Below are 72,089 nucleotides of genomic sequence, written 5' to 3'. Positions count from 1 at the left end.
AAGTAAAATGAAATGCTAAAAAATACACAATTAAAGCAAAAGACAGCAGAAAAGGAGGAAAAAAAGAACAAAAATCAGATGAAACAAATAGAAAAGTAATAGCGAGATGGTAGACATAAACCAGATCATATATGTAATTAAATAAAATGAAAATACTCCATTACAAGGCAGAGATTGTCAGAGTGAATTACAAAATAAGACCCAACTATATGATGACTACAAGAAACACACTTGCTATACAAAGAAAGAGACTAAAATAAAAATATGGAAAGAGACATAACATGCAAACCCTAATCATAAGAAGTCTGGAGTGACTGGATAATATCAGAGAACGTAGACTTCAGAATAAGGAATATTGGCAGAGACAAAGAAATGCTGTATCGGTTTTCTATAGCTGCATAACAAATTACCACAAGCTTGACAGTTTAAAACAGCACCCATGGACTAGTTCGAATTCCGTGCATGAGTAGTCTCTCGTGGCATGACTGGGTTCTCTAGTCAAGGTATCACAAGACTGGAATCAGCCAGGTTGAGTTTTCATCTCGAAGCTCTGGGAAAAGAATCTGCTTTCAAGCCCACTCTTGTTGGAAGAATTCAATTCCTTGTGATTGAATAACTGAGTTCCCTTTTCTTTGCTGGCTGTCAGCACATTGAATCCTCATGCTTCAGATTTCTGACTCCCTTTCTATAGAAAACTGTTTTCTTGTGAATAGGTCAGGCTGACCCAGATAATGCCCCCAGTTTAAGGTCAATAGTGACAATACAATGTAATCTAATCCTGGGAGTAAAATCCATCATATTAACAATCCTGGAGATTATTTAGGTCATATATACAAGAGGGGAAGGGAATGTTGTGGGTCATCTTAGAATTCCTGCCACAAGGGGATTACATGATAAAACAATCAATTTATTTAGACATAGCAAACTAAATGTGTTTGCATCTCATAACGGAGCTTCAAGATATGAGGCAAAAACTAATGGAAATGAAAGAATTATATACATATCCCCAGTGAAGCTGAAAATTTCAGTCTTTCTTTCTCAGTAATTGATAGAGCAAATAGACAGAAAATTAGTTAAGATAGAGAAGACTTGAACAACACTATTAACCCAACTGACCTCATTAACATTTGTACAGCACGACTTTCAATGATTTTAGAATGGCCATTCTTTTCAGGTTCATGTGATGCAGTCACCACTATAAACTATATGATGGTCCCTGGCTGGTGTGGCTCAGTTGATTGGGCTTCATCATGTGCACCAAAAGGTTGCTGGTTTGACTCCTGGTCAGGGCACATGTCCGGGTTGCATCATCTCATCGATGTTTCTCTTTCTCTCTCTCTCTCCCTTCTCCTCTCTCTAAAAATCAATAAAAATATTTTTAAAAACTGTATTTGGGCCACAGAACAAGTTTCAACAAATGTAAAAGGATGGAAGTCATGCAGAGTGTATTCTCTGAGCGCAAAGGCATTTCATTACAACTCAATACAACCCCTCCTATAGCAGCTCCGCCATGACCTGGAGACACTCCAACTTCATGTTTGAATGTCGACGTGACAGTAATCCTTTGGTATGATCAAAAAAGTATTAATTACTCACATAAAAGTGAAAGTCCCAAGGTAAGTGGAGGGGAGGATCGCTTGCTCTGGAGAATGTCCAAAACAGAAAGAGAGTGAATGGTGAGTGTGCAACACTTGATAGAAGGAGAGCCCTGCCAGTATAAGATTTGAAAGAGGGGAATCTCAAAGAGACAGCAAGAGGGCACATGTGCTTGTGGGGCCCACGGGTGGGTGAGCTTTGGCCAGACCCTGCAGGAGACGACAGACACAGGCAGACAGTAAGGCGTAAAGTTGTCTAGCACCAAATCGGATGTCAGTGGGAGTTTTAGAAAATAAGTTTTTTATATGGCTATCATAACCCCAAATCAAAGGAAATTAAACAACACACAAATAATTTGTGATCAAAGATGATCACAAGAGATATGAGTAGATATTTTGAGCTGAATGACAATGAAAATACAATATACTAAAATTTCTGGGATGCAGCTAACTCGGAGCTTCTAGAGAAACTTTCACCTTACCAGAAAGAGAAAGATCTGAAATCAATGACCTAAGTTTCCACCTTAAAAATTGAGCCCTGGCCGGTTTGGCTCAGCAGTTAGAGGGTCAGCCCGTGGATCAGAGAGGACCAGGTTCAGTTCCCGCTAAGCACACATACCTCGGTTGTAGTTTGTCCCCGGCCCCGGTTGGGGTCATGTGGGTGGCAACCAGTCCATGTGTCTCTCTCACATCAACGTTTTTATCTCTCTCTCATCCTTCCTCTCTCCCTCCTGCTCTGTCTGAGGATAAATGCAAAAAAAAAGAGCAAAGTAAATCCATAATTCATAAAAGGAAAGAAATAATAAACATAAGAGCAGAAATTAACAAAAGAGTTAGATGATGGAAAAAGTAACAAAACAACTTCCTTGCAAGTTTTAACAAAACTGACAGACTCTTAGCTAGACTGATCCAGGGATAAAGGACATAAATCACTAATATCAGGAATGACAGGCATCATCACCACAGATCCTATAGACATGAAAAGAACAATAAGATAATATTTTGAATAATTTTATGCCAATAAATTTGACAACCTAGATGAAATGTAGAAAATTCTTGAAAAATATAATGAATAATAACTGATACTCCCAAAAAGCAAGTATTCACAACACATATATCAGACAAAAGACTTGTATCCAGAATATATATATATATATATATATATATATATATACACATAATCTTACAACTCACTAATGAGAAAACAAATTACGCAATATAAAATGGGCAAAGGATCTAAGGAGATCTTCACAAGAAAAGATTTATAATTAGCCAATAAGCACATAAAAATATACAATGTAATTAGTCATCAGGAAATTGCAAACTAAAACTACAATAATTTACCACTACATACCCACTAGATTAATTATAACTTTAAAAAGTGATCATTCTAAGTGTTGGAGGAGATGTGAAGAAACTGGAACTCAGATACTGTGGGTGGGAATTTAAACTGATGCAACTACTTTAGAAAACTTTGGCAGTTCCTTATAAAGTTAAACACATCCTTACTATACAACCCAGCAATCCTACTCCTGTTTACCCAAGAAAAAGAAAAATATATATTTACACAAAGGCTTCTACATGAATATTCTTAGCAGCTTTATTCATAATAGCTAAAATCTGAAAACACTCAAATGTCAAATAGCAGGTGAACAAATACACAAATTGTGGCATATCCACACTCAGCAGTAAAAGGAGCTAAGTATCGATACCTACAGGAACTTGAAAAAATCTCCAAAAAAAAAAGTACAACAAGAACTGTGTCATATGATTCCATTTAATGAAATTCTACAAGTCTAATCTATAGTGAAAGAATCTACATCAGTGATGGCCTAAGACAAGGGTAAGGTGTGTTACCTGGATCGAGGCATAGGGGAACTTTCAAGGGTAATGGAATTGATTGCAAGTGTGGTTACATAAATATATACATTGTCAAAATTCACTGAATTGTATGCTTAAAATGGGTACATTTTATTGCATGTAAATTATAACTCAATAAAATTGAGTAACAAATATATAAATTAGGCAAACAATTTTATAGGTACCACAATAATATATTTCAAAAATATCTTCCTCCAGCTGAATCTTATCCAATATGGGGTAATATTATGTGAGTGGAATGACCCCCACCTGCCAATTTGTCCCACACCTAATCACCAGCTCTTATTAGAAAAAAACAGTTGCATGATCAACACCCCAGGCCCATGCCTGCATGGTTGCATGAAAATCTCAGAACAGGCATTCAGACAATGACATCACCCTTCCTGACTTCTATGTTGAAAGATTTCTTTTCTAGAAAGGACTTACATTACTGTGACAATCAAACTGGATTCTGGGATGTGTTGCATTTTATTTTCTCAGTAAGCAATATGCAGATATCTGCTCCAGACAAGAATTCCTGTCTCGTGCTCCTATCTTCCAAAACCTTAAGATAGTGAAAGGTGCTGCCCACCTTCAACCGAGAGGCATCCAAAGGAAACTCTTCACCACAGCCAAATTTTGCATTTAACAGCCACCCTGAATCCTAGAACCTGCTGACACTCAATCCCCAGGCAGCAGGATCAGCTCCTGTGCTTCCAAACCTGGTCACTTACCTAGGTCTTGGCAGCCAAGGTGAGTCTCGTTCTCTGTACTTCCAACGAAGCTTCAGCCAAGCCACAGACACCAAAAAGGGTTTTTCAACACCACGAATCCCAAGTCATGCCTTGGCTCAAGGAGCCCGGAGAGGGACTACCACGTGGCTGCTCTCACCATTGATACGTGGGAAATGTCTGCAGAAGCCTGGATGTGGGCAGAATTCCCTTGCTAGCCAATGCACGTGGGGGAGGGATCTAGTGATTGCCTTGTAACAGCTCAGGAGGAATCAGCTGGATCCAAGCACTCACCCAAGATGGGGTTTAAGAAGTGCCTGAGAAACAATGGTGGAAAACCTCTATGCTTTTGTTGGGGAGCCATGCTCAAGATCTTCAACCGCTCATTCCTGGGTCCATGTTTGGTACCAGACTGGCTCCCCAGAGTCAGTCCCAGAGTCATTGGCTGGCTTCCTCATCTCCTGCTGCTGTCAGTAATTAGAGTGGCCATAATTTGTCACCCAAACTGGGTCACTTGAGAGTGGAAAGTGGGTGCTATGCATTATTACATGGTGACAACAGGTATAAACTGGGGTTGTCCCAGGAAAGTCAGGACTTATGGTCGCTCTAACAATGACCCCTCCATTCCAAGTTCTCTCTCTCAAAACGAACTGGAAAATCACAGTCACCACACCATCCTCGTTGCTCCGCCCACAAAAACACAGACAGACTTTTCATCTGAAAGGCTTTATTTCTAGTCAGTAGAGATAAATTGACAATGATAGCTGAAGAAAACCAACAAGGGAAAGTTAAAAGAATATAAAGTTTCTGACTTAAGGTCTCTGGCCTGAACAAATTCACTGAAATGGCAAACTAAAATTTCACGGACTTTATTTTTAGATTTTATTCTTTTTCTTTATGTAAATGTACAATTATTATTGCAGCCACATCACATATTGTGAAATTTTAGAAAATGTAGACAAACCAAAACTACAAAATAATACACTACATACCCATCGCCAAGAAATTATCACAGCTGAGTGATGTGAGCAAAACCAGTGGACTAAGAACCTTCAAATACTCTTTCCCATAAAGCAATGAAAAAAATAGCAAATATCATCAGAATCAACTTTACCAGAACTCTGGAGATTAAACAACGGCTTACAGCAATCCAAAGATCATTTATTTATTTATTTATTTATTTATTTTTTAAATCTGAATCTCAGTAAGAACTATGTGTTGTGTGAAAATTTAATTTGTCCTATTCCCAAGTACCTACTTCTAGCTCCATGGTAGCCTTGAAAACCAACAGCCCACAATTACAGTGAGAACCAGCAGCCTGGGAGGACAGAATGGAATTGGAGCGCCTTCAAAGCTGTATTCATAAAGAATTGTCATGATTTGACCGATCTGGTGGCTCCCTGCTAGACCCCATTCGCAAGGCTCGCTTTATTTGACTAACTCAGGATTCTTCCAGTGCAAAGACCTTTTCCTCAGAACATTGTTCTAAAACAATCAGAGGTGCTCTGGCTGGCGTGGCTCAGGTGGCTGGAGCATCCTGTGTACCAAAGAGTTTCGGGATCAGTTCCCAGTCAGGGCTTATACCTGCAGGTTCGATCCCTGGTGGAGCGTTTGTGGGACACAGCCTACTGCTGTTTTTCTCTCTCTCCCTTCCCCTGTCTCTAGAATCAATAGAAGGGGCATGTTCTCAGGTGAGGATGAAAATAATATAAATAAATAAATAAAACCATTAGAGGCAATTGCTTAACTTCGCAGCTGAGATATTGGATAATAGTTGGGGCAAATAAGAAACTTATAAAAAAAAATTTAAAAGAAAAATTGGGGAATGAAACATCCGTAAGGGCTGTAAGAACTTCATATTCCTGGGACTCGGGAAGGCCACTGACTACGTGAGGCTGTGCTCCCATCCAGGGCTGTGTATGTAATCAGCGAAGACCTCAAGAGCTCACTTTACCAACCTTGAGCCTCTGCACGGGCAGGAAGTGAAGGCTAAGGAAGAATTTTCAACCACAGGGCCCAGTGTAGAAGATGTGCCCCAACATACACTCTGAACTCCTCTACAACACTGGGAGACCTATTGGTTCCAAGCACGTAAGGAAATCTCTGTCCTTCATTTGCTGACCACTGAGCTAACAGAGCAGAGACTTCAATGGCCACATACAGCAGGGAGTACAGACTTACAGCTCTTGTTCAGAAAAGTCATGAAATAAACAACAAACAGCAGTGACAAACCCTGGGGAGGAGAGAGAATCTGGTTTATAGACTATATTCCAGATTACCAATCTGAATTCTAGATTACCATGTCATATTAAACATGTTCAGTTTTCACGCCCTGGCCGGTTTGGCTCAGCGGTTACAGCATCCCGCTAAGGGCACGTACCTCAGTTGCAGTTTGTCCCCGGCCCCGGTTGGGTTCGTGTGGGTGGCAGCCACTCGATGTGTCTCTCTCATATCGATGTTTCTCTCTCTTTATTCCTCCCTCTCTTCCTCCCGCTGTATCTGAAGATAAATGCAAAAATGTCCTCGGGTGAGGATAAAAAAAAAAGTTCAGTTTTCAGCAAAAAAGCATGACACATGAAAAGAAATAAGAAAGATAGTCAATACATGTGTGTGTGGGGGGGGGGGGGGTTGGGAGGAGCAATCAACTGAAACTCTCTGAGAAAGCCCAGATGTTGGACTAAAAGGACAGAGATGTAAATTCCCTGTTATAAATATATTCAAAGATGTAAAGAAAACCATGTCTAAAAAAAAAAAAAAAAAAACTAAAGGAAAGTATGAAAACAATGTCTCATCAAACAGAAAATATTCATAAAGAAGTAGACATTATATTTTTAAAAGAACTAAACAAAAATTCTGAAGTTGAAAAGTACTACGGTGGAAATTTAAAATTCGTGGGAGGGGCTCTAAAACAGATTTGAGCAGGCAAAAGAAAGAATTTTCTTTTTTTTTTTAATTTTTTTTTCTTTATTGATTTTTGGAGAAAGATAGAAACATTGATGAGACAGAACATCGATCGGCCGCCTCCTGCATGCCCCCCACTGGGAATTGGGCCCACAACCTGGGCATGTGCCCTGACCTGGAATCAAACCTGATGCATGGGTCGACACTCAACCACTGAGCCACACCAGCTGGGCTCTTTTTTAAATTTTATTTATTTATTTTGAGAGAGAGGAGAGAGAAACATTGATTTGTTGTTCCACTAGTTTATGCATTCATTGGTTGCTTCGTGTATGTGCCCTGACTGGGGATCGAACCCACAACCATGGTGTATGAAGACAATGCTCTAACTGAACTACCCAGCCAGGGCAGAAAGAATGTTCAAACTTGAAAATCATTTAATTGAGCGTATCCAGTCTCAGAAATAGAAAGAAAAAATAATAATAATAAAGAAAAATGAAACAAATCTCAGAGACCTGTGGGACACCATCAACAATTGGACAATAGCTGGAAACTTCAATAACCCACTTTCAATATTGGGTAACGCAACTATACAGATTAACAAGGAAATAGGAGACTTAACACTATTAACCAACTAGATCTAACAGACATGTATAGAACACTCCACCCGACGTCATAACATACATCCTTCACAAATGCACATGGAGTAGCCTCCAGAACAGACATCCATTAGGCCATAAAATAAGTCAATACATTTATAAAGATTGAAATCATATGCTCCCTGACCAAAATGTCCTGAAATTATAAATCATTAATAGAAGGAAATTTGGGCAATTCACAAATATATGGAAATTAAACAACATACTCCTAAATATCCACTGGGTCAAAAAAAAACTGTCACAAGGGGAATTCGAAAATCCTTTGAGATGAATGAAAATGAAAGCACAACATACCAAACCTTACGAGATGCTGCAAAAGCAGTGCTCCTGTGGAAAGGTGCAGCTCTAAACAGCTATATTTAAAAAGAAAAACATTTTCATGTCATTAATATAACCTTCCACGTTAAGAAACTAGTAAAGAAGAACAAGCTGAACCCAAAGCAAACAGAAAGATAGAAATAGTAAAGATTAGAGCTGAAAGAAATGAAATAGAAAATAGAAAAAATATACTAGTGATGAACAATTCAAAAATAAAATTAGGGAAACAATTTTATTTGTAATAGCATCTAAAAAATACTTCAGGATGAATTTAACAAAAGAAGTGCAAGACCTATACAGTGAAAACTACGAAAACATTGTTGAAGCAAATGAAAGAAGACCTAAGTAAATAGAGAGACATCCTGTGTTAATGGCTTGGGAGATTTCTTATTGTTAAGATGGCAACACTCCCCAAATTGATCTACAGATTCAGTGCAAGCCCTATCAAAATCCCCAAATACCATTTTTTGCACAAATTGACAAGGTGATCCTAAAATTCAAATGGAAATGCAAGAAACCCAGAAGACCCAAATAACCTTGAAAAAGAATAACAAAGTTGGAGAACACACACTTCCTCATTTCAAAACTTACTGCAAAGCTACAATATTCAAGATTGTGTGGTTCTGCCAAAAAGATAGACATATAGATGAATAGAATAGAATTGAGAGTGCAGAAAAGTCACTTGTAATCAATTGATTACAATTCAGTAGAGAAAAAATGATCCTTTCAACAAGTGTTTCTGGGCTACTGGGTACACACCTGAAAAAGAATGAAGCTGGACCCTTACCTCATACTATATACATAATACCTACTCACATACACATCGAATACTATATACAAACTTGATCAAAGACCTAACTGTATAAAGTAAAACTATAAAATGCTTAGAAGAAAATATAGGGATAAATTTTTATGAATTTAGATTAGGCACGATTTCTTAGGTATGACACTAAAGACACAAGCAACAAGAAGAAAAATAGATAAGTTGAACTTTATTAAAATTAAAAACTTTTGTGCTTCACCCTGGCCCGTTTGGCTCAGCAGTAGGGTGTTGGCCCGCAGACTGAAGAGTCGCAGGTTCGATTCCAGTCAAGGGCATGTATCTCGGTTGCAGTTTAGTCCTTAGCCCTGGCCCGAGTCCTGCAGGAGGCAACCAGTCGATGTGTCTCTCTCACACTGATGTTTCTCTTTTCCTCTCTCTCTCTCTCCCTCCCTCCCACTCTATCTGCGATAAATGGAAAAATGTCCTCAAGTGAGGATTTAAAAAAACATAAACTTTTGTACTTCAAAGCACACTTTTTTTTTATCCTCACCCAAGGACACTTTTTCCCCCCATTTATCTTCAGATAGAGCAGGAGGGAGAGAGGGGGGAAGAGAGAGAAAGAGAAACGTTGATGTGGGAGAGACACATCGACTAGTTGCCACCCACACGATTCCAATCGGAGCTGGGGACAAACTGTAACCGAAGTACGTGCCCTTAGCAGGAACTGAACCCAGGTCTCTCTGGACTGCAGGCCAAAGCTCTAACCGCTGAGCCAAACCAGCCAGGGCCAAAGCACACTTTTTTAAGAAAGTAAAAGAATAACCCACAGAATGGGAGTAAATAGTTGCAAATCACATGTATGACAAAGGTCTAGTATCCAGAATATATAAAATAACTCCTGCAGCTCAGCAATAAAAACACAAGTAACTTAGTTTTTGAATTGGCAAGGGGCTTGAATAGACATTCCTATAGAGATTTACAAATGACCAATAAGCACATGAAAAGAGGCTCAACATCATTTGCTATCAGGGAAATGAAAACCAAAACCACAATGAGATTCCAACTCACACACAGTAGGATAGCTCTAACAAAAACGTGCACAGTAACTAGCATTGGCAAGGATGTGGAGGGATTAGAACCTGTCTACGTTGCTGGTGGTAATGTGAAATGGTACAGCCCCTTTGGAAAACAGTTCGTCAGTTCCTCAAAAAGTTAACATAAAGTTACCATATGGCCAACAATTCTACTCCTAGTTATATATACAAAAAGCATTGAAAACATGTTCTCACACAAAAACTTGTACACCAATGTTCATAGGTGCATTATTCATAACAGCTAAAAGGTTAAAACAACCCAAGTATTTATCAACTGATGAACTGATAAACAAAAGGTGGTTTACCCATGCAATGGAATACTGTTCAGCCATAAAAAACGGTGAAGTACTCACGCAGGCCACAACATGGATGAACTTTGAAAACATTATGCTAAGTGAATGAAGCCAGACACAAAAGTCCACGTACGGTATGAGTCCATGTATATGCAATATTCATAATAGGCAAATTCATAAAGAGAGAAAATAGATTATTGTTTACCAGGGGTGGGGAAAGGGGGCTTTGGGAGTGACTACTAACAGATATGGGGCTTCTTTTTGGGGTGAAGAAAATGTTTTAGAACTGTATAGTGATGATAGTGACACAACCTCGTAACTGAACTAAAATCCTCTAAATATTACTCTCTAAAATGATTAATTTTATGGTATGTGAATTATATCTCAAAAAAGAGATACATTACTGATAATATTCACATCAATGCCTTTTTGGATCTTTCTATGTTTATACATAATATGTAATGTTTTAACCAGAATGACCTATTACTAAATGCACTTTTTGAAACCTTCTTTTCAGACACTTTGCCATTTCTATAAGTTTCATTTCATCTAATACTCAATCCATATTCAAATTTCTCCATTTGATTAAAAAATGTTCTTTACAGTTATTTTGCTCAAATCAGTGTCCAATCTGGGATCATACATTACATCTTGTTTTCTGTTGTTGTGGTGGTTTTTCTTGTCTGTTTTTTTCTTTCTTTAAAAAAAAAATTAAAGTGTAGCTGAAATACAATAATATATTAGTTTCAGATGTACAACATAGTGATTTGACATTTACATTCCTTAAGGTTTGATCACCACAATAAATCTAGTATACATTTTGTTTTGATGCACCTTAAGTCTCTTTTTTAAATTTTTATTTATTGATTGATTTTAGAGAGAGAGATTTGTTGTTCCACTTATTTATGTATTCATTGGTTGATTCTTGTATGTGCCCTGATAGGGGATCAAACTCGCAACCTTGGTGTATAAGGACCATGCTCTAACCAACTGAGCTACCCAGCCAGGGTTTAAGTCTCTCTCTCTCTTTTTTTAAATTAAATTAAATTTTTTGTTAATCCTCACACAAGGATCTTTTTCCATTGATTTTTAGAGAGAGTGGAAGGAAGGGAGAGAGAGAAAGAGAGAGACACATTGACTGGTTGCCTCCCACACAACCCAAACCAGGCTGGGGACTGACTCTGCAGCCCAGGTATGTGCCCTTGACTAGGAATTGAACCGGATACCCTTCAGTCTGCGAACCCACGCTCTACCACTGAGCCAAACTGGCCAGGGTCTTAAGTGTCTTTTTTAACTTAAGTATAGTTGATATATAATCTTATATGAGTTATACTAATTTCAGGTGTACAATATAGTGATTCGACATCTTTATACTTTACAATGTGATCACTCCACTAATTCTAGTAATCCTCTATCACTGTGCAAACTTATCTCTATAATATTATTTACTGTATTTCCCTTCACCTTTTCACCCCTCCCCTCTTCTCCCTCCTCTCTGGCAACCATCTCTTCGGTCTCTGTTCTATGAGCCTGTTTTTGTTTTATTTTGTTTCTCCCTTTTCCATAAAACTGGCTTGTCCTGCAGAATATGCTATCCTCTGAATTGGTTTGGTGGCTTCCTCCACCTCCTCTTTTTCCTATAAAATAAAAGTTATATCTAAACTATATATTCCAGTTAAATATATTTGGCTAGAGCATATCGTAGGCTATACTGTATACACTATATTGGGTCACATCAGAGGACATAACATCTGGTTAACTCTTAGTAACACTAAGATTGATCCCAAGATATGAGACATATCAGCCTGGCCCCCGCAGGGTTTGTACCTCGCCACTGGGAAGCTCGCTGTGACATGTTGCCTAGGCGCTATGCAGGTATCAGCTCCCCAACAACCATTCACCAAACAACTTTTTTTTAATCCTCACCCAAGGGTATTTTTCCATTTATCTTCAGATAGAGTGGGAGGGAGAGAAAGGGAGAGGGAGAGAGAGAGAGAGAGAGAAACATCCATGTGAGAGAGACACATAGACTGGTTGCCTCCTGCATGACCCGACCAGAGCCGGGGACCAAACCGAAACTGAGGTATGTGCCCTTCGCCAGAATTGAACCCAGGACTCACTGGTCCGTGGGCAGACGCTCTAACCGCTGAGCCAAACTGGCCAGGGCCTTCCCTCTATTTTCTATGGATCTTCCTTTTAGCCTGAAAAATCTGGGCTTTTCTCCAGCCCAGCACTGATCCATTCCCTTAACTTAGTCCCTAACTTTCCTAGAACTCAAAATAGGTCGTTAAGACAAAGCACCCCACACAACACTTATAGGACTACCAAAATCATGAGTTGAGGCCTTAGGGCCTACAGATATTGTCTAAGCAAACTTTCTTCTTTTTTTTTTAAATCCTCACCTGAGGATATTTTTCCATTCATCTTCAAACAAAGTTTAAGGGAGAGAGATAGAGAAACATTGATGTGAGAGAGACATATCAATTGGTTGCCTCCCGCACGACCCCGACTAGGGCCAGGACTAAACTGCAACCAAAGTACATGACCTTGATTGGAATTGAACCCATGACTCTTCAGTTTGCGGGCCAACGCTCCAACCACTGAGCCAAACCATAAGCAACCATTTCAACAAGATTAACTCAACCAGGTAGGGGCTGGTCTCCTTCTCCTTCTGTTCTAATTGAACCCAAGCCCTTGCCAGACTCATCTCAACTCCAGCCTCTGAAAGCACTGTTCCTAATCCTTTGGACCTGATTACTAAGGTAAATAAACACATCGGCAAGGAATCGTGGTATGCGAGGACGAGCACTGGATCAACAGCAGAGGCCAGATTTCTGAAAAGGAAGGTAAGCCCTGGGGAACGACCCGCACAACTGCACCAGCTGTGGGTCCAAAGCCCTGTTCCTCTACAAGGAAGACGTAAGTCCAAGGCGTGATGGGCTCAAACCTGGAGGAGCTCTGGCTGACTCGTAGCACGGTGTCCTCAGCCCATGCGGAGGGAGGGTGCAAACAAAGAGGAGCAGAGCCTTGGGCAGGCTCAGTGAGAGCTGGGAGACCGAGCACCTCGGCAGCCCCTGGGGTGCATGAACTGACTGATGTATAAACCAGAACACAAATGCATTCATATACAAAGAGGACACCCCTTGCCAAATGGACCAGATGTTCATGTTGACTGGTCAGCGCATTCTCTCCTGCTGGAAAATCTACATGGAAAGCCAAATTATAATCAAGAGGTTGTTTGTGAGCATGAAATCAGAACAAAGGGAGGGAACTGGATGAGCTCTGTGGCATCCATAGGGATATAGGGTGGACTGCATATTTGTGTCAATGGTCAAAAAACAACTCTTTCCCTTGACAGGGCTGGAGACATAATGACAAATGTTTGTTCCTTGGCTCCACTTTTCAGCACTCCCTGCAGACCACCCCCCCCTTCTGCTCACATATTCTTTCTTCAGCTGTTAAGGCCATTGATTTGGTTACAGCTTTCCTCCACATTCCGTCATGCCTTGATTAAATTTCCAGGCACTGCTACATCCTGTTTCGGAGGATGATATTCACAGACATTTAATCACCTCTATTGTGTGTAGATTTTACTAGTTTAACAATCACAGGTTAACATTTATTTATCAGTTCGGGGATACCTATATTCTGATACACTAGACAGCAGGGAAAGAAACAAAAAAAAAAGTTGAGCCGACCAGTGTGATAAAGGGGTAGATTTCTGTTGTTCTGGTCTCCCACATGCCCTCCTGAGCACTGTCACAGAACCGGATTCATTTGACAAATCTTGATCGTGTGCATACCGTGTGCCAGGCACCACACTGGGCACCAGGAATATAAAGAGAGAGATGCCGTAGTGAGATAAGCAGGCAGGGAAATCACCCATCGCGGTCCAGCGTGGTTGACCCGGGGTGCCCTGGACACCTGCAGAAGTCTGGGACAGGGGAGGGGTTAGTTAGGGAAGGCTCCCAGAAAAAGGTGATTTTTGTCTTTATCTCAGAGGGTGAGCAGAAGAGGGAAGAGCGGGAAGAGTGGGAAAACACCTTCCTCAGAGAAAGAACAGCAGGCGGAGACTGGGAGGCGAGGGAGCACGGCGTGCCCGTCTGAGCTGCAGGGGGGCCGGAACACTGCCTGGTACGAGACTGAACTGAAAGGCTGGGCCGAGGACAGAATTTCAAAGGTGGTGTGGGTCATGCAGAATATCGACTCTGACCATGGGACTGTGGAGAATCACTGAAGAGCTCTAGTCCACTTTGTCTAACATTAATATAGCCAGTCCAGCTTTAGTTTGCGTTTTATTGTGGTAAAATTTGTATAACATTTAGCTTACCATTTTAAATGTCTCTAAGTATGTATATAGCATATTTTGTTTATCGGCTCATCAGTTGATGAACATGGGGTATTTCCACCTTTTGCTAGTGTGAATAATGTTGCTATGAATATTGGTGTACAAGTATCTGTTTGAGTCCCTGTTTTCTTTTTTTTTTAATCCTCACCCAAGGATATTTTTCCATTTATCTTCAGAGAGAGAGAGAGAGAGAGAGAGAGAGAGAGAGAGAGAGAAACATCCACGTGAGAGAGACTCATTGACTGGCTGCCTCCTACAGGACCCCGACCAAGGCTGGGGACTGAACTGCAACTGAGGTATGTGCCCTTGACCGTAATCGAACCCACGACTCTTTGGTCCACTGGCCGACACTCCAACAGCTGAGCCAAACCGTTTTCCATAGCATTTGACACCATTTACATTCCTGCCAGCAATGCACAAGGGTTCCAGTTTCTCCACATCTTCACCAACACTTTGTTTCTGGTGGTAGTTGTTATTGTTTTTACATAATAGCCATCCCACTGTGTATGAAGTGGTAGCTTATTGTAGCTTTGATTTGTGTTTCCCAACTGAGCATCTATTCATGGGTTTATTGGCCATTTATATATCTTTGGAAACATTATTATTCAAGTCCTTTGCAAATTTTTTGAATTGGGTGTTTTCAGTTTTTGTTGAGTTTTAGGAGTTCTTTATATATCCTGGATATCAATTCCATATCAGATATATGATTTGCAAATATCTTCTCTCATTCTGCAGGATATGTTTTCACTCTCTTGATAGTGTCCTTCAAAACACAAATATTTTTAATTTTGATGAAGACCTATTTATTATTATTGTTGTTGTTGCCGCCTGGGCTTTAGGTGTTACATTTAAGAAATATTTGCCAAGCAGGATGTCCACTCCTAGAGGGTTGTTTAGGTCACATTTTCTTCCTCTTTAAGTCTCTTTAGTTGACATAACACTTACTCCGGGCTGGTTCTTAGGAGAAGTGGGGTCAAGCTCCAAAAAGACTGTCCTATATTTTTTACAAAGTCTGGCTGATACAACCTTGGTAAGTCTACACATTTCAAACGGTGGCTCTGCTTCTGAAGCCCCAGCACCGCAGTCGGATGAAGGCTCTGAGGCTGGCTCTGGACCTGATCTGCCTCTAAAGAGAAGACAGTGCAGGGGCTGAACCATCTTCACAGCAGAACAGCTGGAGGAATTGGAATGAGTTTTTGAGAGAACCCACTACCCTGATATTTACACCAGGAAAGAAGTGGCACAGAAGGCAAAGCTCTCGGAGGCCCAAGTACAGGTCTGGTTTAGCAACCGCGTTGCAAGGTGGAGGAAGCAAGCTGAGGCCAATCAACAGATGGTTTCAACCATCTCATCGGGGGCAGGGGGCATTCCCTCCCACTGCCTTGCCCACCTTGCCAACATACCAGCTGCCGGAGACCTTGTGCCCGCCCACCACGGTTCCACAAGGAATGGAGGAAAGGAGTCAAGGTGTGGAAATGTAACTCTCCATAGCTCTCCCTGCTGCTGATTCTAAGGAAGCCATGACACCGTTGAGGTTTGTATGTTAATGACATTATATCAGGTTGTCCTGAATGTACCAGGCAAATTTCAGAAACATAGTTTGTTCTGGGACATATCTGAATCTCTCTAGATACATTGTGCTATAATATGATCCTATTTTAATATTTGAAAACAATGAAACCAAGTAACCTTTTAAAAATACACGTTTTGCGCCCTGGCCGGTTTGGTTCAGCGGTTAGAGCGTCGGCCTGCGGTCCTGAGAGACCCGGGTTCGGTTCCCGCTAAGGGCACGTACCTCGGTTGCAGTTTGTCCCCGGCCCTGGTCGGTTGTGCGGGTGGCAGCCACTTGATGTGTTCCTTTCACATCGATGTTTCTCTCTCTCTGTTCCTCTCTCTCCCTCCCTCCCACTCTACCTGAACAAAAAATGGAAAAATGTCCTCCGGTGAGGATAAAAAAATAAAATAAAATAAAAAAATAAAAATACACGTTTTGCTTTTCCTTCTTTTTTTTAATCCTCATCCAAGGATATTTTTCCATTGATTTTCAGAGAGGGAGGGAGAGAGAGTGAGAGAGAAACATCAATGTGAGAGAGACACATGGATTGGATGCCTCCCGTGCAACCCCTACCAGGGCTGCGGATCAAACCACAACTGAGATACAAACCCCAACCGAGGTAAACGCCCTTCACCCAGAATCAAACCCACCACTCTGGTCCACCAGCCGATGCTGTAATCGCTGAGCCAAACTGGCCAGTGTGAAATTTGGTTTTCTTTTGTTAAAATTTTACCTCGCCCAGGCTGGTTTAGCTCAGCAGTTAGAGCGTAGGCCTTTGGACCAAAGAGTCATGGATTCAATTCCAGTCAAGGGCACATACCTTAGTTGGAGTTTGTACCTTAGTTGGGGTTTGATCCCCAGCCCTGGTCGGGGTTGTGCGGGAGGCAACCAATTGATGTGTCTCTCTCACGTCCGTGTTTCTTTCTCTCACTCTCTCCCACTCTACCTGAAAATCAATGGAAAAATATCGTCGGGTGAGGATTTAAAAAAAATTGCCTTTACATTTGTACTCCAGTGTGCAATTAACTGAAGCTCTATCATGTCTACTAAGTGCAGTAGTAATTTAGAGAAGGTAACTGACCTTTGTTCACACATAGAGGTGAATAGGATAAATAAGACAAAATTATTTTGGATTATAAAATATTGCATTCCAGCCCTGGCCGGTTTGGCTCAGCGGTTAGAGCGTTGGCCTGCGGTCCGGAGAGACCCGGGTTCGGTTCCCGCTAAGGGCACGTACTTCGGTTGCAGTTTGTCCCCGGCCCTGGTTGGTCGTGCGGGTGGCAGCCACTCGATGTGTCCCTTCACGTCGATGTTTCTCACTCTCTCTCCCTTCCTCTCTCTCCCTCCCACTCTATCTGTACAAAAAATGGAAAAATATCCTCGGGTGAGGATAAAAAAAATAAATAAATAAAATAAAATAAAATATTGCATTCCAGGCCTTCTATACTATTAGTATACCGAATAGTATACTAAACTATACTATTGCACTAATACTCAGGTGCTTGGAAAATGTATTTGCTAAAAAAAATTTGAGACCTGCAACTCTTATATCAGTTCATTCTTATGTTGATTAATAATGTTTACAACCCAAATTGGTTTGTTAGCATTGTTAATGTGATTCCTGAATTCCTGTTCTGAGTGAGTTTGCCATGAAAGTATATAAATAAGTCATGTATTTGCACACGTGTGGAGATATTCGCACATTAAGAAATGCAGTTGGAGCCCTGGCCAGTTTGGCTCAGCGGTTAGAGCGTCTGCCTGCGGTCCGGAGAGACCCGGGTTCGGTTCCCGCTAAGGGCACGTACTTCGGTTGCAGTTTGTCCCCGGCCCTGGTTGGTCGTGCGGGTGGCAGCCACTCGATGTGTCCCTTCACATCGATGTTTCTCTCTCTCTCTCCCTCCCACTCTATCTGTACAAAAAATGGAAAAATATCCTCGGGTGAGGATTAAAAAAAAATTAAAAAAAAAAAAAAAAAAAAGAAATGCAGTTGGAAATGAACATTCGTCTGAGCAGTAGATACTCCTGATGTCTGAGTGACCTGAGTTTTTTTTTTTTAATCCTCACTTGAGGACATTTTTCAGAGTAGGAGGGAGAGAGAGGAAGAGAGAGAGAGAAACATCGATGTGAAAGGGACACGTCAAGTGGCTGCCACCCGCACGACCAACCAGGCCGGGGACAAACTGCAACCGAGGCACGTGCCCTTAGCGGGAACCAAACCCGGGTCTCTCTGGACCGGGGGCCGACGCTCTGACCGCTGAGCCAAACCAGCCAGGGCTGACCTGAGCTTTTGCAGTGAACTTTCTGCACTGGTATACAAAGGAACTTCATGGCTGACCATGTTCTTTATTGCAGCTGGGTCAGACCCAGCAGCACGGTTCACAGACCTCAGCCGCTTCCCCGAGCACAGTGCACCAAAGCACCCTTCCTTCGAACCCGGACAGCAGCTCTGCCTTCTGTCTCCCCAGCACCAGGTATGAATTTTCCAGTTATACAGACCGCTTTGTGCCTCTGTCAGGGCCGTCCAACCCCATGAACCCCGCTACTGGCAGTGGCCTCTTACCTCAGGTCAGCCCTGTGTTTCCAGACAGCCGATATGCTATATACCAGAACCAAACAGTAAGTTCTCTGGAGCAGTGGTATAATGAATTGCCAAATTTAAACCAGAATGTATTCCTTATACAAGCCACGTGATATCAGTTTCCTACCTCTCCGGCCTTTGCACAGGCTGTATCAAAAGTTGTAGCTTAGCCTGGCCGGTGTGGTTCAGTGGTTGAGCGACGACCCATGCACCAAGAGGTCGCCAGTTCGATTCCCAGTCAGGGCACATGCCCAGGTTGTGGGCCTGATCCCCAGTGGGGGGCATGCAGGAGGTGGCCAATCGATGTTCTCTCTCATCGATGTTTCTCTCTCTCTCTTCCTCTCCTTTCCTCTCTCTCTAAAATCAATAAAGAAAAAAAATTAAATAATCATGGAGATTTTTATGTTTATACATAGTTGTCAAAGTGTTTGTCATCTGGACTCTTAGTTCTGGTCTTTAGGAAAGAAACACACATTTTAAAATAATGGTATTTGGCCAGCTGAGAGGGTTGTAAGCAAAAGCAACTATAAAACACCAGATTTTATAAAACAATCAAGAGGAAGCAAATAAATTGTGTGGGAAGAGAACCAGCTGATGACTACAGAACTGTGGGATAAATAAGGCACAAAGGCATGAATTAGGAGAATTATTGCTCTTTGGGAATGTAGAGATATTTGAATGTTGTAATTGTTTTTCTAACTTGCATTGGACTATGAGCTTTTCTTGAGAGATCATATTAGTAATAAGTGCCTTGACAATGAAGATTTTGCCCTATGTTTCTTCTAAGAGTTTTATAGTTTTATCTCTTACATTTAGGCTTTTGATCCACTTTGAGTTCATTTTTGTATGCAGTGTAAGGTTCAATTTCATTATTTCGTATGTGTATATCCAGTTTTCCCAACACTATTTAGTGTTTATACCAGAAGTTGGCAAACATTTTCTGTAAAGGGACAGATAGTAAATATTTTAGGCTTTGCAAGTCATCTAGTCTCTGTTGCAACTGCTCAGTTCTACCGTTGTAGTGAGAAAGAAGCCATATACAGTACATCAATCAATGGACATGACTGTGTTGAATAAAACTTTTTTTAGCTTAAAACCACTATTTTATTATTTTTCAGTTGATTGAGACACAGCTGGATGCTTCTTCACTTTTTTAGTTTTTCTTCTTTTTTTCCCCCTAAAATTGAGACATAATTGATGTATAACATTATCTTAGTTTCGTGTATATACATAATGATTTGATTCTAATAAAACTCATTTCACAAAAACAGAGTGCAGGCTAGATTTGAACTGAGAGCCATAATTTATGCCCCTGGTTTAGACCATCCATATTTTAACTATTAATATGGTTTGATTTATTCTGAATATCTTGCTATTCATTTTATATTTGTCCTAGTAATCTTTATTCTTTTTTTCCTGCCTTCTTTGGAATAATTGGGAAGTTTGATTAATTCATTTTATTCTCACTATTGGCTTATTAGTTATGACTCTTTTTAAAGTGGTTGCTCTAGGGTTTATGATATACATACTAAATTTATTATAGACTACCTTGAAATAATTTCCCATTTCATGTATAGTTTAAGAACCTTACAATAAATAATACACCTCAATTTTCTCTTCTAACCTTTGTGTTGTCATGCATTTTAATTCTGTTTTATATATTCCATAATACACTATTATTATTTGTACTGAGACAGTAAATTTTCTTTTAAAGAGAATAAAAATAAAAAGAAAATGTCTTTTATATTTGCCCTCATTTAATCATTTCCATTGCTCTTCATTTGTGTATGTCAGAACTTCTGCTAGTATCATACTCTTACTGCCAAAGAACTTCCTTTACTATTTTGTGTAATATGGGTTTGTTGGCAATGAATTGCTTCAGTTTTTGTTTGTCTGAAAAAGTCTATATAATCATCATTTTAAAAAGATATTTACGCTGACTACAGAATTCTAGGGTGATGGTGTGTTTTCCCTTTCGACACTTAAAAAGGATCCCTCCATTCCCTTCTGTTTTATATAGCATTGATGAAAAGTTTGCTGTAATTCTATCTTTCTTCTCTTGTATGTAACAGTTCTTTTTTGGGCTGCTTTTTGGATTTTTCTCAAAAGAGAGAATTCTTTGGTTTTCAGCAGATTGACTATGATAAGTATATAGGTATGTTTTATTTTGATTTTCTTGGGGTTTGGTTATATTATTTATGCTGTGTGAGGTTCTGTGAACATTTCAGATCTGCAGTTTGTTGTTGTTCCTTAATTTTGGAAACTTTTAAAAATGTTTCTTCTGCCCCATTCTCTATCTTCTCCTTGATATTTTCCCACAGTTTAAAAATTCTATCTTCTGAACTCTTCTTCCCCATCTTTTTCTCTTTAGGTTTCATTTCTAATATAGTATCTCCAATTTCACAGCTACTTTGTTTTTGTTTTGTTTTTATTAATTTATTTTTGTTACAGATGTTCCTCCTTTTTCCCCACAGACATCCTCCTCCCTATCCCATCCCCCACCAAGCATTGTTGTCTATGTCCATTGGTTATGCATACATGCATAAAAGTTCTTTGGTTTATCTCCCCGCCCCCCCCCCCCAGCTACTTTCATTAGCAGAAGCTAGTCTGCTGATGATCCTATTATAAGGATTCTTCTTTGATATTATATTTTTTAAATCACCTTTGCTTTTTATAGTTTCCCATCTATCTGCCAAAATACCTTATATTCTTACATACATTTCCACTAGATCTTTTAATATATTAGTCATAGTTATTTAGAAGTTCCTATCTGATAGGTCTTTATTGCTGAGATCTGGTTCTGTTCATTGCTTTGTCTCTTGATGATGATAAGCCTCCCACCCCCTCTCATTTTTCTTTTCTTCTTTACTGTCATAATTTTTTAGTAAATGCTGGACAGTCTGAGTAGAAGCCAGTGGAGACTGAGGAAAATAGTATTTCTGCCTGGAAACAGTCATGCCTCTCCTTCTGCTAGGCTATTATTGTGAGGTGTTGAGTTCATCTTGTCAGTAGTTGAGCTGATTTTAGCTGTTACTATCTTTACAGTCCTATACAGTGAGTGCCACTACCTTGTGTTTAGTGTGAGGAATGGGTTCCTGGAGGGCTTTCTCAGTATTCCTGCTCTGCCATTGGCCTTCAAAAGTACCTGCACACTTGTACTGCCAAGTGGGGTTTCCGCCAGTCTTGCCTTACCGTGTGTTGCTAGGATGTAGTGGAGACAGGCAGTAGTCCTGATTCTCCTGGTCCAGCCTCATTCTTAGACAAGGCCTGTGTACCTGGATCTTAGGAGTGAGACCTTCTCAATGTTTTTACCCTCCTCCCCTTACCTCCCTCATAATAACCAAACTCTGTCTTGTATCTTTAGTGGACCTTGGGTCGAAGAATTGTACTGATTCTCCTCCAGTGGTAGTCTACCTCTGCTTTATATTGGTGCAGGTTCTTGAACCTAAGAGGTTTTCATGACCTGTCCACTCCTACACCCCCTTCACCAGAGCAAATAGCTTTTGCTTCTGTCCTTCCCCCTGAAGCACTAGATGTTTTCTGTGTTCCCGGGGAGTGAGAATGACGGTTTTGCTTCTACCCCTCCTGTGGTGACCCTCAAGGCAAAAGGGTCTGCTGCCCTTCCCTTAATGGCTTAAGGCTTTTTTGCTTTAATAAGAGAAGGGACAAATGATGTAGGTGGTGATTTATATCTGTCCCCAGGAGCAGCCAGTCACCTCCTGCAAACCACCAAGGAGGGGAGGACTCTCTCTGGCCTCCTATTCTACCCCTAATCTTTCTTTAGAGCACCCAAGTGGACACCCATGGAGAAGAACTTGCAACTGAACATAAACTCCCCTTGTGTCTGGCACTCTGTTAGTCAAGGTTGCTCAGAGAAACAGAACCAATTTAAGAAATATAGATCTGTATAGACATTATCTATCTATCTATCTATCTATCTATCTATCTATCTATCTATTATCTATCTATCTAGTGATTTATTTTAAAGAATTGGCTCATGAGATTATGGAGGCTGGCAAGTCCAAATCTGTAGGGTAGACAAGCAGGCTGGAGACCCAGGGAAGAGTTGATGTTGTAGCTCAAGTCTAAAGGCAGTCTGCTAGCAGAATTCTATCCTCTTCAGGGGATATTGGTCTTTTTCTCTAAAGTCTTCAACTGATGGGATGAATGCCACCCACATGTTGGAGGATTATCTGCTTTATTCAAAGTCTACTGATTTAAATATTACTCTCATTTAAAAAATACCTTCACAGAAACATCTAGAATAGTGTTTGACCAAATATCCGGGTACCATGCCTAGCCAAACTGACTCGTAAAATTAACCATCACAGGCTCCCAGTTTTTCTAAATTGATCTGCTAACCCAAACTCAGCCTTTAGGAATTAGTGAAAATTTTAGCTATTTTTTTTCTTTATTGCTTTTAGAGAGAGGAAAAGAGAGGGAGAGAGAGATAGAAACATCAATGAGAGAGGACATCGATTGGCCGCCTCCTACATGCCCCCTACTGGGGATCAGGCCCACAACACGGGCATGTGCCTTGACCGGGAATCAAACTGGTGACCTCCTGGTACCACACCAGTGGGGCATTAGCTTTTTTTTTTTTTTTTTTTTTTTACCCACTTCTATGGTAGTCACCTTTCCTTCAGTGCTCTGCCAAATGTGGAACAGTTTGTGCATCTCTCCTCTCCTTAGTAGGGCGTGGCACCTTTCGGAATTTGGTTATGTGATTGTCTTATGATCTCAGCTCTCTAAAGGATTCAAGAAAATTTATGATTTTGTAGATTATCCACTCTCTCTCATAGGTAGGATGGGTGTGATCGCCCTTGCAGCCTTCTACGTCCTAAGTGGAAACAGAGTTCCCATTGTTTTTACCATGGGTGCCATCTCCGTGAAGGACAAAAGTTATATTTGTGAGTCTAGCACAGGGGTTGCAAGTTGATGGCCTGCAGATTTCCCATACATGAAAACTTACATTTCTACATTATTTTGAGAAATGTGAACATCTGACATGCTTGAGCCATATTTACTGACTTTTTCATGGGGAAAGGGCTCTTCAGCTGTACAGTGGGCCCAGAGTGACAGTTACCTCCCAACACTGACTCCTCCTCCATCCCCATAGGGCAAACCATTCTGAGACCCAGGTTAGCTACTCAGTGTCCCCTTCAAACGGGCTCTATGACAGAGCATTGTTCTGTGCCAAAAGCAGAATGTGGCATGTGATGTCTGAATGCCCTGGGCTCGGTCATAGGTGGTAAAGATCTTTGATCTCCCTGGGAGGGGACATCATACACCTATTCTACCATAGCTAGGGGTCTCACGTGGAACTCAAATGTGGCTGCAGAACCGCATACATGGAAATAGCAACCCAATCAAGTAAGCAATCAGAATGCTATTTCTGTGTCTCACCAGAAAGCAGTGTACCCTGTGATAATCCAAAGGAATCCTGGGGGTAAGTGTTACTCCCCTGGGAGAGGCTGCAGGGATGGTTGAAGCCTTTGGACTCAGGCCTTGCACTTCAACTCTGACCTAAGTGGGAGGCGGACAAGGGTCAGCCCTCCACTCAGAGGCCAGTGTGCTCCTCTCCAGAGCACATTCCACCACCAGGTAAATGACACCAAATAGTTACCAAACTACAGGGACTTTTTCACAGGGTGGAGCCTGTGGATCTGTGGGTTTACTGCCTCAGCTGCTGTTCCATTTCTGGGGTGCAGAGGAAGGACCTCAGGATTAGACTGAATTGGACAGAATTGTTTTCTTAAGCATCTGACAGTGTATGTCATTTAGGGAATGGAGATAAATGAAGCCAAGGAAGGGAGCCAAGGCCCATATTAGAGAAGCAACCTCTTGAGACAGGTCTGAGGGGAGGGTCTGGGGTCTGATCAGGAAACCAGGCTGAGGGCTGAGGGTGAGGGGATGGAGAGCTAATTGGATGGCACGTGCTGGACAAGAAGATGGATTCAGGATGAAGAGGGTCCAAAGGATTTTAGGCTCAGAAGAGGGCCAGACTGCTTGACACCAAAATGACCACTGACCAAGCACAGGAGCACCTGAAATACTAACCATCCTTAAACCACCCTGGGCCTCCCACCAACTCTGCAGAAACTAAAAGCTTTTGGAACACATACAGGGTTAAAAAGAAGACATCAAGCAAATGGAAGTTCACAAGAGCACTTCTAACTTCATGAAAAATAAGATTAATCAGTGGAAGTAGGAACTTTTAAAGAAAAGAATCAGAACTACTTCTCTTACAAACAAAGCTCTAACCTCTTAGCAATTACAACTCTGATTGCAAGGATCTTACTCAAGTGCTTGAAGAGTCTTTTACTGCCAAGAATGAGCAAACTGCACTTCAAATAACGGAATTACAGAATTCAGCTCCGGTCTAAATGGGCCCAGACAAATGCCATAGACAATTTTCAGGCTGAAGTAAGAATGAGGTTTTTTGTTTCTCAGAGAGTAAATGTTTTTATTAAGGTATAAAATTAATTCATAGCCACTGAAGAAAATCTTCAAAATACACAAAAGTGTAAAAAATAAAACAAATATCCATATTCCATAATCCAGAGATGGTTTACACTTTAAATGTGTTTTTTTAATCCTCACTGAGGACATTTTTTTCCATTTTTTTGTTCAGATAGAGGGGGAAGGGGGGAGGGAGAGAGAGAGAGAGAGAGAGAGAGAGAGACATCGACGTGAAAGGGACACATCGAGTGGCTGCCACCCGCACGACCAACCAGGAGACAAACTGCAACCAAGGCACACGCCCTTAGTGGGAACCGAACCTGGGACTCTTTGGTCCGCAGGTTGATGCTCCAACCACTGAGCCAAACCAGCCAGGGCTTTTTTTTTTTTTTTTTTTAATCATTTTACATACAATTCCAGTAAATATCTATGGCTGTAATCTTTGTGCATCTGATTATTTCCTTAGGAGGAATTCTCAGAATATTAAGATTTAAGAGCTTCTGGATACTTACTTTCAAATCACTTTTCAAAATGGTCACACTTCTTTCTATTCATTTTAACAATGTATGAGCATGGCACTGAGCATTCTCATTAAAAAAGAGAGAAAACAAAAAACCTTTGTCCATTTGGTAGTTGAAAAATGGAATCTAGCTGTTTGGTTTTGTATTTCTTTCATTATCAGTTGGACATTTCTTCATATGTTTATCGAATATTTTTCTTCTATGAATTATCTTTTTGTGCCATGTACTGTTCTTCATATTTGGGGTAAGCAACTTGCTTTAATTTTGATGCGATTTTGCTATAGCAGGATTCAAAGGGAATTGGGAAAAGAAACTTATGATGCTAAAAGTCTTTTGATTTATAGCTCTAAGTTTTCCAAGGTTTCCACTGAAGCAAAATATAAAGAAAATTATTTTTCTAGAGCACAATCTCTCAAGGTGTGGCCCTTGGACTCTGTGCATCAGAACCAATGGGTGGGAGAGGGGGAACATGTATTTAAATTACAGATTCCTAAACCCCACCCCAGGCATACAGAGTCAGTCAGCATCTCTGACAGTTGGACCCAAGAACACAACTTCCTATAATTTCCATGTATGTTCCATTTTTCTTAAACTTGATTAATGAATTATCATTCATCTATTCAGTCCCTCAAGTTAGAAAAATTATAGCCATCCCATTCTTTGCATCTCTTGCCTCTTCTCATGTATACAATAACTTACCTTCACCAACAAATGTTTTTATATCTTTTCCTCTCCTTCTCAACCTTATTATCTTCCTGTCTTCTCTCCTTTCTCCCATTTATTATACCCGTAATTTCTATCATCACCCTACCCTTACAGTGCACGGGATAAGGACAAGTATACATTCTAAGTAGTAATATGTTAGAAGTTTCTGCTTGCTATACAAAAAGTTCTAGATAAATATCCTCCCCACCACTCTTCTTCCAATTTTTTGCAGCCCCCAAACTCTTCCTTATTCTAGGGAAGGGGTGAGAAACGGGGGGTTTTTAGAGAGATTTATGGTCTAGGGAAGTTCAGACAAAACTCAGTAAGTAGCTTGAAAGTGCAAGAGACAGCTGTGGCCAGTGTAAGATCCTGGGAGTCAACCATCTGAGTGACAACCCAATTCTGGCTGGCCCTAAGGGTGGGATGCTGAAGTGTCTGAGAAGAAGGGTCATCTGCACAGACCCTAAAATAGCTCACATGTATGCTGTTATTCACAAGCAGAGAACCAGGAATGTGAACAGTTCAGAGTAACCTTTCTCCATCCCTGGAAAAACAACTTAGAGTAAAGAACAAAGGGTTACTGTGTTGGTTCCTCCCATGTAAAAAGAAACAATAATTTTGATGGATTTGGTGGGACATTTTGGAGCCAAGTCATACTGTGTGTGATTGTTTTTTAAAGGTGCTAGGACTTAATTTTCAGATCTGGAATAAGAACAGGTGGTGGCTGATGGCAGGAGTCACAATGGTTTCCATGACAACAGCATTGGGGTTTAGTCATCCTCCCATCCTCCACAAAACCTTCTGCAGCTTTTCTCATAAGGTGCTTATTAAATATTTGTTAAATGAATCATGAATCACAGAATGGTGTGTGTACTTTGCAATTAAGGCTGCCGTTCTCTAGCTAGCTAAAAGCTTTTAAAGCAACACTAATTACTGTATTTACACGATATTTTGCATAATTTGCATATTAACTTAACCTGAAAATAATAAGCTACAGATTCTCATCCCTGCTGAACAATCCTGTCCCGTATCTGTTCCTTATTGTGAAAGAAGTAGTCCAGATTTTTGAAATGGCCTTGAGGGTGAGGGTGGTGGTGGTGTTGTGTGCCCTGTACCCTATTTGTTCTTCCACAGTTGCTAGAACATTTGTTTCCCATACCACCACCACCACCACCCCCTCCCCGCTTTCGAGCTTCTTACCCCCCTCGGGATCCGTGCAGCCGCCCACGCGCAGGCACTAGCCTGCCCCTCCCCCGCGCCCCTCTTCCCGCGCTAACGCTGGAGCGGGTGGGGCCCAGCGGAGAGCACAAAAGGCCTCCGCAGCCGGCGTCCCGCGTTGCCCTTGGCAACCATTGAGCGGAGTCTCGCTCTAACCAGACCCTGCGAGGAGGTAGCAAACGGGGCCTCCATTGGCTGGCTAGAGACGGCTAGCCAATCGGAGAAGAGGTTGTAAGGAGGCGGCTGAGCGAGGTTGTAGGGGTAAGAAGTTAGGTTTAGAGGCAACCGGTGAAACTAGAACCCTGAGCGTGGTCGGTTGGAGCAAATATGTCTGCCCGGAGGCACATTGGGAATCCTGAGGTGAGGGCCAGGTCCGGATCGGAGAGGCGGAGGGGCGGGCGCACCGGAAAAGGCTCCACGTGGGCAGGGACGAGCAGCCGGCGACTTCCGCCGCCCGGAAGGCGGGAAGCGGCCGGCGTGAGGAGGGGTCTGGAGCGAGGAGGGCGAAGGGAGGCGGGGCGGGCCGGGGGCGCGGAGCCTGGCCGGCAGCCCGAGTGGGGCCCCACCCGCCCTTGCTCCCTGTGTGCCGGCACTTGCCGCTGAGATGAGCCAAGTGCATCAAGACACAGCCCCTCCCCTCAAAGGGCTTCCAGTTTAGGAGCCGCAGATACAGAACATAAGCAAGCGCGATCGAAGCCCCGAACACGCAGGGACAACATCAGATGAGCCGTCCTTCCTTAGGCCGGGAATACAGAGAGCAGGGATGAGCAGCCCTTTAGAAAGGGCGCGACCTCTGACATGCGTTACCCCCGCCCCACAGGGCCTTTCACTGTTTCACCCTCGTGCCCTCCGCATTGTGTTCATTCATTTCAGCCAGTGTTCCTGGAGTAGGTGCTGGAGATGCACAGGGTAAGCGAGGCCTTGTGCTCGCGTGAGTGCAGCCTCCCGGCGAGACTTGTAAGCAACCTGCACGCCGCGGGGTTGGCCGCGCGACGTTCAGAGGGCACAGAGGGAAGATGGGTCCACTGGGGACAGGAGGTCCTGGAGATGGCCCGAAAGGGCCAGGCTGTGCCCAGGTGAGGAAGCACTGCAGACAGGACCGCGAGGAGGGGTGAGGCGGGCGTGGGGCGGCAGGGGGCAGGTCTGGCCCGCTGGGCCTTGCTGCTGGCGGGGCCTTGCACGTGCGTCCTCGCACAGTCATCGCCTGTGAGCTCTGCCGAGAAAGTGAGGCCGAGCCGGGGCTCTCCCGGCGAGCGCCACGGTGGACTCGCCTCTGCCACGCCGGTGGCGGCGGAGGTGTGGACAGCGGCAGTGAAACCCCCACGCGTTTATCTCGTCCGCCGGCCAGAATTCAAGAACCTTTTGCGGAGTTTCAAGGAAAGCGGGACACGATCAGATTTGCATTTTAGGCACATGGTGGAGACGCATCGTGGAGAACGGGTTCGAGGAGCCCAAGACTGGGGGCAGGGACACTGGTTCGGTGGTTATTACGTTGCAGACCTAAGTAAGGCCATGCACTGGGGACAGCACTGAGAAATACGTGGGGGGTCGAATCATCACGACTTCATGGTTAGCTCTGAGCAGTGAGAGAGGGATGGGTGACTTGGGTTCCCAGCTTGGGGTAACGAGATCAGGAATGGGGGTGAAAGAGGTTGTAGGGAGGCAGGATGTGTGATTTACACATCTGTGTCCTGAGTGAAGATGCCCAGCTTGAGCGAAGATGCCCAGCTTCCTTTGTTTCAGTGGAGCACAGTTTCCTGTGGTTTCTTGAGAAAGAGTGCGTAAGCAGTAAGTGTTTTTATTTATGCCTAAAATGTTAGGCATGTCTAAAAATGTTATTACTCTACCTTCACGTGTATCAGCCTGAGAGTTTGGTTGAGTATAGAATTCTTGGTTGGAAATCATCAGCTTTGTGAAAACATTGCATTGTGGTCGTCTAGCATCAAATGTTACTGTGGAGAAGTCCAAAGCCTTCTTTGCGTTTGTATGCAACTTGATTTTTCCTTTCCGGAAGCTTGTGGAAGTTTTCTTTGTCCCCAGTGTTATCATCTTTCACAAAAAATATTCCTTGCTCTGAGCCTATTTTCACCCATATTGTTAGGCACCAGAAATTCATGTCTCTCTGTTCTGTAAATTTCTTAAACATTATTTTATTGTTGAGTTTCTCCCTTTCATTTTCTCCATCCTCTCTTTCTTGAATTCATTATTCTGACATTGCTTCTATATGACTAGTTCTCTAATTGTTTTAAAAAGTTTTATGTCCTGTTTTCCACATCTTTGTCTTTTTGCTCTCTTTGGGAGATTTGTTTAACTTTATCTTCCAGTCTTTCTAATGAGTTATTTATTTCTGCCATAATGTTTTAACTCTTAAGAGCTGTTTTTGATTCTGACGTTCTTTTTAAACACTTTTATTTTGAAATAAACACAAATTCACAGAAATTTGCAACAACAGTACAAAGTACTCCCATATGCCGTTTACCCATTTTCCCCCAATGATTATATTTTATATAAATATAGTACAATATCACACCAGAAAATTGACATTTTTACAATGTGGGTATAGTTCTAGGCCTTTTTTTTTTTTAAATCACATGTGTAGATTTAATATAATTAAAATTTGCACATGTGTAGATTTTGCAATCAAAATACAGAACTAGTCCATCAATATCTCCCTTATACTACCCCTTCCTAGTCACATCCACTTTGTTCCCCCTCATTATCCTAACCCCTGGCAGCCACTGTGTTCTCCATTTCTGCAATTTGTAATTTTGAGAATATTACAGAAACGGAATCAAGCAGTATATGACCTTTTGAGATTGGCTTTTTCCCACTAGAATAATGTCCTTGAGATGCATCCAAGTTGTCTCCTGTAGCAATGGTTCATTCCTTTTTATTGCTGATTAATATTCTGTAGTATGGATCTATAACCGTTTATTTAACCATTCAACTATTGTGGAATATTTGGTTGCTTTCAGTTTGGGGCTGTTACAAATAAAGATATGAACTTTTTGGTACAGTTCTTTGTGTGATGTTAATTTTCATTTCTGTGGGATAGATGCCTAGGAGTACAATTGCTGGGTTGTATGGTATGCTTACATTTAGTTTTTCTAGAAACTGAGTATATGTGACAATGGTATATACGACATACCATATAGTCTAGGTCTAGGTATGTAGTAAGCTTGTGTAAGCACACTGTATGATGTTTGCACATTGATGAAATCGCCTAACTATGCATTTCCCAGAACGTATCCTCGTTGTTGGGTGGCACATGACTGGACTGACAAGTTTTTGTATGGGTGTGTGTGTGTTTTCATTTCTCTAATAGTGTTTTTAAGTATTTTTTCCCCACATAGCCTCAGTTTCCTTTGTATTGCTATTTTTCTTTCTGTTTTGTTGGAGATGTTTGTATCAGTAAGCTTGAGCTGCCATAACAAAATAGCACATTTTGGGTGGCTTACACAACAGAAATTTTTCTCATGGTTTTGGAGGCTGGGAAGGTTAAAATCAAAGTGCTGGGCAATTTGGTTTCTAGTGAGAGCTCTCTCCTGGCTTGCAAATGTGCTCACATGACCTCTTCTTTGTGTGCATGTGTGGAAAAGGAGCAGGTTCTTTGGTGTCTTTTTATAAGAACACTAATCCTATTGGACTTGTGCTCCACCCTTATGACCCCATTTGACTTTAATTACCTCCTAAAGGCCATATCTCCAAAGAGTTACATTGGGGATTGGGATTTCAATATATGAATTGGGGGCGGGGGGAACAATTCAGTCTATAGCAATGTTCTCAGACTTCTTTTATTCCTAAATTGTTAATTTATGTGGGAGACTTAAAAATGTGATTCGAGCCCTGGCAGGTTTGGCTCAGTGGTTAGAGCATTGGCCTGTGGTCCAGAGAGACCCGGGTTTGGGTCCCCTAAGGTCACATACCTCGGTTGCAGTTTATCCCCAGCCCTGGTTGGTCATGCAGGTGGCAGCCACTCAAAGTGTCCCTTTCGTGTCAATGTTTCTCTTTTTCTCTCTCTCTTCCTCTCTCTCTCTCTCTCTTTCTTCCTCTCTCACCCTCCCACTCTATCTGAACAAAAAATGGAAAAATTTCGGGTGAGAATAAAAAAAAAGTGATTCGGATCTTCATATATTGGGAGGGACTTGGTGATGATGAGCTTAATTACAAGATCTCACTGAACCATGATTTGGGGACTCCCTCTCCCAATGTTCCCTCCTTTCATCTCTTTTCTCTTAGGCTAGTCATTTTCCTTAGAGCAACCCACCCTCCTGAGAGTAAAAGCCTAGTTGAATTCCTAGAGGAACCAGGGCTAGGGAATATCTCAACACTAGTGTGCATCATTTACTTAAGGACCCCTATTTTCAGTAATGGTAACTCTACCTTTCCCTTTGTCTGGAGACCTCCCAGTCCAGAAACCCTTTCCAGGGAATAAATCTCAAGGTATGTACCATGGTTCGGGGAGAGGCAATCACCCCGTGGCATAGAGGGGAGAAGGTTTTGGAGATCCAAATGCTTCTCAGTCAGTCTTCAACCAGTCTTCCTTATTTCATCTTCTTTTATGCCCTTCTTTGGAGTTGCCTGGGGCTATCAATTCCTAAGCCTTTTAAGAATTGTTCTTGGCTTTCCCTTTGACTCAAAAGTCCATCAAGTCATTTTCACTTTCTAGATTTCAGAAATCTATTGCTATCACTTCTCCCACTCTCTCTGTTTTTTGGGTATTATGTCCTTAAAATAATATCCTTTCAATGGGATTTTACTGAGGTTTTGGAAGGAAGTGAAATTAGATGCACTTGGTCAATATACTATCTTCAGCCAGTAAATTATGGTCTGTAATTATTTTATTTGCTTGTTTATTTTTGGCACACTTATAGGCACATAAGATAGGGACCTTGTCGGCATTGTCCCACTGTCTGATACACAATAGTTGTTCCTTAAATATTTGTTGAATGAGTAAATGCATATATGTCTGAACTGGGAGAAGTCAAGGCTAGAGTTCACTATTTCGAAATCAGAAGCATGTAAATGGAATTAAACTAAGTTTTTGGCTCACAGAGAACCTATTGGTTGAGAAGTTAGAACCCTGACAACACAGTGTTTAAGTGACTGACAGAAGAATGATCCATGTGTCATCTTGAAAAATGCAGTATGTCACAGGTGGTAGCTGCTGGCAAAGTAGGGGCTGCTGTATGTACGAACGTGGGTCAAGGTTGTTATTTGAGATCAGTAGAACTGGACTAGATTAAAACTCTCACTTGAAAACAAAAGTTCTCCTTTAAAAGACCCATTTTAAATGTGGGATCGCCTTAAATGAGACTTTTTATAATTGACACACACTCCCTTCATTTAAAGACTTCCTCTCTTCAAAGGAGATAAATAGAAAAATTCTGAACAAAATGTAAATGGTATTTTAAAACATCTTTTAAATGTAAATTGTACTATACATGTTGCAATTGTAATTTGAACAACCTTGTGAGTTCCATTTTAAGAAAGGTGGGAAGTCAGAAAAGCTCATTCATGATTTATGATTCAGATGATCTCACTCATTTTTTGGTGATTTTCTTTTAGAAAAACCCCATTGTCAATTTCCCATTTTTTCTCTTCTTCTCCAATATCCGTGAATTCACAAAACCCAGTCTTATTTGCATATGTTAGTAATCTGCCAAAATACTCTTTTTTTTTTTTCCTTTTATGTGGCTTACAGCTCAGTATTTTTAGTACCTTCCATTGTCTTCAGGCCCTTGTCCATTCAGGGTTTTCCACTTGGAGTATACTTATCCATGTCTAGCCTTACACCACAGGATTCCATACATTGTGGTTCTTAACCCTTATTGGGTTATAAACTCCTTTGAAAACTTGGTGAAAGCCAAGGACCCTTTCTCCAGAAAAATCCACATACACTCAAAAATTTGCGTACAATTTCATAGGACTCATGGATTTCCAAAAACCCATCAGTGGACCCCATATTCATAACTCTCTACAGAATGAGGCTGCAGTAGAGTGTTTAAGAGTTCAAGCTCTACGACCACCTGTGGTCCGGAGAGGCCTGGGTTCAGTTCCCGGTAAGGGCATGTACCTCGGTTGCAGTTTGTCCCCGGCCCTGGTTGGGTCCTGTGGGTGGCAATCACTCGATGTGTCCCTTTCACGTCAATGTTTCTCTCTCTCTCTCTCTTCCTCTCTCTCCCTCCCGCTCTATCTGAATAAAAAAACAAAAAAATGGAAAAATGTCCTCGAGTGAGGATAAATAAAAAAGAGTTCAAGCTCCAGTCTGGCCGGTGTGGCTCAGAGGTTGAGTGATGAGACATGCACCAAGAGGTCATTGGTTCGATTCCCAGCCAAAACACATGCCCAGGTTGTGGGCCAAATCCCCAGTGGGGGGTCATGCAGGAGGCAGCCAATCGATGTTCTCTCTCATCGATGTTTCTATCTCTCTCCCACTCCCTTCCTCTCTCTAAAATCAATAAAAAAAAACAAAATAAAAAAGTTTGAGCTCTAGAGCCACACTACCCAGTGTAAATCCAGGTTCCACCACTCTTACTAGCTCGGTAACCTCAGTAAGTCCCCCCACCTCTGTATGCCTCTGTTTCCTAATATGTAAGATGAGAATAATAACGTTTACCTCACAGGTGGTTATGAAGATTAAAGGAGATAATGGAGGAAAATGCTTAGGGAGTGCCTGACAACACAGTTAAGTGCTCAGTAAATGTTAGCAGCAATTACCTTTGTTATTGTTGCTGTTGTTCTTGGACCTTCTCCAGCAGATAGAACAGCAAATTTGCCATTCTTTACACATGCTTTTAAAGATGCTTTGCTATTAAAATTTTCTTCACGTGGAACGCTTTTTTCATCCATTTCCCCATCTTTTTATCTATAGAAGTTCAGCCCTTAAAACACAGTTCCAGTAGCATTTCTTTCATGAATTCACCCTTTTCACCCCCAATGTGTGAGCTCTTTGTTTCACACTCCTAGAGCCCTTGATATGTGTGCTACTCGTGTAGCACTGGCATACACACTGTGAGCTGCTCAGGTCTCAGAACCGGCTTCCCGTTTGGCAGTCCTTGCTGATGTCACACTAGGGCAAGCAAGACCTTGGAGCAGCTCGAGGTCTGTAAGGTAGAGCCTCTGTCCCAAGCACAGGAAGTGAGAAGTGTGAGTTGCACATAGTGCTGTGACAGTCCAGTGGGAAGAGATTTCTATCTGACTGGGGCTTCCTGGGAGAAATATCCATGCATGAGAGAAACATCAATCGGTTGCCTCCTGTACACACCCCAACCAGGGATCGAACCTACAACTGAGGTATATTCCTGACTGGGAATTGAACCAGCAACCTCTCGGTGCACCGGACAATACTCCAACCAACTGAGCCATGCTGGCCAGAGCAGAGCATTGTCTTTTGACCCTCTTAGAGTGTAAGATCTCAAAGTGTCTTTGGCATTTTGGGTTGTCCTCAAAGAGCCTGTAATAATACCGCAGACATGATCTTTCTCAATTTCTCTCTCCTAACGAAAACTTCATCATGACACCTGTTTTTATATCTGTAGCTTAAATATAGTATATCCAAAGCTAACCCTTCCACCTGGGCTCTGGGCCTCATCCTCCCACTCCTGTTTCCATACCTTCCTGCCTCATTTTCAACCTCTCCTATCTAGTCTATTAGCCTATAAACATCCTTAAATCTCTCTTACAAAACAAAACAAAACAACAAAAACTATTCCTTAGCAACTCTCAAGGACAAAAAAAGACCTTCTAGCTCCTCTCCTCTCCTTTTCTGCCTCCCCTCTCAAACACTCAACCTGCTGTTTCGCTGCTGCTCCTGTCAGTTTCCTGGAACCACATCCACCAGCGTTGTCAACAGTGTCCCGGTTTACTCAGTCCAGACTCACTTTTCTGTTGTTCTCTTTTTCGACCTGCATTCTTGTTCGCTGACTTGACAGCACCCATCACTATTGACCACTCCCTTCCTCCTGGAACTTTTCTCTAATTTTCATGACCCACTTTCTTCTGGCCTCTTGTGAGTCTCATCTGTGACACTTTTCTCCACCTGACTTTAAATGGTGGGGTTTTTCTTCTCAGGCCACACACTCTCTGACAGTGATTTGTCCATTCCAATGGCTTCCCCTGCTGCCTATGTGCTGACAACCCCCAAAACCTTGTATTTTCTAGCCCAGATCTCTCCCCATCTCTAGACCCAAATAGCCAGCTCACCACGTCCATTTTGGATAACCCACAGATGCCTCAGACTCGGCATTATCCCACATGGAGTGTCGTGTTTATCTTTTCTTTTTTTTTTTTTTTAATCCTCAACCGAGGACATTTTTCCATTTTTTGTACAGATAGAGTGGGAGGGAGAGAGAGGAAGGGAGAGAGAGCGAGAAACATCGACGTGAAGGGACACATCGAGTGGCTGCCACCCATCCGCACGACCAACCAGGGCCGGGGACAAACTGCAACCGAAGTACGTGCCCTTAGCGGGAACCGAACCCAGGTCTCTCTGGACCGCAGGCTGACGCTCTAACCGCTGAGCCAAACTGGCCAGGGCGCGTCGTGTTTTTCAATATATGCTCTCCTTAAGTCCCTTTTGGGGGAGAATGGTATCACTGTCCTCCCCCTGTTACACTAGTTAGTTTGAAATCATATTGATTTTATATCTTAAAGATTTCTTGAAACTGTCTCTTCCTCCCCATGTCTACTACTACTTCCTTAGGATCTCAGATCTCAGCACAACCGCCTCGCAACTGATTTTTGTGCATCCATTCTTGACTGTGATGCTATTAGTTCTCCAGAGTGCTGCCAGGGTGATCTTTCTAAAACAGAAATATAATCTCATCACTCCTCAAACTGTCTTCAATGACTTCCCATCATCTACACTAGGGTTTTTCAGCTTCAGCACTGACATTTTGGGCCAGCTAATTTGTTGTGAGGACTTTCCTGTCATTGTAGGATGTTTAGCAGTATCTCTGGCCTCTACTCACTAGATGCCAGTAGCCCACCCACCACCTAGTTCTGACAACCTAAAATGTCTCCAAACATTGACAGTTGTCCCTGGGGTAGGGGGAGAAAAATTGACCTTGTTTGAGAACCAGTTATCTACAGGATAACATCCTGGTTTCTTAGCGTGGATACAGTGCCCTTTATGATCTACCTCTGTCTGTCTTTCCAACCTCATTTGACTCCATATTGCTCCCTATGGTTGCGCTCAAAGGGTCTGTACTAATACCACAGACATGGTCCTTCTCAGCTTCCCTGTCTACCCTGTAGCTCCCACTCACTACTCCTTTAGCTTGGCTGACTAACTCGGCCCTCAGATTTCACCCTCAGGAAACGGTTCTTGACTCTTGGTCTGGATTAGGGGCCAGTCTTACATGCTCCTGATGCATCCTCTGCTTCCCCCTCCTTGTTTATCATGCAGTGTGGCATCTGTTTGCTCACGTGCCTTTCTCTCCAGCACCAGTGAGAGCTGGCTGGCTAACACTGTTTTTAACCTCTGTGTCCTCAGCACAGTGGCTTACTCCTAGAAGGCACCTAGTAAATGTCAACTGAATGAATGGTTGGCGCCCAATAAGGCTTTGTTGAATAAATGGTTTTCCTTGAAACAGCTTCTTTTTCAGTTCCTTTACTTTCCACCATCCCATCCTGTTTATATAATTGAAAAAAAGCCAGTTGGTCAGTAGGTCAAGAAACAGTCACCCCAAAGCAAGAATTTTAATGAAAAAAATATGGCAGTTCCATAAAACCTACGGCGCTCTGCTTAGAGTGGAGCACAAATCACTTTATGTTGCGGTTGGTACTAGAAAGTCAGGAACAAGAAGTTGGACCAAAATGGGAAAATGAGAAAGAAGCACTACATTTTCCTAGCATATGGATTTCTCATTAGTCTATGTAAGGGAAAACCGGGGGCGGGAGTGCTCAGTGACTGCAGCTGTTCACACTCCCCCCATCATTCTACTGCCACCACACCTGGTCCCCAGAGACCCCCTCACTTCTTAGCTATGTTGGCTTAGGTATGGACAAATCCCCTTGGTTCAGCAGAGACTAGCCTGGAATTTTTCAAAAGAAGCTTTGCTAGGCAACTATGGGAAAAACAAAACAAAAGTAAAAACAGGAAATAGCATATAGAAATTATAAGGTTACAAAGAGCAAAATAGAAAAAAAGGAAATTTCTAGCCTAAGATAACTGAATTCTAGTATTAGCTTTTCTTGACTCAATTTACCAGGTACATGTTTTCCCTGGGTTTTTGTTTGCGTTTTTTGGTTGTTTTGTTTTGTTTTGCTATGATACTGTCTTCCTCTGGGGACCTTGTCCTAAAAAGTCCCCCTTTTTAGTATTTTCTTTTACTTAAGAATCTTCTCTATCTTCATTTAGGAAGGAGTTGAATTTGACATTAGAGTCACTTTTCTCTTCTACACAGCTGGTTACTGATCAGAGAGAGAAACCTTTCTCTCAAGATAAAGTAGCTCAGGGGTCCCACAAACACATCTGAGGACCAATGCTAAGCATCTATGGCAAAGGTTTTAATTACCTGGGGTGAAATGAGAAACATAGGTAATGTCAATGAGTTTTTAAATAATATTGAAGGACCAATATTTTTATTTTGAGGGTTTTTTTCTTTCTTTTTAGGTATTAAAATAGCAGATGGTAGTTGTGAGTAGTTACCTACGTTTTCAAAGGCAAGTGACAGGTTTTCAAGTTTGATATCCTCATTTAAGAAACCACCAGGTAGTTGCTATAATATAGTCCTCATTCTAGATATTCATTTATTGATTGAATATCAATAAAGATACCTACAAAGTACTAAATCCTGAGTGGATACAGATTTGAGTAAGTTATTGTCCCTGCCTTCAAGGAAACCCTAGCCTAGAGAAGAAGGTAGAGGTGTCAACAGTGGTCCAGGGTGTCCACATTCTAGTGGCCAGGGAGAAAAGAAAGCGCCTAATTTCACCCGGACAGCTTATAGAGGAAGTGAAGTTTTGTTCACCCGGACAGCTTATAGAGGAAGTGAAGTTTTGTCCAAGGACAAGTTGAGAACAGGCATTCTAGGCAGACCTGAATGAATGTGGCACATTCTGAGGAACATTCAGGCAACTTCAACCTGGGAACATTGGGTGAGTGGCAGAAGATGAAGCTGGAAAGGTATTACCCAGGTTTAATTTCACATTCCGCAGCTACCTGTGACTGAACATATGGTTTTCATACTGTAGACCAGAAAATAACCTGAGCAAGAAAGCTATGTTTTGTAATGTCTTGATTCATTAACCTTCCCTCACTTAATGACTTTTGAAAATTGAATATTGAGCTTGGATTCAAAGTTCACAGCTAAAGTACAGGACAAGGGAGACTCAAGATAGGCAATTTTGCTGAGCATAAACCCACCCTGAGCCCGTGGTGTGCCCCAGGTACGCCAAGAACAGATGCCATCATAGTGACATCTGTGGAGCCTCAGACTCCAGACAAGCAGTGGAGAGGCCTGGCAAACCAGGGCCTGTCCTGACAACATCTGGGCACTGCTCAGGTCTGGATCCCCATGCCACTTTTTTAGGGGAGATGTGGATAAAATCTAGAGGGTCTCCAGAGGATGGCTTACAAACCATCATACAAAGAGCAACATTAAAAAGAACGAGAGTTGTCTAGCCTTTGTGGTTCAGTTGAGTGTTGACTCATGCACCAAGAGGTTCGATTCTTGGTTAGGGCACATGCCCAGGTTGTGGGCTCAGTCGCCAGTGGGGGGACATGCAGGAGGTCCCCCACTGGGCCAATCGATGTTCTCTCTCATCGTTTCTCTCTCTCTCTCTCTTTCTCTTACTTTCTCTCTCTCTAAAATCAATAAAGGAGGGGGAAAAAAGAACGAGAGCTGCCTTTAGTTATTTTAACTGATTTCTTGAGACAGAGTAGGGTGGCTTATTCTGGGTTGCAGCAGTGGACTGGATAGAAATTAGTGACCAGCCCTGGCTGGTTTGGCTCAGCGGTTAGAGCATCAGCCTGCGGTCCCGAGAGACCCGGGTTCGGTTCCCGCTAAGGGCATGTACCTTGGTTGCAGTTTGTCCCCGGCCCTGGTTGGTCGTGCGGGTGGCAGCCACTCGATGTGTCCCTTTCACATCGATGTTTCTCTTTCTCTCTCTCTCTTCCTCTCTCTCCCTCCCACTCTACCTGAACAAAAAATGTCCTCTGGTGAGGATAAAAAAAAAAAAAAAAAAGAAATTAGTGACCAATTTTGGCTCAGTGTAGGAAATAATTTTTAAGAGCTTTTTTTCCTAATCCTTTTTTTATATACTTCTATGAGATTATTTTGACAAAATATGGAAATGCTTTGACAGAAACAAGACAATCATCTTCCCTTGCAGAGATGCTATAGCAAATAGTCCTATGTTTGAATGGATGGTTGGACCTCTTGAACTCTTTCCATCTTTAAATTTGGTGAAATTTTAGCTTTCTGTTTTTTAAGTATCTGACTCTGTCCTCACTTTGCTCCCCTTATCCTTACATTAACCCAATTAATTGTGAATTTAAATTTTTTTTAGTATCTGACCAAAAGGATACCACAAAACCCAAGGTATCAGCATGTCAAGTCAAGACTGGACACCGGTGAGTAAAGATTGGAAAATTAAAACTTTTTAAAAAATGCAATTGCTAATTATTGACAAAAAGCAGTTAAAAGTTTCTCACTGTTTGTTTGATGTCTTTCTGGGTTCAGGGACTTACTTATCTTTGAAACCTGTTTTTCAGATTACCAGTTAAAATTTCCATTTATATAATTAGCTTATTATAAATTGAGAAATTGATGAAAACATTGTTCAGTAAGTTGCTGGGCTAAGGCTAATAAATATCAAGTGGTCAACTTCTATTTGGGGATACCTCGAGTATATTTCATTAAATTGGGAGTAATAGATTATACTTGTGTACGTTTGTTCAACTTGGTGTTTGCAGAGGCCATGCAAAGTTATGGCCTTTGGGACTATAAAGATGAGTGTGAATCGTGATTTTTGCAATCAAAGAACCTAGATTCAAGTGGAGGCAGACAGACTTGAATGAGTAACTGAAATACCATACAAAATTAAATTAGTGCTGCAATTCAGGTAAAATGAAATTTGAGTGCATTACTGCTTATTTCCATGCTGTTAACATTTTTCACCAGGCCCCTAGTGGATTTGCAGCCTTGTGAGATTTTGGTTGTTTATTTGTTTAGTTTTTTTCAAACTTTTAAAGCCTGCTGTGGAAAATCCATCCTATTAAGATGGTTTTGCTAGTAGATTGGGGTACTGCATGCCTTTGCAATACTGAACATTCCACCAGTAACCTGAAGACAACTGAGAAAATAAATTGGGATGTTGACTTTGTTTAAATCTCATTCATTTTGTCTTTGCCTTTCTCCAGCCTCTTTCAAAATCATTATCTCCCACTATACATGTTTCCTCATATAAAATAGACTTAAATGCTTTAAATGAACCCATTTGTAAATACAATTTCTGGGGATTTTTCTTTTAAACATTTCTGTGCTGTACAGATATTTCCTTGCAAATATCCTGTTTGATGGGAGGTAAAAAATATTATCTGTTATTGAGAAGGAGGAAATTGTGGCACAGAGTTTATGTGATTTACTTAAAGTTCAGTAAAGGAGATAGAACAGGGATTTGTATGCAGGATTAGGAAGTCGATGTTGGAGACCTGGGTGCAAAGTCCTGTGTACTGTCTCAGTCCTGTGTACTATCCTAATATTTCCCCAGCCAAATCTACCACAAATGCCTTCAACTCATCCAACTCTACCTCTGTCCCCCTTAATTGCAACAATGACCCACCCTTCTGGAATAAGCTATTCTGTGAGGGAAGCACTTGATGAAAAATGCCATATTTTCTCTGAGGAATCCATTTTATTTTTATTTTTATTTTTTTTTATCCTCACCCGAGGATATTTTTCCATTTTTTGTACAGATAGAGTGGGAGGGAGAGAGAGGAAGGGGGAGAGAGTGAGAAACATCGATGTGAAGGGACACATCGAATGGCTGCCACCCGCACGACCAACCAGGGCCGGGGACAAACTGCAACCGAAGTACGTGCCCTTAGCGGGACCCGAACCCGGGTCTCTCCGGACCGCAGGCCGACGCTCTAACCGCTGAGCCAAACCGGCCAGGGCTGAGGAATCCATTTTAAAGACTAGTATAAAGGAGTGCATTTATTTTGGAATCTGCTTAAAAGGAGAATTTTTAAGACCTGAAGGTTTTTTCAAATATATAGATTTGTCTATAGCTTCATATTTTTGTCTCCAGGAAACTGAATTGGGATTTGTGAATGAAAATCTATTTCTTTCTCTTCAGTTTCTCAATTCATAACCAATGTTTGACGCAATATAATGGTACCTGAAATTAATTTCAGTTTTTTAAATTGAGGTACTTGTATCTTCTTTTTATAATGCATAGTAATTACCTGTATCCTGAGATTTTTAAACTAATGTTTTGCTAATTAAACTTTTTTATTTTGAGGTTATTACAGATTCATATGGAATTGTTAGAAATGATACGGAGAGAGCCCTGGCCAGTTTGGCTCAGCAGTTGAACGTCGGCCTGTGGACCAGAGAGTCCCGGGTTCAGTTCCCGCGAGGGGCATGTACCACAAAAAAAAAAAGAAAGAAAGAAATGACACAGAGAAAACTGGGTACCCTTTACCCAGTTTTCCATGGTAACATCTTGAGAAGTGATACTGCAAAATCACAACCATGATATTGACATTAATACATATAGTCTAGATACAGAACATTTCCATCACCACAAGGATCCCTCATGCTGGCTGCTCTTTTAAAGCCTCATCCGCTTTCCACCCCTCACCCCCTCCCTAACCCCGGCAACCACTAATCTGTTCTACATTTCTATAATTTTGTCGTTTTGCAAATGTATATAAATGGAATCATACAGTATGCAACTTTTTGCATTGGCTTCTTCGCTCAGCACAATTCTCCGGAGATCTGTCCAAGTTGTTGTGTGTATTAATAGTTTGTTCCTTTTTATTACTGAGTAGTTATACCATGGTATACTACATACAGTATGACCAGTTGCCTGTTGAAGGACATCTGGATTGTCTCCACCATTTGACTGTTACAAATAAAGTTGCTCTCTACATTTATGTACAGATTTTTGTGTGAATATAAGTCTTCATTTCTCTGGGATAAATGCCCAGAAGTACAATTGCTGGGTTGTATGGTAGTTGCATTTGTGTCTTTTAAAGAAACTGCCAAACTGTTTTCCAGAATGGCTGGACCATTTTATATTCTCACCAGAAATGTATGAGTGATCCAGTTTCTCCACAATCACCAGCATTTATGTGGTGGTGTGGCCATTTTTTTATTTTAACCATTCTGATAGATATGTAGTGGCATATCATTGTAGTTATAATTTGCATTTCCCTAATGGCTAATGGTGTTGAACATCTCTTCGTGTGCTTATTTGCCATCTGTATATCTTCAATGAAATGTCTGTTGCTTATTGGATGTTCAGTTGCTCTGGCTCCATTTGTTAAAAAGATGACCTTTCCTCCATTGAATTGTGTGTTTACCTTTGTCAAAAACCAGTTTGGCATATTTATGTGGACCTATTTCTGGGTGCTCCATTCTGTTCCGTTGATCTATGTCTCTATTCCTCTGCCAGCGTCACACAGTCTTGATTACTGTAGCTGTATAATAAATTAGATACTTAAACTTGGTTAGACTGATTACCTCCCACTTTACTTTTCTTTACAAACTTATTTTAGCTATCCTAATTCCTTTGCTTTCCCATATAAATTTTAGAATAATCTTATTTACATCTACAAAATATTAGTATGATTTTGACAGTAGGTGCATTAAATCTGTCTATCCATTTGGGGAGAATTGACATCTTACTATGTTGAGTCTTCCAGTTTGTTTGTTTGTTTATTGTTAATCCTCACCCAAGGATATTTTTCTGTTGATTTTTAGATAAAGTGGAAGGGAGCCAGGGAGGGAGAGAGATAGAGAGAGAGAGAAACATTGATGTGAGAAAGACACATCAATTGGTTGCCTCCTGCACGACCCTGAGGGGGGCTGGGAATCGAACCTACAACCCTTCAGTCTGAGGGCTGTTCTAACCGCTAAGCCAAATCAGCCAGGGCAAGTCTTCCAATTTGTTAACATATTATGTCTCTCCATTGATTTAGATCTTCTTTGATCCATTTCAATTATACTATATTTTAAATGTTGGTGTCTATGTGTTTATTGCTAGCATATAGAAATACAGCTTATTTTTGTATGTTTATTTTGTATCCTGGACTTTGCTAAACTAACTTTTTAGGTACAGGAAGTGTTTGGTTTTTGGGGTTTGGGGTGGGTTTTTTTGGGTAGATTCTTTGGACTTTCCTATGTAGACAATCATCATTAAGTATAATGTTAGCTATATCAGGTTGAGGAAGTTTCCTCCTATTGCTGTTTTTCTGAGAGTTTCTATCATGAATGAGATAATAATTTGAATAATTTTATAATAATTTGAATTCTATTAAACACTTTTACTGTATCAATTAATATAATCATGTGATTTTTTTCCTTTAACTCGTTAATACAGTGGGTTTTCAAGTATTATACTAGTTTTGTATCCATGGAATAAACCTCACTTAGTCATGGTGTATAATTCTTATGTATTGCTAAATTCTATTTATTATTTGTTAAAGGTTTTTGTGTCTATATTCATGAGGGACATTGGTTTATAGTTTTTTTGTTTTGTTTTGTTTGATTGTCTTTGTCTGGTTTTTGTATCAGGGTTAACAGTGGCCTCATAAACTGAGTTGGGAAATGTTTGCTCCTGTTAACATTTTCTACAAGAGTTGCGTATTATTGGTTTTAATTTTATCTTAAACATTTGGAAGAATTCTCCAGCAAAACCATCTGAGCCTGGAGATTTCTTTTTTGAGAGTTTTTAAATTTTGAATTAAGTTGTTTAATAGTTATGGGGATATCCAAATTATTTGTTTCATAATTGAGTGAGTTGTGGTAGTTTGTGTTTTTTGAGGAATTAGTACATTTGTCTCAGCTTTCAAATTTATGTGTGTAGAGTTGTTTAAGTGTTCCCTCATTACCCTTCTGATGCTTGTAGTGTCTGAAGTGGTAGCCTGTTTCACTCCTGACATTGGTAATTTGTGTCTTTTCCCTTTTTTTTTTTCTTCACTACAAGTTTGTCTATTTTATTGATCCTTTCAAAGAACCAGCTGTTGGTTTCATCAATTTTCTCTATTGCTTTTCTGTTTTAAATTTCATTGATTTTTGCTTTTATCTTTATTATTTCCTTCCTTCTGCTTACTTTGGGCTTATTTTGTTCATGTGTTTATTGGCATTTGTATATTTCCTATGGAGAAATGGCTGTTTAAACCATTGGCTCATTTTTAAATTGGGTTATTTTTCTCTTTTTTGTTGAGTTATAAGAATTCTTTTCTATACTCTGGATACTAGACCCTTGTCAGAAATATGATTTGCAAATATTTTCTCCCATTTTGTGGGTCATCCAGGGTTTTTGTTGTACTTAGCTGGAGGAATAAAGAAAAATACATCTACCTCATCTTCCTGGAAGTAATTGTCTCCCAAACTAGTTTTTAATTGCTTTGGAAGGGCCAAAGTGTGCTTCATTGCTTAAAACTCAAAGTTTATCTTAAGTCAGTGTGGGAGAGAAATCTTATTCTAGTATTCATCTTCTTTTGTTGTTTCAAATTAAATTATTTTAAAGACAATTTAGGGGAATGATTTTGTTTTAGTTTTTTTCTATGCATTTTTATGACTTACTTCCCTGCGCATTCAGTATAGTGGCCTGTGTGTTTTATGCCAAGATATACGGATCCCTTCAGCCCTCTAGGTAGCCATCAAGGCCTGAGACAATGCAAACCTGTGTTCTGTCCAGATATTATCACTTATATGTGTGCCATAAGGTTAAAAGGGTGAGGAGTCCAGGTTAAGAAAACACAAGAGTGACCTTATAGCCCAAGTGAGAGTAAAGAGTTTCCATCTGTGGTATGTTTCTAAGCTCTGCCATCAGACCAGTAGAAATAGGCACGGGAATGAGTGAACATTTCTCATATCTAGGCTAAATAGACAGGTCTTTAATCTTTTCTTACCAAACAGTGAGTAATTCAGAGTTAATCACAAGAAATCAAGAATTTCGTGGTATTTCCTGTCTTCACCCAAATCACCTTCTACTGAGTTCTTCAAAGACTGATTTCTTCTTCCTGGGGTAAAGATTATTTTTTATTTCTATACCTCTGATTCCACTTGTTTTATAAACTCAAACACCAATATATAGCCATGGCTAGAAATATCAGAATTATTTTGAACTTGAAATATTTCTTTTGTCCCATAGGTGCCTGAGTGTATCTTACCAGCTCCCCAGCATTGCCAGACTGTGCCATGAATGGGCTGTGCTTCTGATGCAATCCCTGGCAGCGTTTTGTTCCGTTTCCTCTGCAGGGTTCTCGTGTGTTCTCAAGCACCCTCTCTGGCTTCTGTTCTGCAGCACCGCAGGCTGATTAAGGAACACTTTCCAAACCACAGGGCTCTCCCTTTGTTAGTCTCCTACACGCTTTCTTTGCTTGTATTAGCCTCTCATTTCACTCTATGTTCAGTCTCATTTCAAATTTCTTTAGCTTTCTAAAATTCTGTAGACTGGCTCCACTCAGTCTTTTCTAGCCTTATTTTTTTTAATGCACCTTACTTTTATTATCGCCACACAAACTAGTGTTTTCTTTTTTCTTTAGGCTTTCCTTTTCCTGAGTTTTTGCTAATAGCCTTGATCTTTAGCAGTCAAACTCATTACAGACTAGGTACTCTTCATTTTTTTCAGTATTTAATTCTGTTTCTTATGTCAAAGGAAGAAACGTATGTGAAAGCCTTTTACAAACTCGAAAGCACTATACACTCGTATAACTTATTGAGATTAACAAAGGACCACTGTGCTTCTTTTCACGCTTCCTGCTCCTTCGAGCCAAAAGAACTTCTCCATAGAGGAGGGGAATATTGAAGAAAAATAAAGCAATGGAGTTGTCTCTTAGCAACCAAGTCCGTGCCTTATAAATCTTACTTTAGATTACTGCTGCTCAAAATCACTTGCTTTTCATACTGGCTTAGTACAAATAATGTTATTAAATTATAGGAAAAGAAAGGAAAAAATCTACTGAATAAAAGTCACTCAGTTCATCGACTGTACTCTGTCTTTGCATAACACTTGATATGCTTGGATTGTCTCTTTCTAATGATTCAAACTGTAAAACGTTTTTTTATATATCTTTTGTTGCAACTTAAGTGATAAACTAAGTAGAAACCAAATACTACCTTACACATTTCTAGGTTACCTGACCCCTGAAACAATATGGGTTGTCTAGGTAGTATATAATGTAGATAGCATATAAATCAGGTTATACATTTAAAGAAAATCAAGTGTACAAAAACCCAAACCAAATTGGGGTATGAGTATTCGCATTACAAAAATAACCCCCTCTGAGGATCCTTCAGGTAGCAGATCTTCATAGTATATTTCATTGAGCAAATATTTCTGAATGCCTCCCATGCTGGACAGTGGAAGAGCTGAAGGCATTGTGTGTGTGTGTGTGTGTGTGTGTGAGAGAGAGAGAGAGAGAGAGAGAGAGAGAGAGAGCGCGCGCGCAAATGGTCTTGGGTGGGTAAGACTTGCACACAAATGAGGCAGTGCAGTGGTGAATGCCTGTGAGTGGTAAGCCAAGCGCTGTGAAAGTTCAGGGGATGGAAAGGTCACTCCCAGCTGGGTGAGCTATTATAATTACATGGACAAGGTGACATGTCAGAGAACCCAGGACTAACAGAGATTTTGTCAAGTTCAGGCAGTAAGGCAAGACTGAAGAGGTGGGTGAGACGTGGTGCCTTCAGCACTAAGCACGGAGTTAAATTTTAGCCAGGAAGCACGGGGAGCCACTGACTTTTTTTTTTAAATCAAAGTCCTGTCTAGGAAAATTTATCTCACAATAAATGTGTAATTTTAATTTTTAAAAAACTGATAGTCCTTTAGGCTCCTTGCTTTTGTATAAAACAGATGTATTTATAAGTTAGTCAATTATAGAATGGTTTCTAGTCTCTTTAAAAGGTAGTCAAAAAACTATTTTCAGATTAAATTAGATCTGGTACAATAAGCTGCTTAGTTATGATGTAAACATTATACGAAGTGGGGTAGAATACTACTTTTCATACTTTCTAAAATCACTTTTAGAGAATTTTGTGTTGCTTAGTCAGCCATCCTGCTGTGTCATTTCTCCAACTGGAACAATATAGAAACCCTCCATTTTCTCTCTCTCTTTCTACTTGAATAGAATGAATATCTTTAGTGAAAACAGCTTCTTATCAATAGCCCTCTTATATTTGTTCTTAATTTTGCCAAATCCTTTGTACACCTGTGCAAAAGACTTTGTTTCCCTGCCTTCTCCTCCAGGGGAGAGACAAACAAACCGAGTGACCGCTTCTTGTGAGGCCCTGGTGGTTCAAGAATGAACTGCTGTGTAAATACTCTGAAAACGTTGATAATTGATTGAGAAATGGATTTTAGATGCTTTGTTAATGGAAATACAACGTTCTAAGAATAAAGACTGTATTACGAGGTCGGCTGTTGTTTTCTATGCATAGTATGCGTCGGGGAATTCAGAGCATAAAATGCTTCCCACCTGCTACTGTTAAGTAACACTTCCTACATATTTACCTCATGGTGAAATCACGTTTTTAAAGCAGCACAAGTAGAGAAGCAGTGAGTTTCTGTGAGCCACTTTAGAAACCAGGAGGTTGGGAATATGGATCCTGGTTTAGTTATTCCCTGCTGTGTTGGTGGACAAGTCAGTAATCGTTTTTGGTACCTCAGTATTCTGATGAGACTGTCTGAAGCCGCCCTAGGCAAAGACACTGCCACGTCAACAACACGTGACTGCGGGGACTCAGGAACATATAACCAAATGCTGTAACGTAGAGTAGTTTAAGAATAAGATTGTGGGTGCTACACAGTACCCTGCTGTCCCTGTCTTCTTCCCCTGCTGCACTGACCACCCCATGTCCCCACCTGAGTTCAGAGTTGCAGGGGAGAGGGGTGTGTGTCTGGAAAATTCATGGTTTCCACTCTGGAGATCTGGTCACATCTTGAGTCAGTTCCAGCCTGAAGAACCTAGAAAAGATCATATTTGGTTCTAATCCTGGTCTTTGGTGCTACGTGGACCACTTCTGAGACATCCTCAGTGTCTCTTCTGAGAGGCTCAGGCAGTTATGTCTGAGCTTTTGGAAGCGTGAATTCTGGCTCTGGGACTATACACTGAGTCCGGATCCCAGAGAGTGTGTGTTTTCAGATGAAAAAACAAATGTTTAACTCAGTGAAATTTCACTCCATGATGAATTTATGGTAAAGATGTAATGATAACAAATGACATAAGTTGTTTTTGAAAATATATTTTGGGTTTCAGAGCAAGACTTTTATTTCTGTGCTTCTGACTTAAACATAAAGAAAAATTCAGAGTAATCCTTAAAAACAGCACTTCATGCCATTAATTGAAAGCATTTTTTTTTTTTTTCCTGAAGTTGGGAGTGAATTTGACTAGCTCCTCTCAAGGCTTAAAAGTTAGGAGCACAATTTTGGAAATGAGAAATTATTTTGAATGTTTTCCCTCTTTGCTATACCTTTTAGGTGCCAAATAGAGCTTGCAGTGTTGACTTGAATCAAATTAAAGCATGTCCAGTAAAAAATAATCACTCCTGGCTTGAGAACTAGACTGTAATTCATTCAGAAACCAGAATGATCCTGGCCCAGTTTTAATGTATGAAATACTCTCCAACCCGCCTTGGCTGGAACCTAGTATTGTAGAACCAGGCTATAAAACATGAGGGCTGGGGACTCTCCACAGTGTGGGAATCTGCTGTTATTTCTCAGCAAATCAAATCCACGGTGAATCCTGTGTACAGACTGTGTGGTCTAGTTCAGGCTGCAACATCAGCACAAATAGTAGAAGGCCAAGTTTAGAAAAGAGGGAAACCACAAGACTAAGCAGAGGGGAAAGGGTTGCTTGGGTAGACACATTGGCACATTTTAGACTTTTGAAGATCATTGCTTCTTTCTCTTCCTCTCCATATCTTTCCCACAAGAAGATTATGGGGAGATAAAAAGGAGGAAGAAAGCCTTAACTCAAAAAGGAAAAAAATTACATTGCCTGGGACTTCTTAATGTTTATTGGGTGTGCACCCCAACTTAATACATTTGACCAAAACATTTCCCATGATTCCTCATCTTTTAATGATGCTGTAGAATCCAAAAAAGAGTATTACTATGTGTGGCTCCTATAATTCTGTAAGAACGGGATAGGAAGGCTTAGAGAATACTTGTACTCCATTCTGTTTTCACAGTGTTACTAATATCCTTCCATTAAAAACATGTCTAAAATCCTTATTCTCTTTTTAGGTAACAGTATGACTAAATACATTGAGAAACTAGAAGAGATCAAAAAAAGTGAGTAACGCTATTCATGGGTTGGCATAGTGGAAGCCTGTAGTAGTTCTGTAAGTTGGTTATTAACAACCCTAAACATACTCTACAGCCGACACACACAGAGAGCTATGGAAGTCCACTGAGCCCGGCAGGGGGCCAAACAGATGTGGGAAACATGTCCCGTCCCGGTTAGCTGCTCGTGTTATGGCTTGCAGGTTGAGTTGTGCCTGACTTGGACCCCATAGGAGATGTCAATGTTAGAATGTAGAATGAACAGTGAGGACCTGAACTTCTAGTTTCATTGTACTGCAGTCTTTGTGGCCTTTTTCAAGGTACTTACTCTTTCCTATTTTCTTGTTTTCTCTCTGCCTGAGGTAGGAGTAGTATCTTATTTCATAACATTCTTGTGAGTATGAATTAGTACTCATGAAAGCCTTAGAGATGTGAGAAAGAGCTTATTCTTAAAGTGATGTTATATATTATAAATTCATTGCAGTCTGCTTTCTTTTAATTAAAAATCATATTTCATGCACATTCTTTTTAAAAACGAATCTGCTACAAAGATATGCTACTCGTCATTGAGTGTATTTGCTCTTGCACAGAATCATCATTTTTCAGTCTGTGTCCAAAACAGATGTAAAATGTACACATCAAGGCCAGAATTAAAGAAGCAGCAGAAACATCTATTTTCTAAGATGGATTTGCTTATATCTTCAGTAGGAGAACACAGTGCTAGGGGGGTATTCAGCTAATGCTAGTAAAGAGGGACTGAGATAACAGTTCAGAACTTGGCTCTGGAAATATACATCTTCTGGGAAGAGATTACTACAAATCCAGAATTCACGAGAACTTTTTGTTTTTACAGAGCAGGCCTTTTAATTTAAATGGTAATGTTTCTGTTCCTTTTGAATTGCTGAGAAACCCCAGATAGTAGATGTGGACTCGGGAGCAGCTTTTTGCTGACTCTGCTGTTTGCTTCGCTGAGCTGTAAGGGCTAATGTTGTAGACATTCGTTTTCTAATGTGTAATGTCACAGTAGCCTTTTCTTTTCTTCTTCTATAGTCTCTGTTATATTTTATACATTATATTGCATAAGTATATATTTTAAGGATATATTAAAATTTTAAACTATGAAGAAAGTCTTGTTTACTTACCTAGGCTGCATTATTGTTGTCCTTAGTTCATCCATGGCAGGAAAACTCAGCTGGCCTGCTTCAAATTGGTGTGTAGTCTCTTTCCCCTCCCATCCATTTGTAGCTGAGTATAAAAGCTCACATGTCCACACCAAAATGTGTGCCCTAAAAAGGTCTCGTTGTGCCCAGATTGCTGAAACCCTGTTTAAAACATTTCTTAAACGCACAATGTGGTTTATTTAATATCTAAACTTTAAATGGAGCTTATCTCCCCAAAGAAATAACTCTGGAATAGAGTCCTTGAAAATGCTTTCCTCTTTAGAAGTTATGGGCTTCCTTTAGTAAGACAGGAGGTTCCTCTCACCTGGTTTCACACACTGTGCTGATTCCCTGAATAGAATTACTTTAGATTCTGGTTGGGATCTACATTTTGGACGGTAGTTCCTTCTCTTTTCCCATTTTCTGTTGGAGGTGTTCTTTTGGGTCAAAGGGAGGAGAATATTGCCTTGTTTCATGACACCCTAGGCCTATCACTTTTCTCGGATTACCTTAGATGCCATGTCTTTCTGTGAAATCACAAACCTTGTTCTGTTACTTCCTTTGATTTGTCTTCCACTGTGAACCCAACTTCCCTTTGCTAATAACGTGTTTTAACAGAACCCTGAAAACGCAGAATTCCTTTGTAATCTGAATATTCTTTCAACCCTGCCTAGGGAAAACAGACACTCTGTGTCTATTGACCATTTACAAAGCCTATTCTTGGCTTCTGGTGGTTAGTTGACACTAGTTGGACCCAGTGTGAAACATCCTAGATAGTTAGGTCTCTGTCCTTCCAGTAACTCGAGAGAGACAGACTGAGACTCCAGACTTACTGGAGAAGCAAAACTTGATAGCATATCTGAAACTAGGGTTAATTGTCTTCATCGCAGAGTTTGGAGAAGCTACAGTAGCAGAAGCTCCATTCTTAAAGCTCTGTTCGCTCTTGCAAGGACAGACTGACCGCTTTCCAAGCCGTCCTTTTTTATAAACCTTAAAACTGACTGTCAACGTCTAGTTTGATCTTTTTTTATCTCTGAGTAATAATGTCAGAAAGTCCTAACGATGGCTGTCCTTCTAAACCAGAACCAGGTATGTCGAGTTCAGGCTCAATGAGCAGCTGGGTTTCTAGTGCTTGCGAGAGAACACAAGAAGTGTCAATCATTAGAATGTAGCGGAGCCGGGTTTTGTGTGAGGTCATTTCTGCTTAGTTAAAGGGGATTTTGATGTGTACATTTGGTACTTAGAATGTGAAGAGTTGGAGAAGTGTTTCAAATTCTGTAACTATACCAAAGGAATATCCATGGATAAATGGCACAGTACAAACTACTTTGAAAGCTATAGGCTGTTATCTTTGGTTGATTTATTGCCATTTTGATTTAAATAAATGACTTTTGGTGGACAGGTTGGTGGCAGTTCAGTTTGTGCTCAGCCAGTTGGGGTCTGCATCCTGAAGGGTTTCAGAAGCGTGTTTGCATCTAGGTTTGTTACCTTGTTGTATCCAGAAGAAGCTGTTCTAAGAATTTTCTAGAAAGAAGTAGTGGTCAGTTATTAGCCAAATTGCTCTCTTTAAGACATTTTAGAACAGAGAAACTTTATCAATTCCCTGTAAGAAAGAGTCTTGATATATTTACAAAGGCCAGTTTTAAGTTAATTAGCATTTCCTGACTCTAAGTTGTCAAGTGTTGGGTAAATCAAGCAAACATTAACCTCTGAAGTAACTATCCGGTCTGTGCTGGTTTTTTTGGAAAATTCTTAGAAATGATTAGTACACCAGGTAAACAGTCTTAAATACCTTAATCCTTTCCTTTGTTGCTAGGAGTCTTGGCTTATGAGACATTTATGCTGTGACGGCCATAGTAATTATCCAGCTGACCTTAGTAATTCTGAAATAATGAAACAGTCTTTAACAAGTCATGGGCTCCAATATAAAAACTTGGAAGAGGAGTAAAGGGTGAGAGTGGGAGGGAATTCAATGCTGAAAACTTCAGAATTGGCCGTCATTTTCAGAAAAGTTTAAGGAAGCTAACTTTTAACATGTCTCTATGAGACAGAAATTAGACAAAGTGAGACTGGCTAAATTTAAAAAAACTTTAATGTGATGTGAAGAATTATTAACACAATTACAGAAGTACCCTCACTGGAGGAGTCATCTGTAAAGATAACTCTGAAAAAATATTGATATTTTAGGTTGATTTTGAATTTTTTTTAATTATAAAAAACACATACCATAAAATGTACTATCTTAACCATTTTTAAGTGTGCAGTTCAGTAGTGTTAAGTATATTCACACTGTTGTACAACAGATCTCCAGAACTTTTTCATCTTGCAAAACTGAATAGGTTGCTTTTTATTGAAGTGGAGTTGAAGAGAAACTGACAACAAAAGATCACCATGGCCAGTCATAACTTTGTGCCCAGCACTGTACCCCCGGGGGAAGAGAGTGCTGTCCTGTATCTCAGCATAGTGTGTATCCTCCGGAATATAATTGTTCTCCTTTCAAGGCAGGGTTAGAATAGCAGGGTGTAAATATCTTACCAGCTGCCTGACCCGGGGCCACTCAGCTCCTGGATCTCTGTCCTTGTTTATAAAATGCAGAATTATGTCCCTTTGTTCTGAAAAGGATTTGAAGCAGCTTACAAAAATGTGGTACAATGTGATCAAAGTAGAGATAGCATAGTAAAAGGGAAATGGTAGGCTAATAAAATAAAAGCAAGGGATAAAGTCTCTAGACACAGAGATGGCTTATATATTCAACTCTAGGCTTTCTAGTGGCCCAAGCAAAGGGGCAAAAGGATATCGTGAGGATCAAATGACGGTAATGCATGTAAAAGCATGTAAATAATGAGAAATATACACCATATAACTTGATGATTAGAAAGAATTAATACCTCCAAGAAAGCAAAATAAACCTAGAAAAATATTTGTCCTTTCCTGCTTTTCAGATTATAGGTACAAAAAAGATGAGCTCTTCAAGAGACTAAAAGTTACAACCTTTGCCCAGCTGGTAAGTTTAATGATCTTCCATTGGAGTAAAGATTGTCTAATTTGTGCTGCTTTATGTGAATATCTCTGAATTTGACTCTAGGTAATTGCAAAGGTTTCTTCTGATTCTTTGTATTTCACCTATGGGAGAATTAATTGGTATATGGTGTGTGTGTGTTCATTCCAGGACGGTGTAGAATTTTTCTCTTTTTTAATAAGAATTTTACAAAAACATGAATTCTACATTTAAATTATCAAATTTGTGGTTAATGTTTTTTTTTTTTCTCCTTGTCCATTTAATTTAATATTTAGAATCTAGAATTCTGGACTTGTGATTGGACGTTTTTCTTTATATAAACCAGGTGATCGCCCTTCTATGACTGAGTTCTTTTTCCAAGTCTTTCTTGGGCTATTTTGTTACTTTGGCAAAAGTCACTTTCTTCTTTCATTTGAAAATTACGGACCAAGTGTCTCTGGCCCCCAAACGAGTTCCATTGATGTAACCCAAGATGGATCTTGTGTCTTATGAGCTAAGTTGTAAAAAGTGCTTCAGCCTGGCTGGTGTGGCTGAGTGGGTGAGTGTTGACCCATGCACCAAGGGGTCACCAGTTCGATTCCCAATCAGGGCACATGCCCAGATTGTGGGCCCAATCCCTGGTGGGGGGCATGCAGGAGGCGGCCAGTTGATGCTCTCTCTCATTGATATTTCTCTCTCTCCCTCTCTCTTCCTCTCTCTCTAAAACTCAATAAAGGAAAAAAAAAAAGTGCTTCAAAAACTATATGTGGGTATACAGTGTTATAATCCGTATACTCAAAATCACATTTATTTATTTCTTGCATGAAGAATTGCTGATATAATTCTATTATTGTAAGTATTACATTTTCAAGAAATAGCGTTATGTTGGGACTAGAATATATATGGATGCAGTTTTAAACTCTTACTCATGTTTATTGTCCTAAATTATCCTTTTGGCCTTTTAAGTTTATTGTGTAATGTTTTAAATGAATCTTTTCTTCTGGAACGACCGTCTGCAATGTAATTACCACTCCAAGAGTAAGGGGACCTGAGATTTAGTCTCTAGTTGAGGACAGACAATTTCTTAAAACGAGATCTTTGATGGTCCCTGTCTCTGTTTAAAGACAAACAAACATACGCACTTCCACACATTTCGTTCCTTCTTCTCTCAGGTCATCCAGGTTGCTTCCTTGTCTGATCAAACGCTTGAAGTGACGGCTGAGGAGATTCAAAGGCTGGAAGGTAATGAGAATTGAGGCTGCGGGAAAGGAGCAGACTGACGTGTGACTGAAGCACTGGCCTCGGCTGCTGTGTTCACAGCGACTTGGGACTTCGATGTCCCTGTTTGTAATTAGATTGTTACTCTCTGAGAAATGCTGTCTGGTGCTTTAATTGTTCATTCTTATTGCTTTAAAAAAGCCATCTGGGTTTCTGGCTTTAGCATTTGTAGTTTTAAATGTGTTTAATATACTAAATACTTTTTTCATCAAGTATTTTTAGTGTTTTCTATGTATATACAGACCAGAGAGACCCGGGTTCGGTTCCCGCTAAGGGCACGTACCTCGGTTGCGGTTTGTCCCCGGCCCCAGTTGGGGTCGTGTGGGTGGCAGCCACCCGATGTGTCTCTCTCACATCGAAGTTTCTCTCCCTCTCTCCCTCCCACTCTATCTGAAGACAAATGCAAAAATGTCCTCGGGTGAGGATTAAAAAAAAAACAAGGATGAATAAAACCCTGCTCTGCTACACGGAGTTCACGTTTGCCTGTTGGGTGAGGAGAACAGTACCAGAAACCAAACCACTGACACGGCAGGGATTCATCATGGAGGCCTGAAAGAAATCATCATTTGTTGAATACATGTATATTGCTAGGACTTCACCTGACTTTCCTCATTTAATTTTTTCAAAAACTTTACAAGGAAGGTACTCGTTACAGATGAGAAGCCCAAGCCCAGAGGTCCAGTGACTTGCCGAAGCTGATAGGCCAGGAAGGAATGGACCTGGCTACAACTGTGTCTCCCGTAGCAACCAGAGTTTTTGCTGTGGGAGTTCTGAGGAAGGGAAGGTGTTTTCCAGTTAGAAAACAGGGAGGCTTTCTTAAGGCTTTGAACTAGACCTTCCGGGTGAGGCTGCTGCTGGCTGAGGAGCAGTCTGAGCAGAGGCCTGGAGAAGAAAGGCCCCCAGCGTGTCTGGGGATCACGTAACCCAGTCCGGCTGTGGGCTGAGAGGGGGTAGGTGCCGGCTAGGAGATAAGGCCAGACAGATAGGTAGGCTCCAGATTGCCTTTCTTAAATACCGAGTCGAAAGAAAACCTCTCAGTTGTACTCTCATGAAAGGAATACACAGAGCTAAGGTCTTTATTTTATCCTGAAGCATTCACCGGTCAATGCGTGGCTGTTTATTGAAGGGGAATGTGTTTTGTTAAGGTTGATGTAGGCCAGGAATTTGACTTCTGATTTCAAGACAAGTTTCTCAGGAAGTCTGAACACTGGATTTGTGCAACTCAACTGTCATTTCCCTGGGCTTGTTTTTGTTAGCGAGGATAAAGAGAATCTCAAAAAGCCAGGAATTTATCTTTGACAGATGCCTCTTACACAGCAGAGAAAGAAGGGCTCTTTGTAACAGAGATAATTGAGTCTCCTCATACAAATACTCCCAATTTTAACCTGGTTATATAAGTACCTGGATTGGGTCTTTTAATTCATTATAGAGATTGCAGCACCAGGACATATGGGCTCATGCAATTTTCTCTTCTGAGATGAATTTGCACAGCAAAATAGGCTCTTGTAAAATAGGACACCATAATGTGTGAGTAATATTAGTGTTTTTCTAGTGCTCTACACAGAATAATAACTCACTCAGGAATGCCTGTGGAACAGATTGTATCTGTTTGCATATTGGCTATCTTTGAAGGATTACAAAATCTCCTTTTGTTTCTTCCTGGCTTAAAAGTATATTTTTAGAAAATTAGAAAACTATATATATATATAGTTTTATATATATATATATGTAAAAATATATATATATGTATAATGAGAGAGAGAGAGTGACAGAGAAGAAAATTAAAATAACTAATAATCCCTGTTAATATTTTGGTCTATTTTCCCCTAACTCCCACCCAAATCCATACTCTTTGTATATAGTTTTGTACTATGCTGTTTTCAATTAACATTTTACCATGCATACTTTCCTGTGTCATTAAATAGACATCCAAAGCTTCAGTGTAAAGGTCATGTGGTCATATACTGTCTTATCCATTGGACATACCATAATTTATTTAATCATTCTCCTATTGCTGGGACACTACAGTTTTTCTCATTTTTCACTTTTATAAAATAAGGCTGCAATGTAAATACATGAGTGTTTGTGTGGTTCTGATTATTTCCTGAAGATAAATCGCTATAGATGGACAAAGTGTAGATAGATCCCTTTTGAGACTCTCAGTGCTGATTCCATGATCTCTTGAATGGTTCTGTCCCTCTGCATTCCCACCGAGTGAATGGGAAGACATGTTTCTCCCCATCCGAGCCAATGCTGAATAATTATCATTTTTGTAAATATTTGCCAATTTGATAGATGAAGAATGGAATATAATGGTTTTATTTTGAAGGTCTCTGACAGTGAGAGTGAGGGGTGTGTGTGTGTGTGTGTGTTTATTGGTCATACGTATTTCTTCTTTTGAGGATATAACAGTCCCATTTTTTTCTAATGGAATGCTCATCTTTTACTTATTGATTTATGAAAGCGCTATATAAGTATATTTTTTTACTTTGGAAATCAATACAGCCTTGGAAACAAATGAGAAAATTTTTTACTTAATGATGTGGAACAATTTCCAAGCTGTATTATTAAGTAAAAATAAAACAACAAAACAAAAACCAAAGTGTAGAGCAGTATGAATATCATTTTCCTGGACATGTAAATAGGAGAGGAAATAAAATATATGCAAAAGTAGGTAGTTGTTTTATTTCTGGATGGAGACATGAATATGTGAAGCTGGTTCCCTTGGGGGAGGAGGCTGAGGGCCATAGGTCTGGAATTGAATAAGGCTTCCTTTCCACATTAATTTATCTTGTCTGCATTTTTACCTTGTACACATGATCCTTTTATCAATTAAAGAGCTAGTTAATTTTTTTTAAAACTCTGCAAATTAATGATATTAACCCTTTTTCATCCATTTATGTTATAGGTATTTTTTCCAAATTTGCTTTTCACTTTTAATTTTCTTTGTGTTGTTTTTTGACATACATGAAGTTTGCATTTTTACATGATTAAATCTATCAGCCTTTCATGTTTTATTTTGTATTATTGTTCTAGACTCATAAATTCCAAAATAAGATAAGTTATTCACTTATTTTCTTCTGGTAGTTTGTTGTTGTTGTTGTTGTTTTTAAATATCAATCCATCTGTTATATATTTTGGTATATGATGTGAGGGAGGGGTTATCAAAATTTAATTTTTCTAGATAGTTGACAGATGAGTCCAGCAGCACTTATTTAGTAGTTCTCCCTTTATCAATTGATCTGTGATGCCACCTTGAACAAATATTAGCTTTTTATAATATTCTAGGATTCATTTCTGTGTTCTCCATTGTATTCTATTATTCTGGTTGCAGTTCAGCATTGCTTTGATCATTTACCTTGTCAATATATGTTACTATTTGATGAGTCAAGTTCTCCAAATTTATATATATGTGTGTTTGTTTTTCTCTTCTTATAGTTAAAATCCTTTTAAACTTTTTAAAAATTCCATTGGTATTTGTATTAAGGCTAAAAATTAAATCTGAAAAAGATTAACTAAAAGTTAAATGATGGAATATTCAATGTATTCCAGTCAGGAATATTCAATGTATGTCATTCTTTTAATTCAGGTCTTTAATGTCCCTAAGTAAAATTTTTATAAGACCTATAAAGATCTTAAACGTTTTTGCAGGACCTTTACATTTCTTAATAGGTGTATTTTCCAGGAGAGTATATTGTATATCTGTAATTGTTACTGTAAATGAGATATTCATATTATTTTCTAATTGGTAAATAGGAAAAATGTTTTGTTTGTTAGTATTTATTTATTTTTATCTAACCACATATTTATTTTTCTTATTTTTATAGGATTCTTTTGAAGTTTCTCAGTATATTATATCATATCCAAATTTAGACCTCATTTCTATTTCTTCTCTAATTATACTGGTTAGAACAGCAAATTCTCAAACCTTTGGTATCAGTCTCCCTCCACACTACAAAAATTATTGAGTACCTCAAAGAGTTTTGGTTTATGTAAGTTATACCTATTAATATTTTTAGGGTATGAAAATTTTAAACTGAGAATGTAAAAATATTTACTTATTATTTCACTTAAAAATAACAATACCAAACCCATTACAAACATAAATAACATATTTTTATGCAAAATAGCTATATTTCTAAAACAAACAAATTGCTGAGAATGGAATTGTTTTACTCTTTTGTAAATCTCATTAATGTCTGATTTAGTAGAAGACAGCTGATTCTCCTGTCTTCCGTATTCAGTGTGCTGCAATATGCTGTTTGGGTTGAAGCATGTGAGGAAAATCTGGCCTCATGCAGACTTGTAGTTGTAAAAGGGTGGAGTGTTTTAATAGCCCTTTCTGTTATTGTGGATATGTTCCTTTGATACGACACCAAAATGATAACTGACTAAAGATTAATTGTAAGCGGAATTTGAAATCATATTAATGAAGTTTTCCTCCTCTGTTACATTAAAACTCATCGGTCTGTCCTGAGCTTTGAACGACTCTTTTATCCATGTGTGATTTTATAACATCATGCCTTGGTCATGTGAAAATTATTGGCTCACTGAGTTATGAAGATCTTCCAAATGTTGACAAATTTCATTACACAGTATTTTAAAAATCATATTTATCAATCTCACTGCCTCTCTTATCAGAAAAGGCATTAAGTATGGGGAAATAGTCAAGCTCCTGATGGCACATAGTTTCCAAAAGTAAGATTTTTATTCCAAATGTAATCACTGCAACAAATACCATCAGCTGTTTTCCTGGAAATGATAAGTTCACTTTTCACTGAGATTATTTTTTTGGAAAATGTTTGCTGAATGCACAAGACTAAGTAACCATAGTTTTTCTTCCAAGTAAAAATGGTGTTCGTGGCAAAAGCAGCAGTTAACACACTGATGCTTTTCCTTGAGACAATCCTGGTACTTGGGTATGCAGAAACGGGTATGCACTTCCCCGTTTCATCACACAGAATATTAAAAAGGTGTGTGAGTAAGGGTAAGATTTAATAAAATCATTAATTATCACTGCATCATCAGGGACGCTTTTTAGTGAGCCTGCGGGTTGCTGAAAATAGAATGATTGGTAATAAAACTGCACGCCACTCCCCTGGCATTCTGTCTGCTAAGGCACTGGCAGTTCTGCCCCCATCTCATCTGCACCATCAGGGCCAATATCAGCACAGTAAAAAATATAAACAACTTCTCAGCAGTATTATAAAAATAGTTTTTACCTTGTAGGTCCCCTGAACAGGCCTTGGGGACTCTTGGGGTCCACAGACGACATCTTGAGAACCTATACAGTAGAATTGATAGAACAGTTTAAGTAAGGTGATGGAGTTCCTTTTCTTGACCTAATTTCAATGGCACTGCCTGACAAGTAAATGCAAATTCTACAGTTAAATATACTTATATCTTCATTTGCAAATTTTAGACAATGATTCTGCGACTTCAGACCCTGATGCTGAAGGCACTGCCAGGACCAATGGGAAGGGGAGCCCCAGTGAGCAGTCGCCGAGCCCTGTCCAGTTCATCAACAGCGTGGGAGCAGGGGACTCCAGTCGCTCGACGCTCCAAAGGTACTCGGACCCGATCCGGGCTTTCACTGCCTCTTACCTTCGTATCAGTCTAGAGACCAATTTCAGTGACTCAATTACCTTCGAAACAGACTGGCAATCCCACATTGTCACCCAGCCTTCTCCTTTCTCTTTATGTACATGCCACCTCCTGAATCTTCACAGCTCTCTCGTCTCGGTTAAGACTGTACTGATAGAGCAGTCATTTTCACACCTCACCTCCACCTTCTCGGCCTTCCTGTGCACGTTCACTGCTAGCACCTAGCTTGACAGCTACTGTCTTTTGACTCAGAGAGCATGATTGTCCCCACCTTTTCTGTCTGCTGCAGCTTGTAGTCACCCTGACTAGACTCAGAAGAACAGAGGGCCGCACACAGTGCTCTGACATTAAGCAGGTGCAAAGAAGAGTGAGAGCAGCCCTTGGTGTGGGTTGTCAGGCTGCACGAGGCCGGTCCTTACTCCGCACACTGCGACGCAACACTTTCTCACAAATACTAACTGTCGATTATAAACCAGTGCCGATTTTCAGTACATACCCATCCCTTCTGCTGGTAAAACAGTTCAACTAGTGAACGGATCGCTATCGTCTATACCACTGTTATTATTTTTATAACTACTTTTGTGCAAGGACTCTAAAATTGCATTCAAAACAAGATAGACTGCCCTGGCCGGTTCGCTGAGTGGTTAGAGTGTCAGCCTGCAGACCAGAGAGTCCCAGGTTTGGTTCCCTCTGCGGGCATGCACCTCGGTTGCTGTTTGTCCCTGGCCCGGTTGGGGTTGTGTGGGTGGTAGCCACTCGATGTGTCTCTCTCACATCGATGTTTCTCTCTCTCCCTCCCTCTCTATCTGAAGATAAATGCAAAAATGTCCTCAGGTGAGGATAAAATTAATTAATTAATTTAAAAAAAAGACCAACGAAACTTCATTGAGGGTAGAGTTTCTTTCCCTTTGGTTCAACAAAATATGCACTGCGTGGCATATAGTGATAACGTGCATCAGATTTAAATGCAGAATTTGATTTGCTGTGATGGGAGAGGAACTGTACAACATGCCAGTCTGTGGTTTGGCGTATAAGTCTTCGTATTTGCCTAGGAAAGAAGTCTTCTAATAGAGACATTTTACTACTTGCCATTTTGTTCATAACACCTACTCTTCTTATTCCTTTGATCATGTTTGAACCATATTTTGCCTATAATATTACTATGGTGACCAATTTTAGTGATTTTATGACCTTAGAAATAGAACCATCAGTGGTGAACGCCCTCATTTTAATCCTAGCTTTTCCTGTGTCTGATTATATGAGTATCACCAAATCGAAAAGCCTCTTCAACCCTGGCCAGTTTGGCTCAGCAGTTAGAGCCTCGGCCTGCAGACCAAAATAGTCAAGGGTTTGATTCCCGGTCAAGGGCATGTACCTTGGTTTCAGATTCGATCCCCAGCCATAGTCAGGGCCATGCGAGAGGCAGCCTATTGATGTGTCTCTCTCACATCAATGTTTCTCTCTCTCTCCCCACCCCCACTCTACCAAAAAAAAAACAATGGAAAAAATTTTAAATAAAAGCCTCTTCAACCTCAACATTGTAACCTATAAAATGAGAGTAAGTACAGATAACTACTGAAAACATTAAGGTTCAAAATCCATACTGGATAGGTCACTGTATAAATAAATTAAAACACTGTTGTTATTTTATATTGCATATAATACACGTAGAAACACCTTCATTTTTCCCGTCCTGTCAACCTTATTCTTTCCCTTTTTGCTCTGCTTTCTTATGCCCTTCAAAATTCCACTGGATTCATTATTCGCCTTTCTTTCTTTCCCTGCATGCTGCCCTTGTTGCTGGAGGCAGCATGCACCCTACATTTCTACCCCCTCAGTCATGCTAATGACCTAACACATTGTCTGAAGGTAAGTATAGACCTGTGGATCCTCTCCTTGGGGTCCAGTGAGATAGAGTAGGAATCCATAGGATCTTGTATTCAGAGGCAGAACTGAGACACTAGATCCGTTTTTCTTTGAAGGTCTTTTGAAAAGACACTGAACGCTCTCGCTATTCTGAAGAAACACGTTTGACCTTTAAGCCATCAGGCCCTGACTGGTTTCTGCTGACCTACTTTTCCACTTGCAGCGTCATCAGTGGTGTTGGGGAACTGGATCTAGACAAAGGGCTAGTGAAGAAAGCGGAGCCCAACACCAAAGACAAACCTTATCCTGACTGCCCCTTCCTGCTGCTAGATGTGCGCGATAGAGATTCTTACCAGCAGTGCCACATTGTTGGAGGTAAGAGAGGCGGCTTTATAGTGTCTCACGCCCAGGAACACAGCCCCTTCTTGCATCCTGGCCTCCTGGACCACATCCCACGGTCAGTAGTTAAGGAACCATATGTTAGCCTGATCCATTGTGGGAACCTGTGAGTTGGCTTTACCATAGTGATCTGAGACAGTCTGGTGATACCCTCAGATGGCTCAGGGGCCCAGTGCTAACTGTCAAAAACACGCAAGTGAAGCTTTATATTATTATTTATAGTGTCCTGTTTCTTTTCTTGCACAAAAGTATTTAGGTTTATGCCTTGTTGATTTTGAAAATGTATTTCTTTTAACTCTTAGTTAGACTTTAAACCAACCAGGGAGTGGCACCAAGTTATACTAAGTGAACTACAAACTTCCTAATTGTCCTTTCTTTGCAGCCTACAGTTACCCAATTGCAACTCTGTCTAGAACAATGAACCCTTATTCAAATGATATTCTTGAATATGTATCCTTTGTTGCGTTTTAAGGAGTTGGGTGATGATGAGGATCGTAAGAATCAAACTTATGAATCATGATCCTAGTAGGAAAACTCTGTGAAGGACTTTTAATACTACACTTGATCTTAGCCAACAGGCTGAGAAGCAGTGTGTGAAGGACTTTCTATAATGACTAGCTTTCTTAGCTTACTTTAGAATTTGGACTCTTAGCTGTTACTGAGTATGCTGACTATGATGGCAGATGCTTCCAAGACATAATGCACTGGGCCAAAGAACATCAGGTTAAAGGTTAGGATCCATTAAGTTAGTCCTGCCCTGGTCAGTGTGGCTTACTTGGTTGGGCATCATCCCATGCACCAGAAGGTACCTGTGGGGGTGCAGGAGGCAGCTGATCAATGTTTCACTCTCACATTAATGTTTCTCTCTCTCTCCCGCTCACTTCCTTTCTCTATAAAAATCAATTTTAAAATCTTTTTTTTAAAAAGTTAATCCTAAGACTTTTTCCTCCAGGAAGCTTTCCAAAGTGAAACTTACACAGTCAATTTTCTTCTTAAAATTTTAAATTTTTTTGCTCATAAAAATCACACAGGTAGAAAATAATTTAAATACTGAAATATGTGAGAAAGATAATTGAAATCTTTGATAATCACCCATTTGAACAACTCATTACTATTTTGTATATTTTATTCCAAACTGTCTTCTATGTGTGTTTTAACAAAATAGAAAGCATACTGTATATATAATTTAGTATCTCACTTTTCCCCACTTGATATACAGTGTATTTGTTACACTAACATACACTTTATAAATTCCATTTTTGATGCAGTGTGAATTTCTTCAGATTTACTGTAGTTTACCAAACTTTTCCTCTCTATTGTACTTTTATTCTCTCTTTTTTTTTTTACTGTTATAAACAAGGCTACATTAGAACATATTGAACATAAAAGTTTTTCTATTTCTTTGCCTGTAGAATGGAGCTTGTAATACTTACTTTCCAGGGTTGTGATGATAACAGAACTAAAAGGTTATGTATAGCATAACTAGTGCTGTCTTGGACCATGGTCATATTAGTTTATAAAAAAACAAACAAACCCAGTTCATGTGGTTTTTGTGACAGGAAGAAATCCAGTAACTGCTGGTGTGATGGTTAAAGAGAGGGGTCATTCTACGCTCCCCTGAACTGAGGAAGGTGAACTTTGCCAGTTTTTTATTCCTTGGAGGTTTCTTATAGCCCAGGAGCATTAACTCAGTGTGGTCAAACCTTAACTCGTCTAACTCTTAGAAAAATGCCCACGGCAAGATCATCATTCTGTACGACGACGATGAGAGGCTGGCCAGCCAGGCGGCCACCACCATGTGCGAGCGGGGATTTGAAAACCTCTTCATGCTTTCAGGAGGTGAGCAGGGCTGTTTTCTGCTTAGGACGTAAAAGCCTGGTATTTGGACTCACAATCCTTCAACCCCACTTCATCACTTTCTCCTCGGAGGGGTCGGAATGTAGTGAAGGCATACCTCGGAGATATTGCCCACCACCACAGCGAAGCAAGCATTGCAGTAAAGTGAGTCTGCTCTGTGAGTGCCGTGCAGTGTGGTGCAATAAAACAAGGGCAGCCTGTGTTCTGGAGAGGAAGCCATGCCGGCCGACAGGAGGCAGGAGTTCTGTGGAACCTCCGTTACCTTTATCAGCACGTTTTACATTCCTGAACTACTGACATGCATCAGGTCTGCAAGAAAGCCTTGAGCTAAAGACTCAAGCAAAAGGCTTTCTGGTGGAATTCTCAGAATCCCACATCACAAGTGACATTTTCTTAATGGTGACGCAGTTAAGAGAGATGTCACGTCCTTGTGTTGGCCTCGACTTGGAGACCAAAGATTAGGAGACATGCAGGCTCCTTTTCAGGTTTGGATTGGTCTCACAATGTTAATGCTGCTTTTTCTATGATCTTCCACACCTAGGTCTCAAAGTCTTAGCTCAGAAGTTCCCAGAAGGCCTGATTACGGGTTCCCTGCCAGCGTCTTGCCAGCAAGCCCTTCCTCCTGGTTCTGCCCGGAAACGATCCAGCCCCAAAGTGCCACCCCTGCCAGCTGAGAATAAGTGGAGATTTACCCCAGAAGATCTAAAAAAGATAGAATATTACCTGGAAGAGGATCAGGGTCCTGCAGACAATCCCAGTAAGATATTTGACCTTTAGAGATAATGTTTTCTGTAGAGCTTGAGATTTGTGATCTCTTATAACATATTCAGAGTCTTAGAATATTTGGGAGGGGGTGCAAGTGGAGGTGATCCTCGATTGTGGCGAGAATCAGGCATTGTGCAGACATAGAAAAGAAGAGAATTTGCCAAAGTGTGTATCTCAGGCCGAGCTGAGGCTAAGCTAAGGCATTCGGATTCCTTCCTGGAAAGTTTCCATTTCCTTCTGTTGCTTCTAGGCACATATAAACCACTTCTGACCTTTCCTTTGCATACTACTTCCTCTTCTGTCCTCTAGTCTCTGTTGCCCCCTTGTCTACCAGGAAGGAAGGTCGGACAGGCCAGGTTGGCTGGGAACAGTGGAGAGGAAGAAAGAAAAGCTATCTGGGTTTCCTTTCATCCTGCCCTTTCCCCACCTTTAAGTTGATCTCAAGTATAAACAGTAGGTTTTAGCCTTAAGTAAATGCTGAATAGGACTTTATTAGCTTAAAAATGGTTGTAGCATAAGGCTTCATTAGCTTAAAAGTGTACTTGGCAGATTGTCCCTGGGATCATTTTTGCAGCTCTGCTCCCTGCTCCCTTGCTCCCTCAGGCCGGCTGAGTCAAGCCAATGCCTCCGGAAGAGACTCCAAGGTTCCAGGCATCCGCAGCGGTCAGAACCTGCCCACCGGGGGCCCTGCCGGCCACCCAAACCCCCGCGCGCAAGGCAGCGGACACCTGCAAGGCAAACCATGGAAGTAAAGACTTAGTCTGTCTTAGTCAAATAAATGTTTCTCTCCTTCCGGAACCCCTGAGCAGTTCCCCAGTTGGTCATTTTCGGCAACTGCTGCAGAGGAAAGACCACGACGTGCGTGATAGGCCCCCTTCCCTCTTCCTGTTTCCAGCCCCTCTCCCACGTCCGCTTCGGGAAGGCTCTGTACACAAACCAGAGGCAGAAAGGCTCCAGTGTCCTCTTATTGTCTCCAAGATGTTTACGTCTCTGAAACTGAGTAGGGAAAAAGAGCTCATTTGGGGAGGGGAGAGGGGCTTTAATGTTTTTAATAAGGTCCAGCTTGTTTTGGTCTGTATCCTGTTGTTTTGTAAGTACTTTGATCACATCTGGTGTGTTCTTCCCAGCCAGTTCTTTTTCACTCACGTTCTTGGTGTCGCGAAGGTTCTCCAGGTAGGCTTTGCGGCCTGAGAAGCTGGCCCTGGGGGTGCGGGTGATTCTTCGCGTTCAGCCTCCCCAGAGCCCCCCAGGTGTGGGCCCACCAGCCACGGTGCTCTTCCCGGCCCACGAAACAGGCTCTGTCGTGAGTTTGGAGGCTGGTACCTGCGAGCATCACTCAGTTTTAAGATGCAGTAGAGCAGCTCTCACACCTCCTGAGTGGCCTCCTCCCAGATGTTTCCTGGAGCCAGCACCGGTGATGACATGTGCTCAGCTGCCTTCCACGGGGCACGGCCCTCCCACAGCTCCGTCCACACACAGTGCCGTGGAGAACCACCAGGCCCCCGGAGCTGTCCCTCGTCAGTGTGTCAGTTATGAATTTCCATGACCCAGCCCTGGTCCACCCACCTTAGATGGGTAGAGATTATGGTCACTTGAAAACATCAGCTTCGGGTGGGCCACTGAGGGCACACAGGTGAGGACGACTCCATGGTCCTTTGTCAGAGCTGACAGCTCCTTAAGCCCTTGCTTGAAATACAGTATTAGTCTAATTGAGTAATTAGTGCAATTTCCTACTTACTTTTCATTCTCATGACTGAGCTGTGATTAGGAGGTTGTGATTATAGATTCTGGTTGGGCCAGAATTTTGAATCAGCATTAATTGAATTGCTAGATGACTGACATTCATTCCATTTAATTGGGGGAACAAAAGACCTCAGGTAAGGATGAGGAACTCTGAAATCATCAGGAAAAGGAAAAGAGCCTTGTTAATTTTTATGGTCTGTGATCTGTAGCTATGATAAGGAACTGAGGAATAAATTGTGCTCTTTGTCATGGCAACCAGCTTCTGAAAAGCCAACTGAAAATTGCCTATCCTTAGGTGGTTACTGCTGCTGGGTAAGATTTGCCTTCACGGTACTATTTTCTCGCCATCCAAAAAAAAGGTACCACAGTATTTCTAGCATGGGGGCTTATGTTTGTAAGAGAAGTAAAGGTAATAATAGCTCATAGAGACATATGGAAAAATAACTTTCAGATTCAACCCAGCTCTCTTTTAGTGTGTTTATTCCTCTCTACTTGATTTCCAAAGTACAACATTTTCCAATGCTTTAGAAATCAAACAAACCAGCGACATTGTTCAGATGTCAAGCCGTGCCCAATTTTCCACAAGATTCAAGAATCTTGTCTAAAATTCAGCCAACGTACACATAGCTTTAATGAGGAGCCTGTCATGTTTCCCCACAAATTTATTGCCTGAGAACTTAGTTCAGCCTTTTGCTAATGCCAAAATGCTCTGGCTTTTTATTTTCTTTACAACATAAATTTTTTTTAATGCAAATTTTTCCACACTCAACTTTCCCCTAGCGTGGACAAGATTTTCAGCCATTTTTGACACCTATACATTTTTAAGAGGAAAAAAAAAATGTTTTCTCTGTAACAAAGCTCTGGTTATGCCATTTTAAAGTTGACTAGTCAGGAGTTTAGATTTCCCCTCTCCATCCTATTTTGAGAGTAAATGCTAGTTCCCCTTTCTTCGTATTCTGCATCCCCATCTCCAAACAACACTCGAGTGTTGGAAACTACTATATATATGTGGAAAGTCAGGTTAGCCAAACCTACTAGAATTGTGCATTTAGCTGAGCAGTCTGGCCAGTGGAGTGTATTTATATATCTTTCTCCATAGTGCTTTGCCCTGTTGGGAAGGATTTTAAATAACTACTCCTGAAAGACCTGTTCTGGTTCTGCACTTTGGGTGTTAAATGTCACTCTCAGAGTTTTTACATGCTCAAAGTATTGCTTTGGATTTTTGACTTGACTCATTTCTTCATTAGATTAACTGGCATGTATTATATGATCGGTGATACTTTGTGCAATTATGAATGTTGAAGATTAAAATACATAGTTATTAATTTGTTGTTTGCTATTAATATGCTGAGATCTGCCAACATCTCTCTTCCTCTCTGGTGAGATTTGGGGGAGCCACATGAGAGTAGGGCGACTTGAAAGAGTACCTCTTTTTGCTGCATCTCCCAGGAAGGACTATATTCTTTGTATAAATAAATCAGGAATTCACTCCAGTTAGGGCAAGGGACCTTAGCTCTCTAGTCAGAAGGCCTGGGTTTTGTGCTCAGGCAGGGACTAATTGCCACCTTAAACACATTACAACAGGACTTTCTTGACAGTGTTTCAGGCGTTTAGGAGATGCCCTTGCTTTGAGATCCCCTATGGAAGGTGCTTTATCGATGTACAGCTTCAGCTCCATCTGCACAGCGGTGATGACCCAAGTCTACATACTGTGTTCAGTGTGCCGGTTTAAAGGATGCGTATTTAAGAAACGAAGGAGGGAAGGAAGGGAAGAGAAGGAAGCAAGAAGTGAGGTGGGAGGGAAAAGCTACATTACTCATTCAAAAACAAAGAGAGGAATCCGGGGCTGTAATAATGTCAGATTTAATCTATTGAAAGGTAAAGAATGATTCAAATGACCTTAAAGTCATTTTACTTTTTTACTTGGAGTGAAAAACCAGAACCAGCGCAATCATATTGGGCTTGGTGTGAATCAGAATCAAAAAGGAATAAGTAATGCTCATCAGTTGCTAAGGGACTTTTCCTATGGTGCTATTGAGACCAGACAAAAATTCGTAAGACTTTAGGCTGCTCACCAAGAACACAGAACAAAACAAAAACTTCTTTCCTCTAATTCCCTTCTGGAATATAAGTGAAATCAGAGTCCTGAACTAGGAAGAAATATGTAGGTAATTTTTCTTGTTTGGTTTTGGTTTCTGTCATGTTATATATGGGTTATAGATTCTGTCTTTTATGTTATCTGACTGTTTTAAGGGGGATAATTAATTTCTGTCCATCTGGATTTAAATCTATGACTCCCTTCTTGCTCTGCTCTGAAGATAATCATGAAGAACCTTTCTTTCCCCTGTTCCAGAATGTTCTGTGTCTTTAATGTGCCTGTATTTTCTTCATGAGTCTTTCCAAGATGTAACTCTCATAATACTTTTTATTTTTTTCAAAGAACATCAGAAACATGGATTCCAATTCATCAGTTTAATTGTGTGAGCATGATGACATGCTTACATGCGGTTCAATTACTTTTTTGATTAACAAATATATTTTCCCCATAAAAACAGTCAATAAGACATGCAGTGCTTGCAAAGTGTTCAGAATACACTTCACGAGTAAGATTTTCCCACAATTGTAGTAATTATTGAAATTGTCTATTGTGATGTTCTTAAAGTGGTACGCAGGTCAATTATGGCATAAAATATGTAACAGAAATTTCTCAGCATTGAATTCTGACAGAACAGGATTCAGTGCATGGTTTTATGTGTGTCTGCAAGACTGTGTTGGTCACGCCACCGTCCCCCAAGGTCTCACTCTGATGCTGATCCTCTTTGTTCTAAATGCAGAAGCAGATTCTTCTCACATGTGTAACATCCGGAGGCACTTGGTTAATGTCGGGCAAACAGAGGTTACTTATCAAATGCTGTTACATGGTGGGCTACATTTTTTTAGTTATTTGAAATTTTATTTGGACTATAAGCTCCTAGAGGGTGAAAATCACCATTTATACGACAGTGACCCTTAATAAGGGTGCGAGACTCAGTGAGCCGAGCGAGCGGAGACTGAGGGCTGGGATGTGATGCCGTCGCTGGCCTGCCCTCTGGACAGCGGGAAATCTCTCTCTGTTATCCCTGGTGCTGTGTCCTGTTTCCTAGGAGAGGCATTCACAACCTTGAGGTTTAGGTCACCCTCCGCAGGGGGCGCCCAGAGAGCTGTCGGGCGCACTGGCCCCTGGCTGTCCGCAGTCCCCAGGCCTGTTTCCACGGTCCTGTCAGGCTGGAGGCAGCCTTCAGCGGTCACCAAGGACGGGTCGCACACCATCCCCAGCTGAGAATGGGTTCCTTTTTCTCTTTTGTTTCAAATCTTGAAGATTCCCAGATAATACTAATAGCAAACGTTTATGGAATGCTTACTGTGTGTTCAGCAGCGTTTCCAGATTCTTAGTTTCGTGTTTTTTCTCATTGAATTCTCACAGCAGTCCTGTGAAGTAGGCTGTAATTTTCGGGTGAGGAGGCCAAGGGTCAAGTGGAAATTAAGCAACACGCCCTGAGTCACTGAGCTAGAAGCTGAGGAGTGGGGATCCAGCTTGAGAACTGTGGCTGCGGGGCAGGTTCTGTCAGTGGGGCGACGCCTGCGTTACCAGCGAAAATGGGCCTCCCTGGGCCGCTGGCCTCCCTCCCTGGGCCGCTGGCCTCCCTCCCTGGGCCGCTGGCCTCCCTCCCTGGGCCGCTGGCCTCCCTCCCTGGGCCGCTGGCCTTCCTCGGCACCTGAGATTCCACAGGACGCTTTCCGCCTCTGCCTGCACTGAAGGTGATGGAAATTCAGGGACCGGAGCATCTGCTCCTGGGACTGTGCGTTGCCACATTTCTGCTGTCGGTATCTGGGGACCGGTCTTGAAGACAGGTGTTCCAAGGTTGCTGGGGTTTGTTTTGTTTCTTAGTGAACTACTGAGGTGTCACTTAAGGAATGAGTTACAAACTTTTCATTAGATTGTAGGAAAAAAGTAGGCTGTTTTCCCGAGAGGTTGAACGATTCATTCAATAAACCATATTGATATGATTTGTGTCCAGTCTTTTCTCTCCTTTGTGGTGATGTTTCTGATTTAGGCCGAGACAGAAATTGTGTGAATTGGCTCGTGGCCTCGGGCCCGGGTGGGTGGAGCAGCACCGGCCCGCTGGGCCTCGTGGGTGTTAGCAGAGGTCTCGTTCCACTGCACTCCTCTGAAATGTGGCTCAGCACCACCGCTGTGGTTAAGCAGGAGGCTTGTAATTTTCTTCTTTTAGTTTGGCAAGAAACACTGGGCAGTCTCCGTCTCTGGGGTTGTTAGATGATACTCACAGTTTGAGTTCCCAATTTAATGCAGATC

The 72,089-nt window shown here is 40.9% G+C and overlaps 1 protein-coding gene across 1 annotated transcript; it reads left to right on the top strand.

Moving 5' to 3' along the window:
• Positions 1–27,872: 27,872 nt before the first annotated feature.
• Positions 27,873–67,748, top strand: CEP41 (centrosomal protein 41). The gene is made up of 11 exons (XM_036246861.1): positions 27,873–27,958; positions 40,115–40,178; positions 50,027–50,074; positions 54,168–54,229; positions 55,396–55,465; positions 60,924–61,068; positions 63,195–63,346; positions 63,753–63,820; positions 65,095–65,209; positions 65,769–65,984; positions 66,596–67,748. Exons 1-11 carry the CDS (start codon positions 27,926–27,928, stop codon positions 66,742–66,744), a joined length of 1,122 nt encoding a protein of 373 aa, XP_036102754.1. The 5' UTR covers positions 27,873–27,925; the 3' UTR covers positions 66,745–67,748.
• Positions 67,749–72,089: the final 4,341 nt, after the last annotated feature.

This window comes from Molossus molossus, unplaced genomic scaffold (assembly GCF_014108415.1).
Source record: "Molossus molossus isolate mMolMol1 unplaced genomic scaffold, mMolMol1.p scaffold_m16_p_7, whole genome shotgun sequence".
Lineage (NCBI taxonomy): Eukaryota > Metazoa > Chordata > Mammalia > Chiroptera > Molossidae > Molossus > Molossus molossus.
Note: the sequence above shows the minus strand (reverse complement) of the source record. Positions and strands in the feature narration are given on the sequence as shown.

Bases quoted from the DNA above. Each gene is read 5' to 3' on its own strand.
- CEP41 (XM_036246861.1), top strand. From the start codon at position 27,926: ATGTCTGCCCGGAGGCACATTGGGAATCCTGAG. The intron at 27,959-40,114 runs GTGAGGGCCAGG...AATTTTTTTTAG, and splicing joins GGCACATTGGGAATCCTGAG to TATCTGACCAAAAGGATACC. The intron at 61,069-63,194 runs GTACTCGGACCC...TTCCACTTGCAG, and splicing joins AGTCGCTCGACGCTCCAAAG to CGTCATCAGTGGTGTTGGGG.